Below are 72,089 nucleotides of genomic sequence, written 5' to 3'. Positions count from 1 at the left end.
CTGTGCAAATGGATGATAAGGTTTCCTGTGTGGCTCTCTGAGGAATGCCTGCATTTTGATGACAACACGCCTCCGTCAAAAGAATCACTCTCTAATAGTATAACCCAGGGTATCATAGGCAGGGAAACGAGACCCCCCCCCCCCCCCGACATCCCATCCCTACTAATTTCCTCTTTCACGTCAGTCCATAGCCATCTACTATTTGTAGCGTCCGTTCTATCCATATTAATGACTCTTCCCAAATGGACTGGCCTTACAAACCAATCCCCAAGCAAGTGGTTATGTGAATAGAGAATCAAGGGGTAGGTAGGATGGGGAGGCGGACAGTACTTTTCTTTCTTACTCTGTATTCTCCTTTACTCTTGTTAGCCATTGGTCAGCTTAGGTAAAGCAAAGATAAAAAAAGCAGATCTTAAGTAAGATTAAGTAAGATCTTAAGTTAAGACTCATCAAAATCTTCCTATTTGACTGTTCCACAGTATAGCATCATAAGGGAGACACTAGTTTCTCCATTGGATGCAGAAGGAAACAGCTTCCAGGGTTTAGGAAGTTTGCACACAAAGCCAATGGGAGTAAGTAGGGATATCGGTAAATGGATATCAGATATCTTTGATGCCACAGTTCTTTTGCACCCTCAGGATATCTCTCTTGACTCTGCCATCAAGGCCTGTGGATGTTAACAATAGTAAGTAAGCTCCCTTCCAAATTTGACTGAAAATCTAGTTCTGAGGATTTGATTAATATACCTCTTTACATGATAGATAGTATGAATTGAAGGTGTTTAGGAGGAAAAACAAAAGTGATTAGACAATTCAGAAAGGCAGGCCTTAAAAATCCCACTGTTCTTGGCCACTTTGAAGAAATTTAAAAAGTTCTTTTAGTATAACTAATATTATTGCTTTATATATTCAATCTACTCACCTTACCCATCACCAGAGTGTTAGGATTCCTCTGTCCCTAGGTTCCTAGGTCACTATTTGCTTCCCCTGTTGCCAATCACAGTTCTGCTGACCATATCTCAGGGAGGCTTCCATTGGAGATTGCTTGATTCCTTGCTTTTTTCCCTTCTATCCCATCAATGAGTATTATCATTAGGTTTTTGTCTTTTTCTGTCTGACTCACTTCACTTAACATTACTTTCTCCATTTCCTTTCCAGTTGCAGCAAACTGCAAGATTTCTTTCACCCTTTCTCATAACTGAACACTGTTCCATTGTGTATTTTTACTACAATTTCTTTAGTCATCTGTTGTTGGGTAGTTGGGTTCCCTTCAGACCTTGTCTATTGTAAATAATGCTGTTAAACATTTGTGTGTGTGTGTGTGTTCTTCCAAATCTTTAGGCTCTGTGTATCAGATTCTACCTAGCCCTTGAATGTTCTCTTCCTTTCTCTGAGGCAAATTAGTCATAACTTAATAGTTGGTATTTTAATGCACAGATAAGTATATGCAGGAGGTTTTAATTGAAGGATTAACTGAACAAACAAATCACAGAAATATTTTTTCTCTTTGCAAAACAGGACGGGGGAGGAGAGCTTCTAGATTGAGAAAGAATAAAAGAGAACACAGGGTGGATGGAGAGGCATGGAGAAAGCCAAGGGAAAATAAAAAAACAATGGAGAGGTAGGCAGCTGGGCAGGGTACCAGAGTTAGACTGTTCCTAGGGATGCTGTGGAGATGCTTCTCCCCTTCCTGACACACACAGCCAGAGCAGGCAAAGGTCTGAGAGCTGAAGGAGTCAAGACAAACAAATGGTGCTAAAGGTGAGCTTAGCCCAGATTTTGAGTCTCATTTCCAGCCACTTTAGTTGAGTGGAATTTACTTTTATCATCAGCTCTAGTTTCTTGGACATCCACATGAAGGAACGTCCTACTTTTCACATGAACTGCCCCCCTTAATAGAGAAACTGAGTAAAAGTGAAGATGGAAACATGGGTAGAAAGATGCAAACAGAACTTTTAAACTTTAACCTTCAACCTCTTAACCACAAAGTAGCCTCTCACATTTTCAACCTAATTCCTATAAATTAAAATATTTAAAGGCATTTTTCTTTTCTTTTTTTTTTTTTTGCTTTTTGGGTCACACCCGACTGGGGTTACTCCTGGCTCTGCACTCAGAAATCACCCCTGGCAGTGCTCGGGGGACCATATGGGATGCTGGGAATAGAACCCGGGTCAGCCGCGTGCAAGGCAAACGCCCTACCCGCTGTGCTATCGCTCCAGCCCCTTAAAGGCATTTTTCAGTGAAAAACTTTTTTAAAAGGTTCAGCCAGGATTTTAACCAAGGGCCTGGAGGTTTAAGAATGAATAATTTCAAGACAACTCCAGAGTTTCAATTGCCCGAGAGTACACTGAGACAGCTGGACCCAGGCTTTTAAAAGGGAAACGTGACCAACAGCAAGAGTGGAGAGTGACCCAGACAATTGAGTTCTCCCTGGTTGAGCGTGGTTTGGGGACATCTGATGTTTCAGACCTGGACTGGTTTCTGCAGCATGATGGGAATAAGAATCTGGAATGAGGCAGAGCAGGGAACCCTGTTCACTTAGTCTCTGAAGTTCTATGAAGTCAATGCCTGAGTTTGAGGTAAAAGGAAGATGAATCAGACACAGGCGAACGTCAACCATCAAAATGTTCTGCAAAGACAGAGTAGAGCGCGATCATGTTGGCTGTTACAAGCAGGTAACTTTGAGACAAGCACTAGGATCAAGTCGCTCAATCCTCAAACATCTGTGAAAAGTCAAAAGAAACTTGTGATACTGATAGTAAAGGAAAGACTTAGGATGCCCTATTGGACAATTTTTCTGGAAGCTGATGTTATGTGCTATTTGGTCTATAAATAATCTTAACCGTTCCAAAGTTTATGTTCTATCACTCTTCTCTTTCAAAACATCTACCTTGGTATCTGTTTCCTCTACCTGAAAGAAGTTTGAAGAAGATTTCACTTCTCTGACAAAAGGTAAACATTGAACAAAGCATTTAGCCTGTTTTTACACAGTTGGTCTTTTTTAGAGGTAATGGGACTCTGAGCGACAAGAATGCCCTCAATTTCACCCACGACTCCCAGCCCTTTCCCTGAGAATTATATCATTCCGTTATAGATTTATCATATCACTATGGATTTTACTATATGTTAGTATGATATTAACTGTCTATAGTTTTTGGTATGATTGGATGAGTTATTTTGGGGGTCTCAGATTATTTTTCTTATAAATGAAAGGTAAATATTTATATAGGCTTATAGAAAGTTGCATAGAAACACTTAACTTTCAGACAGCGAGAAAAACTTATGTTGCTAAGAAAGCCAGTTCCAGGATTTTATGTAAATATAAAAGATTATTTCCCAGCCCATCCAAAGCATTCACTTCCAATATCCTATCAACGTACACTTGCAAAATGTTCTAGAACAGTCTTTTTCAGCAACAGCCTCCGCTGAATCTGCATCAGCAGGAGCAGGACGTTCCTCCATGATTCACTGCTCTGGGCACTTGTCAATGTCAGTCACCAAATGCGTTTGCTTCCCAGCCCTGGCCCGCCTCCCTCCTTCTGAGCATCTTTGAAAGATGTTCTGTTGGCCAGGGAGAGGATCTATAGAGCCAGAAGGAAGGCATGCGGAGTCACTGCATCAAACCTCATTTCAGCAGTGAAGAATGGAAGGCCCACGGGCAGAGAGGGAAGCAGCTCTCTCGTCACAATGTCAAGTACAATCTAACTGTTGATCTCTGGACCAGTTCCAGCACCTTCACTTTCCAATGTTGCTAACAGGTGTGAAGGAATTAAAATCCATCAAAACAGAGACACGATCTCAACAGAGGATTGCAAGTACAACCATAATAAAAAAATCTCCAAGAATCATCTCCCCTTTCTTTTTTTCATTAAAAACACTCTCAAGATTAGAAAATTTTAGGAATAGAAGGTTATATCAGTATTTTCCTAAGAAATACTTGAAGACAAGAAAAATTATTTATGTCCAGATATTTTGAAAAGTTTATTTTGAAAATATTAAAAACTATTTCCCGAGATCTCACTAGGTCTCAGGCACTGCTCTGTAAAGTGAGAACAGATTGCTCACAGCCTCGTGGTTCTCACAGATTAGGTCCTTGCATGAAACTTTAAGTAACTATAGTACATCCTTATGTACCGTCCTTGAGGGAGTCTTAGAAACTGCAAATTTAAGCAAAATGCTGCTAAACAAAATAAATCTTATCATAGACTAATTTGTATAAATAAAAATTAAATTTCCATGGCATATTTCTACTAAAAATCACCAACTTTCTTAAAAGGACACATTTTTTCCTTTCATTTTTCAAGTTTAGTTGACGTGACATGGTTAGATAGCCAATGTTTATGCTTTTTTCTTTCTTTTTTTGGGGTCACACTTGGCGGTGCTTGGGGAACCTCTATGGGATGCTGGGAATCGAACCCGAGTAGGCTGTGTGCAAGGCAAACACCCTACCCTGCTGTGCGATCGCTCCAGGCCCTGTTTATGCTTTTAGTGTATAAAGTTACTGCATTTTCAGCACTACCATAGTGCTAGAGACTTTCTTTTTTATTTTTAAATTTTTATTAAAAACACTGATTCACAAAGTTGTTCATCATACAGTCATTTCAAGCATTTAGCGTTCCAACACCAACCTTCCCCCACCAGTGTCCCCATTTTCCCTCCCACCCCCACCCTTCCCCCTTAGAGTGCCAGAGACTTTCACCCCTATGTTTATGGCACCTCAAATCTGTCTTTTCCTTCTCCCTCCTTCCAGCACTTGGTAATCTTAGTTAACAAGTTTTTTTTTTTAATCATCAGATTCTGTCCATTCTCTTGCTTTGTTTCTTGCTATAACACATAGAAAAGAGATTGTTCCGGGGCTGGAGAGATAGCACAGCGGGTAGGGCGTTTGCCTTACACGCGGCCGACCCGGGTTCAAATCCCAGCATCCCATATGGTCCCCTGAGCACGGCCAGGGGTAATTCCTGAGTGCAGAGCCAGGAGTAACCCCTGTGCATCGCCAGGTGTGACCCAAAAAGCAAAAAAAAAAAAAAAAAAAAAAAAAAAAAAAAAAAGAGATTGTTCCAGTATTTTCTTCATATGTGTGTGTGTGTTGGGGAGTGTTGTTTTTTGGACCATATCTGGTGGTGCTCAGGAATCACTTCTGATTCTGTGCTCAGGGACTCTTCCTGGCAGTGTTCAAAGGACCATATATGGAGCCCAGGATGGAATCTGGATTGGCTGCTTGTGAGGCAAGTTCCTTAACCCCCGTGTCTCTCTGGCTCCAATGATTCAGTATTTGCCTCTCCTTCTAACTTATTTTGCCTAACATGACACTCTTTACCTCTATCCACATCATAACAGAAGGCTAGATTTCCTTTTCTTATAGTTGTGTAGTATTCCACTGTGTATATATTACACAACTCCCTTGTCCACTCATCTGTCAGTAGATATTAAACTTATTTACTTATCTTAGTTATTGTATGTAGCACCACAATGAACATAAGCATGAATATATATATTTATTTTTTTATTAGAGAATCACTGCGATGTACCGTTACAAACTTATGAACTTTTGTGTTTGCATTTCACTCATACGCAAACATTTATGTGTTCTTGGGATAGGTGCTAAAAATTCAAATTATGAGGTCATATTAGTAGTTCTATGTATTATTCTTTGAGCACGTCCCATAGTATTCAGAGATTGAACCAGATACATTTTGTCAACAATGAAAGAATGTTCCCTTTTCATCACATTCTGCCAACACCACTTGTTTCTAGTCTTTTTGATAAAGATATTATTGAAATATATCTCATTGTGAGATGATATCTCATTGTGATTTTGATTTACATTTATCTATTATTAAGTGATGAATACCATCGCTTATTGGCCTATTGGCCGTCTGCAGTTTTTCTTTAAAGATGTGTTTATTCATTTCCTTTCCCAAATTTTATGGAGTTGCTGTTCTTGTTTTTGGTTGAGCTTTACAAATTCTTTATAGGCTGAATGTCAGTCCTTTATGTAATAGATGATGTGCTAGTATTTTCTTCCATTCAGTACAGTGTCTTCATTTTAGCCAGAGTTTTTTTTTTTTTTCACCAAGCAAAAACTTCAGTCTGATGTAGTTCCATTTGTTCATTTCTTTTTTTTTCTTTATTAATGGAGTTAAAACATTGAACACTTGTCTGAAGTCCATGTCCCGGGAAGTTTTGCTTCTAAATAATGACAATTTTAATCTTAAACTATCACACCATTCATTCATTTATTTTCGAATCCATTTATTCAAGTGTAGGTCGGTGATCAATATCTTTCAGTAACTTAAAATATGAAGAAGTCACCAAGTCTGAACAGAATGCCTATCCACTGAAGAGTTCACATTTCCGCAACTCACTCATTCAGATTTGGACAACTGACATCTCAGTGAACCACACATGCATGGCTTCATAAGGAGGGAGGAAATCAGAGTACCTGGAGAATTTCCACCAAGGAAGAGGGGAGAACATGAAAACCTCCCACACTAAATGAGAGCCACACTAAACATCCCCTTTTCTTCTTACCAACAAGTAATGCTGAATGAAATAATACTACTCAAAAAGCTGCTCTAATTATCTCTTCAGTCTCATAGGAGGCAGTTATCCAGGGATGGAAGACTTCTGTGTGGAGTTTGGCTCAGTGAAAACTTACAAAAAATTATCTTGTGGGCATATAGATTTTTAGGATTAATTTAAAAGCTGAAGACACAAACAAGGTGTTCAGAGAGGAGAGTCCTTCTTTGTTTTCAAGAGAAACTATAAGTAGCCAGAAAGAGGCATAAGTGAGAGAATCCCACCGACTGTAGTAGTCCATGTATCTCAGAAGTCAACAGAGAGTGCTCCACGGGGCACTAGGAAGACTGATGCAGCCTTGGATAGAGACAGGTGGAGAGAAACATATGGAAGCAGAGGATACAGATGACAAAGGTACTTCTCCAGCCAGAATTCCTGGTGAGAGGAGGATGGAGACAGTGTGTATTCATGTCCTTGATCTAGGTAAAGTTCAGAGTGCAGAGACTGAGATTCCAGCATTAAGGACAGCCAAGTGTTGGAAAGCACTCTCCCTCCCCCCACCACTGGGACCTTACAGAGTAAAGTTAAGACTGCAGAGAGAAGTATCAGTAGTGCCACAAATACGAACTTGCTCCCCCTCCCACAACATCCATAACAGCAGTTAGCCCCCTCTCTTCCCTTCCCCACCCTGAAGATAGCATCTTCCTTTAAATTTCTTTTTTCAATTGAATCACCATAAGATACAGTTACAAAGTTGTATATGGTTGGGTTTTAGTCATACACTGTTCCAACACCTACTCTTCACCAGTGTACATTTACCATCATCAACATCCCCAGTTTCCGTGCCCCCTCCATCTTTCCACCTCCTGCTTGCCTCTATGTCAGGAACTTTTCTTCTTACTCTCTCTCTCTCTCTCTCTGCATTATGCTTTGCAATACAGATACTGAAAGGTCATCATGTATATCCTTTTACCTACTTTCAGCACTCTGTCCAAAGTGATCATTTCCAACTATTATTGTCACAGTGATCCCTCTTCTATCGTCTTTATCTTAACTGCCAAAGATAGCAACTTCTAGTACCAACCCAATTATCAATGGAAGCTGGTAGGAGCCAAAACAGTAAAGCCAAATCAAGTGAAGCCAAAGTGCCACCTGCTGTAAAAATAAAAGATGAGCAGTTCAACTCTCTACATTGCCAATCCAGATTTAAAAAATGAAGAGTCAAAAATAGCAAAAATGAATAGACACAAAAAGTTAACATATGGCAACCTGAGACCTCAAAGGAATAAAACGGCACAAGAAGAGAGAAAACTCTCCAGAACCCAACCTCAAAGACATGGAAGGTTATATTTCCAGACAGAATTTAAAACTTGCTATCAGAAAAAAACTAAAAGAGGTAATAGAAAATTTAAAAACCCATCAATGCGATATAAGAGAATTCAGAATGACTCATCAAAGAAGTAGAACAATATTCAGAGAGACTAATGTGCTCAAAAGCAATTGATGAACTCAGGAGAAAAAATTGAAGTTTTTCAATAAAATGACAGAGACAGGATGTGAATAGTTCAATAAGGGATTAAGAGCATGTTAAAGCTATGGGTGCTCATATGCTGCCCAGCCCGGGTGCTGCTTGCACCCTTGTGGCCAACCACATGTGGTGCCCGAACACATGTTGCCCGAATCTCCCCTCTTGTGATGTGTACTTTCATGCTTCCCTATCTAATGAAGGGATATGTGTAGGGGTTCTGTCCACCCATGGAGAACTCCAAGTTATCTCTTGAGTGCATTACTCTCTCTCTCTTTCTGTCTCTCTGTCTCTTTGTCTCCCCCCCCCCAAAAAGAAAATCCCTCCAAATAAATCTATTTAAATAAAAAAAGAGAAAGTTATGGAAATAAAAGATGTTAAATGGAAAAACAAATCAGTAAACACAAAGATAATCTACAAAAGACTCTGAAGGTAGAAGAGATACATTAGATATGAAAAAATGAAGACATTGCAAAAACTATCTGATTCCATTAGGAAAGGAAACAAGGATAATGAGGATCCCAAAATGCGAAAGGGACAAAAGGGAACACAGAGCATACTCAAATAATAGCAGAACACTTCTGGGACCTGGAGGGGGAATTGTGTATGTACAAGTCAATGAAGCTAACATGGCTATTTAAATGCAAAAAGACATCTAACAAGATATGGAGCAGAAAAACTATGAAGAGTCAAGACAAAGAGAAAATTTGAAGGTGGCTGGTAGGTGAGGTGGGGGAGGGGAGCAGGTAACTGATAAAAACATTTCCACCAGATTTTCAGCATACTTTTCAGCAGAAACTCTACAGACCTGGTGAGAATGGATCGGCATATTTAAAGATAAAAATTGCCAGCCAAGAATACTCTATCCTGCAAGACTCCCTTCATATATGGTGGAGATACATAATCCCTGCCAGAGAGACCAAGCCTAAAGGAATTTGCTACCACGGTAGCTCACGTGAAATGGTGAAAAGGGGTATTTATTTATTTATTTATTTATTTTTGCTTTTTGGGTCACACCTGGCGATGCACAGGGGTTACTCCTGGCTCTGCACTCAGGAATCACTCCTGGCGGTGCTCAGGGGACCATATAGGATGCTGGGAATCAATCGAATCCAGGTTGGTTGCATGCAAGGCAAATGCCCTACCCGCTGTGCTATTGCTCCAGCCTCGAGGTATTTCTTTTTAAACTGAAGAAAGAATGGCTACACAAAGTTGAGTGAAGTAATAGAACCAAAAACCAAAAGGCAAAAATGGCATTATCAAACCCTCACATATCAATAATCACCTAAATGTAAATGAATTGAATGAAAAATCAAACAATGTTTTTAAAAAGAAATGTTCAATTGCTTCCAAGTAACTACTTAGGCTGTAAATGACAAAATAGTATTGCTCATAATGGTCAAGAGCTGCAATAACCTAATAACTTAATATATAAAAAAGATGTGGTAAATATGTATATATGTGTATTATCTGTTCCTACATGTACACAATTGAATACTATTCTAAAAAAGATGAAATAAGCTATATTTTAAACCACTGTGTTAGTTTTGAGTTATGTGCTAAGGGAAAATATATACATATAGGATGGTCAAAATGGAAGATTTTCTTCTAATCTGAGAGTATCTGAAAGAGGTTACCACTGGAAGCAGGAAAGGCATCTCAGAAACACAAGCTCCTTAGCATAGCCAGTGGAAACTGGAAAAATTATGGTGAAAAAGGAGGATTAGCTCAGGAAGCCAGTGCGAAGCTGGTCAGAGACATAAGGCAAAGGAACCTGACTTGAGGAAGAGAAACAGAAAGTGTCAGTATATCTACATTGCTCTAAAATATAGACCATCTCCCCAATCAACAGTTCAAACACAACAGAAAGCTTTTATTTCTCAGGAAAATATTTGTTACTTTTATTAACATTATTAATTATATAATAATTATATAATTATTATTACTAAGTCATTTTTATTACTCCTGGTCTGCACTTAGGGATCACTCCCGGCAGGGTTCAGGAAATCATATATAGTGCTAGGGATTGAACCTGGGGTCTGCTGTGTGCAAAGCAAAATGCCCTCTCCTCCATATTATCTCTCTGGTCCCACTCCCACTATTTTTCTCCCCCAGATACCCAGGCTGGTCATTAACTCGGTTGCCTTTAACATGAGCTTCCAATGTGACATTGATAGCTGCCATTCCAACAGTAGGCAATCAGAGCATGGAGAAACACCTCCTGAATTGTGGTAAGTGTACAGGTGGCAGGTATCTAAGCTATGCACACTTTTGCATATAGTCCCAATGCCAAATACTAGTCCTATGGACATGTATAAGCCTGTCAGATGTAGTTGGGAAGCTGTAAAATCAACTACTAGAGAAGAAGAAAGGAGGAACTAGTGCTGGTGGAGAGCTGGAGCTACTAGTAAGGAAAGATAGACCATAGGAATGAGAGAGCTAGAAGGTATGCATAAGAAGCATCCCCCAGGAGCACAGAGACAGCAGGTGAACACGTGTACCACAATGTCCAAGAGTGATCTAAGGGGAGAGTACGTTAGCACCAACGTGAAAACTCACAATACCATAAACATTCAATCATTTCAAATTTTATAGAGAGCAAATCTGATAGTTACAGAAATATTGTGGTTCAGGCTACCATCTCAAAATAGCATTAAGAAATAGCATTGACTGTGTGTACTTTCTGAATCTGCTCAACATAAGGTGCCTATTAAGTAAAAACATGCATTTTTCCCATTCTCACAGTTGTATCAAGATTTTTTTAAGTGTTTTAGAAACTGCTTAAGATATGTTTTGCTTTGCTGTATTATTACCAAAGAATCACCTTGAGATAGTCAGTCAGACCAACTTTTTATGTCTCTCTTCTCCATCCATATAACAAGGGTCAGGATATCAACCTATCTTGTAATGCACTTTACAAAATCAACATAAAGGTTTATATTAATGTGATTAATCAAATGAGCAATGAAATGGGTAATAAGTAATTAGCCATGGAACAGCAGCTCCGCTATAATTGTCTGCTCAAAGATTTGCTACCGGTCTTGAAGACCTGACCCCTTGAAGGAAATAATTAACACTACTCCTTAAATTTAGTATTATGTATGGCAAATAGGGTTTGAATTTAAAACAATTATTTATGAAAAGTGAATTCCGGGAAGGCTTATAAAAATGTAAACCTCATAACTTAGTGAAAAAATATTTAAGTATGTATTTTAAACTAGGTTTCTGTGGAGCTTAAAAAGGAATTTGGGACCATTGCTGATAGTACCAAATAGCATAAAGGTATAAATGTAATTATAATAAAAATCACAATTTTTATTATGACACAATAATTATATATAATTAGGAAGGCTGTAGAAAAATGCTTATAAGGCTTTAAAGAAAGAGGATCAGAAAAAGTTTCAAGACAGTGTTTAAGTTCTCTTTGAAGGATGGTTAGAAATTCAGTGGATGAGGTAGCGATGATGAATAGGAAATACAAGATTATAGGGTATTTTCTACAATTAGAATCATATAAAGAGGAGAATGAAGCCTTTTATTAGCATTAATCACAGTTGATAGATACAAGAAAACAACCAACTCTTTAGATCAGTTTTCCTAAAGAGTTTGCAGGTCATTTCTTTGTCAGCAAATTAATGTGGTTCTGCTAAAACAAAACAAGACAACACCACAAAGCTCCCATGGTAAAGGTCAAATAAGGTTAAACCCATTTCATTACTGCTTGCTCCTCTGAGCATGGGAAATGCAAATGAGTTCTGTGAATGAGTTCTAAGAGGAAGATATAGAACAAAGGATTTTCTGAACTAAGACATTAAGGCCCAGACTTTCTCAGTGTGCTCATTCACATTATATCTTAGAGACAACTTAAACTTAGGCTGCATTTTGTAATGTTACATGTGTGTGTGTGTGTATGTGTGTGTAGAATATATACACATATATGTCTTTTTTAAAATTTTTGAGGCCACACCTTATTGTATTCAGGGCTTACTCCTGGCTCTGTGCTCAGAAATCACTCCTGGTAGGCTCAGGGGATTGTATGGGGTGTCAGGGATTGAGCCCTGGTTGACAACATTCAAGGCAAACACCCAATCCACTGTACTATAATTCCAGGCCCTATTTAAGCATTTTTTAAAGCCATAATTGTGTGGGATTGAAGAGATAGTACAGTGGGGTAAGGTGCTTTGCCTTGCATGTGGCAGACCCGGGTTGAATTCCTGGCATCCCATATGGACCCCAAGCGCCACCAGAAATAATTCCTGAGTGTAGAGCCAGGAGTAAGCCCTGAGTATAATTGGGTGTGTTCCCCAAACTAAAATAATCAAGAAATAAAACAATAATTGTGACAAATGTCACACCAACACAGTTCGCCCTCACAAGTGCTGGAGGTCATCTCTCAGAGATGCTGGAGGCCATTCAAACCAAGAATAATTGATTTCTCTCTTGATTGCTACACTATTCAAGGCTTAAACTGGAAAGTACCATGATAAAAGCAGTGCAACTCTCCCGAATATCCAGTCTTTATGCTACAAGAGACTATTGATTTAGGAACTAAAACAATATCTGAGCCAATAAGGAAAGAAAAAGAGGCAGGGTCGTTTTGGGATATAAAAATACCAAGTACTATGTCAGGGCTGAGAGTGAGTGAGATTTTAGAAGCAGATCTGGGTGCCAGGAGCTGGGAAGTGGGCCAGGGATGTGGGAAGAGGATTCTCAATGAAGTACAAGGAAATCAACATGAATAAATGAGTATGAAGGGCTGTTTATTAATAGCCTACCTATAAAAGGCATGGTAGGAGGTCTTAGCAAAACCCCTGCTGTTGCCTAAAGAATAAATGCCAAATATAGGAACAATCAGAGCAAAGCTTTGTGTGCTTGAGTTTATTGCAGTTTTGTTTCTTTTTCTGCCATACATGCCAGTTCTCACACTTTAGCCTCCCTCCCCCAAATTTGACAGATTTATCCTTGAGTATAATAGAAATGGTCACAGTAGAATATAAAATCAATCCATATTTATTTAACTCATTACAGAAAAACTGTTATAAAATGTATATGGCCTCTGAACAGACTTGAATGAATAAAAGTAGAATAAATTTTAGGAAAAGACAACATAAGTTTCTGATTTAACTACGTCTGATGGTCATTTTTGTGCTCTTCAAGAATGACACCTGACAAATTCTCTTATTTCTAGAAAAAATATCTCCTTACTCACAGTTGAGATAAATGTGCTTTGAAGAACTTTCTGTGCCAATGAACTATCATGCTTTGGTGTGCAAAAATAGATGTATACTTAAGCCACAAATTAGCTGACATTCATTGAGTATGTATTATGGGCCAGGAACTCCCCTAAGTTCATGATGCATATGGGCATATTTAATCAACATAATATCCTGAAATATTATTATTGTTGTTGTTCCACTTTATATATGAAGAAACTGATTCAGGGATCTTAAGTGACAAGTATAGATGACTGGCTACTGTGATTTGAGCCCCAAACGTCTGCCACTAGTCTCCAAACACTTAAGAAATCAGTGTTAATTCTTCTATGTGTAATAAATATGAATTTTTCAGAAACATTAGATTCTGAGCATGTAGACTCCATCCAGGTGCTTAAAAAAGTTTACTTGAATTTATGAAACTACCCTTTGAGAACAAATACTCACTAGGTCAACCATTTACAATAACATCCTGAAAGACAGAGTAGTATTCTTTTCTGTTGAAAATTATAATAAAAACATAGCCAGTGGCATGAATAGCAACTCAGGGGAGTCAGCTGACCTTCTTTCTCTCTTAGATCTGTCAGCAATAGGTCAGTTTGCAGTGTTGTTTGAGTAGGCAAGTTGCCGGCAATCAAAATGACTTGGATAACTGGCATAATTAGTGAAAAAAATAGAGAGCTTCTGTTTTTCCAGAATTATTGGAGGTAACTATTGCGATTCTTCATTTCTCTTTGGCAGGTGATCTGCTGGCCAAGCACCCATTAGCTTCTTTTCTCATATCTCACCTGCTTCAGTGTCATGGTCCAAGGTGATGCTATTCATCAGGCTGGATGGTTTACTACCACAGCACTGCTCATTACGAATGACCTGTGTGGACACTTTTGCATCTCCAGCAAAATGACAAAAGACAGAATAGCAGTTCTGGATCATTTCCCAGTGAACTCTTGCAAATTCTTGCATGTTTCAAAGGATGCATTGTGACTGATAAACCTTTATCAGCTCAATATCAGGAAAATAAACATAATCACAGTTTCATATGAACGTGTGCATGTGTGTATGTTTTGTGTGTGTGTGTGTTGTGTGTGTGTGTGTGTGTGTATGCCTGTCTCCCTGGTCCTTTAATCCACCCTGTATAGACCTGACAGGTGAGCTACATACTTTCTCTAAACTTGCTCAAGGGCTGTACTAATGGCCCCTTAGTACATCACTTTGCCAACTTAGAATGAATACACATCCTGGAAACTGTATTGGAATTTAGTTTCCGTCAGGAACAAGTTTGTCCTGACAGAGATCAAGTCTAACAGCATTATCAGTGAGATGTGAGTTTACTAATAACACCACGTGCTTCTCTTGTTTCCTCTCTCAAGGCCCCTTCTCTGGCCTGGTTTACAGGAGACTAGCACAACAGATTCTTTTCCAACTCCTAAAAAAATTCTATCCTGATCAACAATTTTCAGATGGAATGTGAACCAGTGAACCAATTGTAACTGAATGTTCTCATACTCCACGTGGGATCTAATCTCTTATATTTAATTGTAGAACACAAGTTCTTTGTCATTATGAATTCATTTCAAACAAATGGAAGAAGGTTTTGAAAGAGGCAATAGTCCCAGGATCCCTGAAATCATTCTACAGACAGGAATCATCACACAAATGCCTGCAAATGCCAATTTGATCATGTAAATGAGTAGAGCTGCCTGGAGTAGGGCAAGAGGGAGTGGTGAGGCCTGAGGCACACCAGGCATTCACATTTCTCTAAAGATATTGTTATAGTTGTCATGCAAAGATATAATTCAAACCTTCACAGATAGTCTATTTTTTTTCCAATGTAGGTTTAAAAGGTAACCGTTTCTATAATTTCTTGCATTTTAAATATTGGCAATAAATTGGAAATATACAAAATGTAACCCTCACAAAAACACAGTGAACTTGAGCTCTCCCAAGGGTATGCGATTAAAACATTTGCCTTGAACAATCCTGTCTTCCTTATAGAGTGCTTAACCAAAGCCTCATAACTTCTGCATATTTAAGTTGCATACATAAAGGCACAAAATTTAATCTTTGCCAAGAACAGGTTGCTAATATCCTTCCGTCCTGAGGAGAATGTTTTACTATTTTCAATACTTTGCTAACACAAATGATCATATTTGCTTTTCACAAGAATCAATCAGCACGCTATCATTACTGACAAAATTTGCTTAAATATATATATGATATGACTAAATATATGATCAAATTATATGAGTATGATACAACATGGGTTGTATGCGTATATACATGTATAAAATATTATTTGTATCTATTGTAAAACAATAATGATGAGAGAAAAACCCTCTGCAATTTTTTAAAGAAAAACCACTTAATTTACATGTAATAACCAAGGCCAGATTATGCAATGTGGAAGCTGGGAAATAAAACACTTCTTGAGCTAGAAGCAAAAAAAAAATCAAAATATTGGAAGAATCTTACAGAGATAATGAGAACTTAGCACACTAAAATTATTATATTTTTGTTTGTTTAGTGGCCACACTCAGCAATACTCAGGGTTCACTAATGGCTCTGTGCTCAGGAATTACTCCTGGAGGTGCTCAGGGGACCAGATGTGGTACCAGGGATCAAATCTGAGTTGATCACATTCAAAGCAAGTGGCTTACCTGAAGTGCTATCTCTCACTCCCTGTAGTAAGATTCTTTTTTGTTCTTTTTAGGTCAACACCTGATGTTGCATAGGGGTTATTCGTGGCTCATGCACTCAGGAATTACTCCTGGTGGTGCCCGGGGGACCATATGGGATGCTGGGAATCGAACCCAGGTTGGCTGCATGCAAGGCAAATGCCCTACATGCTGTGGTATCACTCCAGCCCGAGTAGTAAGATTCTTAATAAAAGTAAAATCATCATGAATTTGGTGAAAATGTTTTTATGCAGAAAAGAATTATAGAATCATCCATCTGCTCTTGTGAGGAGAGGAAATCTTAACAGATGTTAAGATATGTCCTGTCCTAGAGTTAGTAAAATAAATTATTATCAGAAGAATGAGTGCACTGGTTTTCCAGTTGAGAATCTACTCTGGCTAGAATTCCGGTAACCACCTGATAAGCATTGGGTAGTTAAGCTTTTTTCAAGGGAAATGGATGTATAATTGTAATTATGGCAGGAAATGCAGGTCTAGTTTGCTTGCCAGTCACATGTCTTGCTATAAATATGAGTATAAAATTGGAATCCAGGCCTATAAGTCAAAGTACAGAGGATATGCTTGGCATTAACCTCCAAGGAAGGGCTTAGTTACTGGAATGTTTCCAAAATAGACTGGGAGCTTGATTAACCAAGGGCCTAGACATTGTGTGGATACACTAGTCCAAGCCAACTCCTTCTGAAGTATCCTGATAACCACCCAGCTATTTCCCAGACTCTCATCAACCCAATGATCCACAGCTTCTTTGTTATGATAATTCCCATATATTTAAGAGAGAGAGGGGCTTAAGACCTAGGGTAGCAAGGATCAGCTTCTATTCAAGATACATCACCTGGGACCACAGAGGACACATATTAATGCCAAGTTATTGGCATTAATCAAATTGTCCTTCTTCCCCAGTTTTTGCCTAACTCTAAAATAAAACTTGCTTAGCCACGCATGTGAATCTGGAGATACAAAGACTTTTGTAGGCTATTTTATTGAGATATACTTCAGAGACTATAGAAAGCACTCTTATTTTACATACCAGGTACAGTAAATCCTCACTTGCTATTGTTGAGAAATTTCTTGGAAACTAAAGTCTTTGAGGAAAATGCCATAAAATAATATGTTCACATATTAGAGCCATGGGCTGGAGCGATAGCACAGCAGTTGGGCGTTCGCCTTTCACGAGGTTGACCCGAGTTTGATTCCTCCGCCCCTCTCGGAGAGCCCGGCAAGCTACCAAGAGTATCGAGCCCACGCTGCAGAGCCTGGCAAGCTACCTGTGCATATTGGATATGCCAAAAACAGTAACAATAAGTCTCTCAATGAGAGACGTTACTGGTGCCCGCTCGAAATTAGAGCCATATAATATGACCATAGGCAAATTAGTAGAAATACGTGTTAAATTTCCATAGCATATTTCTAGTCACAAAATATTACAAACCTTCTTAACAGCCCCCCGAATCTTCTATGTTAAATAATCCTTTGTATTAATACATTTATTTGTTCATTTTAAAATTCACTTATCACAGTCCTAATGCAAGTAGTGAAATCTCTCTGATGGTACAAGGCAGGCAACAACTTTACCTTCCACCTCTCTCTCTCCTCTTTCTCCTCTCTCTCTCCTCTTTCTCCTCTCTCTCTCTCCCTCCCTCCCGCCCTCCCTCTCTCCCACACTTAGCTAGAAGAACTGAGACACAACAAGTGAACCTAAAACTCCTGTTTTTGGAGTGCAGTAAATAACCAGAGTCCCCAGAGAAAACTCAGTTATATAGGGGCCTAGCCAGAAATTGATTTTTTTCTTTATCAATGTTATAACAAAACTATGTTCCACAAAATATTGGTAGCAGAAATGCTGCACTGTAGTTACTCACTCATCTGCCATAAAATATCATCAAAAATGATAGTCATTTCCCCCTTAGATTTATAGGGTATAATCTAATGTTACTGGGATTTCATTTTAGAACTTATTTTCATCTCAGGAAAAAAAAAAAGACCTGTGCTTATTAGTCTCCATTCTCCTACCACCCAAGTTAGGCATAGACTAACCCACATTTTTGACCCCAGAGAATTGCCTCTTACAGATATTTTATATAAACTGGGTCACCAATATGAGAACTTTTGGAACTAATATCTGGCTGAGAAGTCCAATTTTGAGGTTCTTCTGTGTTATAGTGTGCATTAGTGCTAGTTATAAGAAGATCGAGGAAAATAACTTTGGCTCAAACCCTAGACTGCAAGCACAGCTGGTGATGTATTTTTGGTTTATATCTGTTTCTATTCTTGCAGTAAATTTTTGGAGGAGGGGCCACACCCAGAAATGTTCAGGGCTCGCTCATGGCTCTGTGCTCCTGCATCACTCCTGGCAGTGCTTAGGGGACCTTATGTGATTCCAGGAATGGGACCTGGCTAGATCACGTGTAAAGCAAATGCCTTAATCCCTATACTATCTTTCTAGTCCCTCTTGCAGTGATTACTGCAACTACCAGGTGATCTTTAAGCCAAGAGCTCTTCACTTCTCTAGTGTTCATGTAAAGATGAATGGCTTTTTTTTTTTTTTTTTAGTCACACCCAGTGGTGCACAGGGGTCACTCCTGGCTCTACAATCAGGAATTAACCCCGGCGGTGCTCAGGGGACCATATAGGATGCTGGGAACAGAATCCGGGTCGGCCGCATGCAAGGCAAACGCCCTACCCGCTGTGCTATCACTCCAGCCCCAAAGATGAATGGCTTTTGGATTCAAGAAATAGTATGGGAGGCAAGACACTTGCCTTGCATGCAGCTGATAACCAGTTGAAACCCAGGCACTGCATGTAGTTCCTAGGAGCACCACCAGGGGTCACTCATGAGAAGAGACTCAGAAAAAGCTCATGAGCACTAAAGGGGATGACTCCCCCCCATCCCTCCAAAAAAAAAAAATCCTTTGAAGACAAAAATCTCTCAGTCTTCCCACGATTGGTCCCTTTTCTGCATGTCCCTTTTGCACCCCCAGCTTCCTTCCCCTCCAGGTTAGACCACGGGCTGTCCTGTACGGACTGCTGTCTACCTTGGAACTTCCTGGGTGTGTCCCTGCTCCTCACGGGGGCTATCATATCAGCCCCACTGACATCATCTTCCTGCCAATGGCAGGAACTATGAATTGGTCTCAGTTAGATCCAGTTCCAAGTGTAGCACATTGCAGTTGTTCCTGTCAGGGAAGGTGGGCAAGGGCTACACTTTAGTCCTCGTTACCCCCGCCCCCCCCTCGCCTCCCACAACCCTCACAGCCACACTCTCTGCAGGCAGGAGAAGCAAGGGGCAAAGGCAGAAATGTAATCTATTTGGAAAACTCATAAAGGAAACGGGCAAATAACAAAGTCTCCCCTGAGGCCTCAGGTATCCGCTACCTGGGGAACTCTTTAATCTCCAGAGGTTCTTTAGAACTTGAATGAAACAGTTTAAGCTAAAGATCTGCAAAAGTTCTGTTCCGTTCACATCGCCTCCTGCTGCTCCAAGCAGATCTTCCTGTGGGAAGCCAGCTGCCTCTTTCAGTCGTCTGAACTTCACAGACACTCTGAAGTCAGCATTTCTAGCAGCTTCCCTGGGTTTGGTGTCTCAGCCCACTGGCCCACTTGATGGATACGGGCCTTTTTTTCCTGGAAATTGGATTTTTGAAAGTAGCCGAGGTCAAACCAGCCAGTTTCTGTCTCCTGATCACCTAGCACCTAGCTTGAGGCATCCGGTGTTTTTAAATTCTGATTTGGAAGTGTTTGACAGACTGCAAAACCAAGGTAAGGTTTTGCAGCTTTCCAGCATCCAGATAAGGGCAGGGCTGAGAAGGAGCAGAGGTGTCTCTGCTATCCCACAGTCCCGATCTCCACTGAACTCTGGACTGCCCCCCCCCCCCCCTTGCTCTGAATCCCTCTGCAGTTTTGTCTGCACCTGACTCTGCTCCCATCCTCATTCTTCTATTTCACTCCGGGAGCTGGTATGTGGCTAGACCTGACAAGAATGCATTTACAAGCATGCAAGTTACAGAAAATCGTGAATATATTCCCGTTAAAGATCCATGGGGGCGCAAAGGCATCATTCCATAACTCATTTTTTTGAGCACAGTATAACAAGGGCATTTTCCAGGGGAGAAAATCCTATTTTATTGTGGCACTTGTAATGTTCACAGCTGTTAAAGACGTTGGCACCTCTAATGACAATGCATTAAGGAGAGCATTTCAGCATCTGCAAGGGAAGGCAGAGCCAGGGATGAGGGCTGGCCCCGGCTCTTCCTGTCAGCTTCCCTTTCCTCCAAACTAAATCAACAACAGTGCATCTTGATGCTGGCGTTATGTGACCGCTTTTTAACTTGTTAGCTTCTAACCGCAATTCATTCCCATGGAATAGAAATTTTATGAATTGGGCATAAGAAGAGGAAACTCCAGCCTTGGGCCACTGAGTGAGATTACTAACTTCTGTGTTGAAATGCTAGTGGATCAAACCTGTGGTCCTCATCTAGACAAGGAGACACAGAACTTGGAACCGTAAGACTCAGCTGTGAGTCCCTTCTCTGCCACTTACGGGCCAGGCAGCTTGGAAATGATGAGCTCAATGATGCCGGAGAGTGGACTTCTGAAGATTCTATGTGATCGTGTGCATCTATGTGACTAAGACACACTGTATCACTGTCATCCCGTTGTTCATCAATTTACTCACGTGGGCACCATCAATGTCTCTTCTCCCAGCCCGAAGATTTTAGCAGCCTCTCCTTACTCGTCTTTCCCAACGATTGGAGGCTCTTCCAGGGTCAGGGGAATGAGACCTATCGTTACTGTTTTGGCATGTCAAATATGCCACGGGTAACTTGCCAGGCTCTGCTGTGCAGGCGGGATACTCTCGGTAGCATGCCAAGCTCTCCGAGAGGTATGTGTGAACTCCATCAAATATTATGTGGTAGTTATGGAAAATGGGTAGGAAGTGTCCGGAAATGTGTCTGGAAAGCGTCCTGAAACATGGTAGCGGTTGGGTAGTGGCGGTCAGTTCTCGGCACTAGGTCCCTTGGGGCAGGGAAGGTTCTTACTCGCCCCTCTGGGACACCCCGAGTGAAAACAGCCTGACACACTGCAGATATTGATTTCATGTAAATGTAAAATGATATGCAAAACTTATATATGCTTTGGGGGGTCCTGAGAGATAAGTGGAGTCTGTTTCTGTAATATTAAATTTGGAGTTTCCTAAAAATTTGCATTTGTGGCTCTGGGGATGTGGCTTAGTGACACACTCCCCTGCCTCGTGTGCATGAGGCTGGGAGTTCAATACCTGGCACTGCCCTTTGCCACCGTGGTTGATCTCCAGCAAGGCTGGTGTCACTCTGAGCCAGTAGGACAATCCTCCAACTACCACATCCAGTACAATCCCCGAAAAGCTCAACAGCAGAAACAACCAAAGGAAGGGGGAAACACACACAAATGATCTTTTAAAACAAGATCTCCATTTCAGGAAGCAGAGAACACAGCTTAAAAAAAACATTTCCTTTTTCTAGATCTTTTAGACAGACGTCCTACAACTGGATGAGATTAGTAAAATCAGATCAGTACCAATGGCACATTACGAACCAGGCAGATATTGAAATTGTTGTTCTCAACTTGTCCAAGAAACTTGGTGTTAGAAATGTGATGCTCAAAATTTGTGAAAATAAGGATCACAGAGCAGGCAGTGGTGGTGGGTTAAATAAGTACCACCATATAGCTTTTAAAAATGTTTTCATTTAATTAAAATAATTAATTTATTTATACTTTGGTTCGGGGTCATACCTGGCAGTACTCAAAGGTTCTTTCTTCCTGGCTCTGTGCTCAGGAGTGACGCTGATCATGTTGTACCCAGGATTTGTGGTACTCAGGATTTGAGCCAGGGTTAATACGCCGCCAGACAAGCTCCAAAACCCCTGTCCCACCTCTCTAACCCACACAACCATAAGACTTTTCTAAATGATATATCCGAAGAATCTTACATGACAGGAGAAATTTATGTGCCTTAAGAAAAATGCGAGCTTTAAACAAAACTGTCCGCTTTTTCTAATTGAAATGTGGAGATATAAATTTGAGTCTGGAGATCAAAGTAGAAAGCAGTCATTAGGTGTTTTCCGTCTGTGTTCCTTCCAAGTTCCCACGTGGGAACCCAATCTTGCCCCCTTCCCATTGGCTAGCGTTCCAAGAGGGCCCTTTGGGAACCAATCAGGCTGTGATGCACCGGGTGGTTTGAGAGCAGCGCCCCCTAGTGTAGAATCAGTGTCTTTATGGGAATCACAGCAAGATGCTCGCCTCTATCCTCCATCACGTGAGGATGCAGAGAGAAGCTAGTAGTCTGCTCCCGTAAGGGGAACCTCACCAGAAGCTTTGCACAGTATCACATTGACCCGAAATTTTCAACCTTCCGAATGGGATGCAACAGCATTTTGCCATTTCTAAGTTCACCCAGTCTATGGTACTTGGTATTAGTAGCTCCAAATGATGACATCAAAAGTCTACCCAAATGGTCCCCAGACAAGAACAACAATAGGTATGAATAGCTTAAGAACAGTTTATCTTTTCTTAAAAAAAGTGATAACCATAAATTTAATATGATGAGAAGTTTAACATAGATACTAAATAAAATGAAGGCACTACAATCCGCTGAACAAAAGTATAGAACAGACTCAGTCATGGTATCAACATAGTTTGTGATGCTCCAAACTTATCTGGTTGAAGCTGCCACATCTCTCATTTTACTTGATTTTGTTTTATTTTCAGGCCACGTCTGGTAGTGCTCAGTTAGTACTCCTTGCTCGATGCTCATGGGTCACTTCTGGCCATATGCCAGGGAGTGTTAGAGTGTTAAAGAATCACACCCAGGCCTGCTAACTACAATACCTCAAGCCTGAAGTTACCACACTTTTGAAAGAGAGCCTTCTCTTTTTACCTCCCTCTTCTTACTCCCTCTATCCAGTAAAAATAAACCCGTCTCCTCACCATAGGAAAGTTAATGTCCACAGCTTGAGATCTGAAAGTTGGAAGCTAGACTAGGAGTGAAGAAAGGCTTTTTCTGTGCTGTTTACTACCATTTATTCCCGGCACTTTCTCTAGGACAATGCTAAAAATCACCTCTGTAAAATTGCAACTACCTTTCTCTCAGCTGGGTTTACATATACTCAATCTGCTCCATAGTTGTTGAATTGAAGTGAAAGAATTAAGGAAGGAAGGAAGGGAGGAGGAGGACAAGGGTAAAGCAGGACCATTTCAGAACTAAAGCCATCAACCAATAGGACCCGAGCTCCTCTGTCACTGTCACCCTCAGGCTGAGCCAGACAACACAATCAGACTTATTTCCAGATGCTTGGAGCATCTTGATCACTGGAGAACTCTGTTGTTCTGAGACAGATTTTTGTTCAAACCGGCAGCCCACTGGCATCCTGGATGTGAAAGCTAGGCAACTGGGACATCACAGAAATGTAGTCACTGTCCTTCTTGTCCTAGGCATCTCTAGCTACCAGGTCTAGCAAAGAGAGGACTTTTGTTTTCCTGTTCAACTCTAGATTTTGCTGCTATTTTCATTCTGAAGCTGTCACCCTGGAAAGCTCTGTGTATTTTCAACTGATGAGACTTCATCTTCCTTCTGGGAAGTCAGCTTAAATGAGTTCAGAAATGTGTTTCTCATTTTTAAAGAAAATTGTCTTACATTAGGTTTTATGATGTTACCTGTCTGTTAGAAACGGAAAAAAAATATCAGCTGACAATTTGAAAGGCTCTATTTTCCTTTATCCCCAAATAGAATTGCATTTTTCCCAACCTTAATCTCACCAAACAGTTCCTAATCCACATTCCACAAATGAATAATGACTAATCACAAAATCCTAAAAATTCTATTTCATTATTTTTATCCAGTGGTTCCCTAAAACAAACCACACATGTATCAACCAATTTTAAATATTTCATCTCATCAGTCACGAATCTAAAAATTATATTTTTCTCCTCTTTATTTTTCCACTTTTTTCTTCTCACTTTCATTTGCATGTTCAGATTTCTCCATGTTTTAATTTTGTAATTACACAATACAACTTCCTTAAGAATTCAAACAGTGTGAATGTTACATAGAGCATTAAAATCTCTCATTGACTCCACCATTCCCAGAGATAATCATTGTTGATCACTATATTCATAGTCTTTCAATATTGTATATGCTTTTCTGTCTCTTAAAATGAATATATCTATAACATCTATTCCATTTACAAATATAAATGATTAAGTGCCATTGGCCAAGCAAATAAAAGCGAAGATAGATAAATGAGATTACAACAGATTAAAAAACATGGGAAAAAGGAATCCTCATCCACTGCTGGGAGGGAAAATCAACTGGTAGAATCATTTTGGAGAACAATAGAACATTTTGGAAAACAATATGGGCACTTGTCAAAAGACTAAGAAGTGAGTCTCCATATGACCAAGTCATTCCATTTCTTGGCATCTACTCCTAGACTTCAAAAATACTATTCAGAAAAGATATTTGTGCTTCTAAGTTTACTGTAGCCCTACTCACAATAGCTAAACTCTGGAAACAAGTTGTCTACATGAGTATCTAGATAAATAAATAAATGATTGGATAAATAAACTGGTATATATGCAATACCACATAATATTTATTGATATGTGGTAATAATATGATCCAGCTACAAGAAAAAAATAAAATCATATCCTATAACTGTTTTCACTTTCTCTTTAAAATTAGTCACACGTCAAGTCACATTTGGGGTACCACATCTTTGCTTAATAGTTTTGTAGAGTATGGGCATATCAAGATGCATTGGATCATTCTCAGTGGATGATCATTGAGATGGTTTCTGTTAAAAATATTCAGGAGCCTCTATTTTATTATTTTGGAAGGAACATGCAGCCATGCTTGAGGTGTTCCTTATTTATTTATTTATTTATTTATTTATTTATTTATTTTAATCGAACCACAGTGAGACACATAGTTACAAAGTTGTTCATGATTGGGTTTCAGTCATATAATATTCCAAGACCCCTCCTGTCATCAGTGCACATTTCCCACCACCACACCAATGTTCTCAGTTTCCCTCCTGTCCCCTCCCCCCACTGCCATCTCTATGGCAGGTAGCACCTTTATTCTTCTTCCCCCCTCTCTCTTTTTTATTTCTCCCTTCCTCCCTCCTTTTGGGCATTATCGTTTGCAATACAGATACTTAAAGATTATCATGTATATCCCTTTACCTATTTTCAACACTAAGATCTTGTCAAGAGTGATAATTTCTAAGTACTATTGTCATATTGGTTGCTTCTCTGTCCTAACTACTCTTTGTTGGGGCTTTTCTTATCTATGTGTTCAAGGATCACTTTTGACAATGCTTGGGGGAAAATATGTGGTGTTGGGATTAAACCAAGATTAGCAATGTACAAGACAAATAACATCCCTTATACTATCTCTCTGACCCCATAGTATTTATAATTTTAATAAATCCTTTTCTGAAAGTTTTCTTGAATATATGCAAATAGCTTAAATACAGGACATCTACTGGAACTAGAATTATTGAGCAAGTATATTTAATATTTTAATAAGAAATTGCTTAACTTCTTTCCCAAAAGCTGTCTTAATATATACTACTGTCCATAGCCTCTGAGTCTTTATTTCCACCTATCTGTGACACACTGAACTGTATTGATTTCTCAGATAACTGAAAATTTATACTTTCTTTACATTATCCTGTGGCTATGTTGGCCAAATATAAGTTAATATATGTTTCAGCCACATATATACCTTCTTCCATGAGTTAGAAATTATGATCATTATTATGCCATTCCTTTTTTATAATTTATATTTATTCCAATACAAATATATTTCTTCTACCCTGTAATAAGTATTTTCCCTCAATCTCACAATTAGCTTTATCCTTGCTTATAGATTTTCTTTTTCTTTTTTTGGTTTAGAACACTTTTGGAAAGGTTGGCTGGTCAAGAATGAACACGCTGTGTTTGCCAGGCAGAAGGTCTCTAGACTCCAGGTGGGGAGAGAGGGGACCTAGGTAAAAGCTGGAGCCCCTCATCCTCTATCCCCAAACTGAGGCGAGAGAGACAGGAGTCTGGAGAAGTCAACGTGGCAGAGGAAAAAGAAGCACAGAGAGGGAATTCATGAGGATTTAGTCAAGCACTGGTCAACAGGAGTGTGAGAAAGTAGCCGGAACTGGGAAGAACAGGGCAAGTGCCCCCAAAGTGCCTGGAGTGAGCATGTACCCCCAGAGGACCACTTGAGAGGCAGAAAGGAGCATGTCTATGATGCAAAGCACGCAAAGTCCTTCACAACACAACCCCCCAAACACAGAATGAAGGGGAATCCCATTAAGATAACACATGAGCCCAAGTCAGAAAGGTTTCATTTTCCAGATGAGATAAAAAAAAAATTTGCCTCTGTGATTCCATATAGCAATACTGAATTATAAATTTCAAAGTGGCTAAGCTTTATGATGGGTATTGCCTATTTTGTTTTTGGCATAGGGGGTGCCTTCCTGGCATTGCTCAGGGCTCGCTCACAGATCTCGGTTCTGGGGTCACTCCAGATGGTGTTCAGGGCCCACGCAGTCCTGGGGATCAAACTTGAGCCTCCCACAAGCAAAGCAAGCACCCCAGCCCTTGAATTATCTCTCAGGTCCTTGCATTTTATTATTTTTTCTTTTGACATTTTTTTTTCTTTCAGTGCATCTGATCATGTTTTGTAAGTCTTAAAAATTCTGATTCTTTCTGGCCTCTTTTCTTGTTCACTAGAAGGTTTAGTTCTAACAGGGTTTGTTTTGGTAACTTATGGAATTTGGAGTAGGAGAGGAAACAAGATAGTTTGTTATAATCTCCCTCTCAAAATAGTCTTATTCTATTTGGACATTGCTGGTGGTGCTCAGCGCTTATCTCTAGGTCTGACTCAGAGATCTCTCCTGGCAATGCTCGTGAGACCACATGTGGTGCCAGGGATAAAACTTGGATAGGCTGCATGTAAAGCAAGCACCTCAGACTTAACCTCTGTACAATTTCATAGGACCCCAGGTCTTACTCTATTTTATAACTATGTTTCTAAGGACATAAAGGTTGGGTTACATTTTGAGGATGGCCTTGCAAGTCAGCCATAAAAAATTGAATGTGTATCTGAACTCTCTTCAAACGTATCAGTCTTATTATTGTCTCTGTAGGCTGACTTGGAATCCACTGAGAGACAAATCTAATAGTGGCATGAGCTGAGTACTTTCAGGAAGGGATGTATCAATAATTAGATTTATGGAGTTAATTAGCACAGTACATGATAATGAACATTTTTAAAAGAAAGATTATTCAAGTCTTTCTAAGTTTTAACGATTAGATCCTGACTGAAATCAGGATTAGCGACCCCATTGTCTAAAATAGCAACAGTTCTTACCCATTATTAAATAAAGTGACAGTGAATAAACTTAAGATTTCTTTGCTTTGCCAAGATGACAAGTCCCCAGGGAAGCAAATATTGTGACAGTTAAGTCAGGCAGCCATGTTTAGGGCTTGTCACTCAATTCAATATTTGGCAGATCAGTTTGAATATTACAGAGTTAAACGGAATCAGATCCTTAGCGTTTGTAGAGTGCGCACATGTAATATAATACAACATGGGCCAAAGTGAAGGCCACCTATAGCATAAAAACAAACAAACAAACAACCCCACAGATTTCTTGTTAATCTTATACACTTCCCTTCATTGTTAGAGTGAATGACTTTGTAACAACATTCCACGTTCACAGACAGCAATTACCTTAAGGAATTGGCAATTAGTTTAAAACATTTTCCGGGACTGACAAATACACAGAGAAGTAGCAACAAAGATCCAAAAGCAACTTAACCGAGAAACTGACCAACACTATTGGTGTAGGATGAGAAGGGGCACTGGTTCTTTGGAGAGGCTATACTGGTGATGGAGGTGGTGTTGAAATTGTGTCCATAAGAAACCATTATTAATAGTATTTTAAATCAAAAAGTAAAAATTATTAAATTAAATTTTAAAAAATGAATAAAATTGCTTTTGCTAAGTGACTTTTATTCATCATGGGAAGTGTCATGGTTTCAGGCAAGTAACTGATGCAATGTGGGAATTCAGGACACTGGGTTTTAAGACCTTTCTCTGGACCAGGCTATGACCAGGGTCCTGGGGAATCTGTGCAGCCTACCTCCTTCTGTCACCCCCTCTGCACAACCAGTTAGGAGAAGGTGTCTTGGTGGATAAGAGGAAGCATCTTGCATTTACACCAGTTCCGTTCTCCGTGGGATCACAACAGTTTAGAGGTGGGGCAATCCCTCATGAATGGTGAGTCACCCTGTTATCTTCAGAAAATTTAATCTTGAGCAAATATCCCTCTTTCCCAGAACCTCAATATTCTTTGCCATAAGTCAGATGAAATTCCACCACTTTTTTTCTCAAGATGGTCAAAGGGAAGGCATTAAAAGTAAAACGGTTCAATTGGATTGGACCTCCTGGAGAGGTCTAAAAAAGAGGCCATGGAAATGTTACTAAAATTATTAGAACTTCCTACTTTTTATGTCTTTGAAGTCTTAAGAATAACCTCCCATTCATTGAGGGTATTTCATAATGCAGACTTAATAAGTTACAGCAGCTCTACGATTGAAGAAAGGAAAATATTAACAAACCTTTCCACATTTCAGTGGCCTTTGCTATTATTTCCTTCTTAGGGATAGAGCAATAATATGAAAACATCCAAACCTACCCCTGGCCTTCAATCTAGAAACTGATTAATGTCAAATGGTCACCTTGCTTTGACTGTTAAATAAACGGAGACTAAAGTTGATTGTAACTCCAAAAGATTTTATTAGTACAAATACAAGAAACTGAATTGAGAGCTTCATAATCATGTGAAGTTTCAAGCACTCATTTTTTTCAAAAATCTCTCTAATCTCAGAGATTAAAGAAAAAAGAGAGGAAATTATTTCTAGAACACTAGAAGAATTCATGACACTCTGAAATGCACTGCCGTGAGGAATGGCACTTTGGTATTCTTAGTCAATCATATTTCTGAGCTTCGAATTCATCTGCTAGATTCCCTGGATGAAGTCTATGGAACCAGTATCTTTACAGCCAAATTACATAACTCAGATATGCTCTCATTGACTTTGAGGGACGGCTCTGAAACAAAATCAGAAATGGCACACTAATCCCTAGTTCTTTTATTATAATTTTATTTTATTTTTAAGTAGCACTTACATTATAACAAAATGCCCCTTGTGTCTGCTAGACTCCTATATAAATGAAGTGGAAATTAGATACACAAGCATGCATACCACATTCAATCACGGAAAACCTTCATTCTTGTGTAAATTAAAATGATCCTCTGCACAGATGCAAAAGAACTCATCCAAGTAAAAACATTTACATGTAATTTACAGAATGTTTTCTCCCTTGGAAGCAATTGCTTCCCCCAGAATCATAAAAAACTACATTTTAAATGTTGACTAATGCTCAAAGACAGTGAACCAAGCTAATAAACTGCAGAAATTGAAAGAGATCCAAATGGGAAAACGTAAAATAACCATATATTTTGATCTTCTCAAGAAATGTTTATTTGCCAGTAATTCGAGGTACTGTATTAAACCAATTACTTAAATTATAATGATTTCCCTTCTAAATTTTGATCCTAATGATAGGGCAAACCATCTATACATGGGATCTATATCATTGAACGTGGATGTTTCAGTTGTATTGTGTTATTTTATGTTACATACGTTATAGTTGTTTTATGTTACATATTTTTCTTGGCCTTCACATTGGCAGGATCACAGTAACCAGCTTGACATTAGAAGATCTAATTTGTGGAATAAATGCTGTGTCAACCCAGAAGGTGATTTTGCTGGTGGCCTGCAACAAAAATCACAGGAAGACTTGACCCTGACTTAGCCTGAACCAAGGATAGCATCGCTATTCGTCCATTTCATTGTTGTTGTAACTCCCAAAGTTCCCAGTGGCCCTTGTGGACTAAGGGAAATCACTTTATCTCTCTCTTTATTATTTTCCTGTTCTATACAATCAGGATAATGAATAGATACTCTCAGGCGTGGCTCTGAGAATCACGAGATAACCATAGTGCTTCGTGTTTAGGAAAATGCCGAGTAATGACAGGGGGTAGGACTCGGAATAATTACATCAGCTTAAGTAAAAGAAAGCCACAATTGAGAAGGAAGTTTTGCCTCAGGGTTGTTGGCATCCCAGGCCAGAGAGGAAAAATATGATGAGTTAAAGAGTTCTCATTATCTTCTACACTGAAGCACAACCTTTCATCAGAAGAAATACTCTTCAACTGCACTCCTATAAGAAGGCTTTCTCACTGGGTATTTCAGTGGGACTCAGGCTAAAATAACAAAAGGGACGTTCTTTTCTTCTTCTACCCTATGCAATTCAGCATGATCTATATGAGCTATTAATGAAAGAGGAAGCCTCAGTTTCCCCTTGCCAACAAGATGGGAGCCCACAGTTTCCCCTCACCAGCAGCTCCATTTCTCCCCATCAACCAACCACACCTCATCCCAAAGACTCTCTCTTTAACATTCCTGGAGTTCCCTAGGACCATACTCTTCTGTCCTGGAACTAGGAGCCACAAGACTAAGATAATTAATAGTACCTGAGGCAGGTGACCAGAAAGTCAAACCAGCCGGACCACCATGCTGTACGAACCCTGCATTCTCTGTTACACAAAGATCCGTTTTTTCTATAAAAAATTCACAAAAATAGCTGTAGTTAACCTAGTCTTTTACAAAGTTCCTCCCCACTTGGGAGTTCCTTTTCTTTTCTCTTCTGCTTTCCAATAAACTTTTCTACTTTCCAACTATGAGTCTGAGCATCTTTATTATTCAATATTTTTTTTGGCGGGAGGTTAGACCTGGGGTTAACCTCCAGCTCAGGGGTTACTCCTGGCTCTGCACTCAGGAATTACTCCTGGCAATGCTTAGGGGGGTCACATGGGATTCTGGGAATCGAACCTGGGTTGACCACGTACAAGGCAAATGCCCTACCCCCTGTATTATCGCTCCAGCCCCTTAGTCAATATTTTCATATCTGAAAATGTTGAAGAATCTGGGAATCATGAATGAACACAGAGACCCAATGCCGTTGCTTCTGCCTATGGATCTCAGACCTGAAGCTGAGAGCAAATTCTTATAATCATTGCTCTGGAAAGCCATCAGGGGGAGGGGGAGGGGTGGAAAACTGAACACCCTTCAACCATGTCTGTCACCTTCCAGTGGTTGGAGGGGAGGAAATACGGCACAGAAATTCCCAGGAAGCCCATATTGTGGCAGGTCCCCAGAGCTCTAGCTCTCAGATTTGACAGCCAAGACCTCTGGGAATTGAGATGCAGAGCACCACCAGTGGCAACTGTGCACATTTTTTTTTGGTAGGAAAAACATTCAGGAAAACAAGCAAGATTCAAGGCTGACCTTCGGCTCAGAAAATCAAATGCAGAGTGGGGGAGTCCTTCAGCGTGGAGGGTTCCCTACAAAATGAAGCAGCTTCAAACTTCTGAGGCTGGGAGTTGGGGGCTGTCTGTCATGTTTCCAGGAAGATGTGACAAGCCAGTTAAATAAGAGGCACTGGTGAGCCACTCACCTCCCTCTGCCACTGCAAACTGTGAGGTGGAGGTGAGGGTTCATTTCCAGTAGGAGGGGTATGGAGAGGAACCTATTGGAGTGAGTTAGATGCCAACATTACCTTTCAATAATGCAATGCCTCCTTTCAATAATGGGATGCACTTGTTACTTTCTCTGCCTTTTAAGATCCAGTGGAAAACAAAATCTTGGGTTGCTCCTAATTGTTACTCAGCTGTCATTTTGTAAATCTCTATGCAAGGGGTTCTACAGCGTGTGAGGGTTACTTCCAGTTGTGATGGTAGACGACGGGGAGGGAGCACAGTGTGTCTAAAGCCAACTGGATTGGCCCCTTTCACCTCCCTCTAAGCAGATACTCAGGAAGACAAATAAACACAAGGGTTGCTGAGCTCTAGAATCGCCTGGGGAAGCCATCTGTGAGCTCACAGCCTGGTTATTTATTCCACACAATAACCTCCCCCCGCCCTCGACTCTGGCTCCTAACTCTGGATCCTGGTTTTGGTTGACAAAGACTTTAAGGACGTTTAGTAAGCACATCAGATTCAATAAGTGCATATAGAACAGAGGCCGAGGATTTCACAGAGTCAATCAGAAGCTACACTTAAAGTAGAAAGTCATGAAAACTTCCACTTCTGTTTTCACTCTGTTGCCCTCTACGTCTAAAGACCCTAAACTGCTTTAGTTTATTCTTTTCTGGGCACATCTTTGCTGCCCATATATATTCTAAAACCTAAACTCTTTTACTGAGGATCTATTCTGACTTCAGGGCTTTTTTGTTGGGTGTTTGGGGGGAGGATGTCCTCAACATTCTATTTGCTACAGAAGCTCTGCCATGGTTTATAGGAAGCCCCTGTTGTAAGACTCCAGTAAAATAGAGAGCAGAAATGTTTGCAGAGACGTTTCAGGCTTGAATACCTTAGCTGAAGGACAGAGGAGTTTTATGAGAACGAGACGAGTGTGAAGTTAAAGGGTTACTTCAACATCAGACATGCTTCTGCAGAACCAGTACAGCCACCCAAAGGATCTGAGCAACATCTAGATGCCTTACAGAAAAACACCTGTTGCCAGGTGACATACATGGTCAAAAGTAAATGACATGAGAGGACGAGCAACAAGTCAGAGAACCCCGGAGGTCAAACCACACGCAAGCTCCACCTGAGGCAGTGGGTTTCCTAAGTGGGATTATCCCTGCTTTGGGAATAATAACAACCCAGCCCCCAACCACATTTGCTCTGGATTTAAAAATCCATTTACAAAGCAATTCTTTCTGCTAAGCTTCATCCTCTTTCTGACCTTTACTATGAATATATTCAGGCAAGGCACTGTATATAAAGTCCCCAAGCCAATCCAATTGAGTGTGAAGGGGTTATTTGTCAGATGTTTACCCCCAGCAGGATAGAAATCTGGAGAGAGGGGGTATCCCGTGAATACACGGGCACGTGTGGAGGAAGGAGGCTGAGCTGCAGGGAAGACACAGAAACACACAGGTACAAATTTATACTTACCGAGGAAGAAAATACACATGTGAATAAAAGGAAAGAGACAGGCAGAGACATTTTCCAATCTTGTTTGAGTTACCTGATAACTCAGAATCTTAGTTCCTTACAGGCAAGATTGAAATAAAAAGTCCTCTTCAATTCACCTGTCACAAGGTTTTCTATGAGGACTAAATGGGCACGCGAAGCACAAACACATGTCCATTAACCGACATCCTCTAGTCATTCATTTTCATTCCCTATGCTGGTTTCCTGCCTCGTTTGCCTAAAAGAGGAAACAGGGGGGTGATGAGAAGAGGCTGCTAACTGACCCTGAGAGGTGGCAAGCTCCGTTTCCTTTCTCTCCTGTTCTGATGTTGTGTGAAACGAAACAAACCAACATTAAGTATCTAATGTCATAGGTTTGAACAAGCTCATGTAATTTCTATTTACATACAGTGTTTCATTGGGGAGTCAAAAATCCAGTGGGTTTCTAGGAGAAAAGACTCATTTGCACGCCATTATTCTCTCCACATTAGCTGAGAGCTAGCTGGTAAATGGTCCTATAGGAGAGGCTTTAAAAAATAATCCCCTATTGCTTTTCCTTGCTGTTTTCTAAAGCCTCTGTTAATAACTGTATTTTGATCAGATCTCTTAGTACAAATGAACCTCCCATCAAAACTCTAAGGGCAGCCCAAGATATTATCTTTGCCGATTGAAATTCTCAAGGTGAAATACATATGGGCTATAATTGGCACCTCTGAAACATCATTTTCCCATGGAAAGCTTTCAGAGTTGTTGCCAGCAAATGCAGCCTGGCAGGTCCCAAAAGGTGAGGTGTGAGTCTGAATGCTTCATTACTAGGAAGGTTTTACCTAGGTGACAGAGGGTTAGCTCTCTGTCAATCAAGTCCCTCCCGGCTCTTGCAGGAATCCAGAGGCACAAAGCTAGGGGCCTCAACTTATACAGATAATTACCCCAGCGGAGCTATTTCATGAAAAGGCAAAATTCTGTACCCAAGATTGCTTGTCCACTAGCAGTTGTGAAATCTCCAGCCCCTTTGGCACAAAGAGAACAAACAGAGTTTTGCACAGTGGGTGGGTTCTGACTGGTGGGGGTGGAGTTTGGGTTTTAGACCAAGGCAAGGACTGTACACATTTTTCTCTGGATCTGCCACCAACTTCATTTCCATGATGGGAAACATTACTTCATGTGACATCACCAAAGATTCAAGACCCAAGCCCTTCCTGAAAGAATCCTATTTCCAAATATTTATTTTGGGGGGAGCCAAATGTTCAATTGGATTTTTGTTTCTTTTCTTTTTTTTTGTTTTTGGGTCACACCTGGCGATGCTCAGGGGTTACTCCTGGCTCTGCACTCAGGAATCACTCCTGGCAGTGCTCAGGAGACCATATGGGATGCTGGGAATCAAACCCGGGTCGGCCGCGTGCAAGGCAAACGCCCTACCCGCTGTGCTATCGCTCCAGCCCCGGGTTTTTGTTTCTTGACAACTCTGTGATCAATGGGCCAGAGTGATCATAGACCAGGCTGGGTGCTAGCTTTGCACACAGTCAATTCAAGCTGGATTCCAGCACCTCAGATGGTAAGCTGGTTTCCTTAGTCCTGCTACCTGAGCACAGAGCCAAGAGCAAATCCTGGATACAGGTTGGTGTGACCCAATTCCTCCCCCACCAAAAGAATTCTGTGATCGTGAAAAAGTAAAATTTAAACTCAATCACGTTTTTGATATTGCAGCTCTTTGGGAGACTGTTATATGCCACATATATACATAAGACATAGACATAGAGAGAGATTGATTTTGATCTTGAGATTGATATTAAAAAATTGGCTCATGTATTATAGGGGCTGGATGGTCTGAAATTGGTAGGTCTATAGAACTACTGGCAGGCAGGAGATCACTGGGGAGTTGACTTTGCAATCTTGAGTCCAAAGGCAGTCAGAAATCACATTTCCTTCCTTCTCAGGGGATTGCAGCCTTTTAAGTCCTTCAACTGATCTGATGAGGCTCACCCACATTTTGAAGACTAATCTGCTTTACTCAAAATCCACTGACTTAAATGTCAATTACATCTAAAAATATCATCACAGTAACATCTAGACGGGTTTTTAACCCAAGGACTGAGCACCACAGCTTAGCCAAGTTTTCACACAATGTTAATCATCACAGTTTTAAAACAAATATGCCAAATCTATTTTGACTTTCTATTTCTAGCTTTCCTATACCCAACTCTCTGCTCTGACATGCTTGTTTCCCTCTCTGCTTGCTGGAAGTTGTCTCTTTTCTAATGTCACTTTGGATTACTAAGTTTATTACTGCTAGAACTAAGGTAAAGTATCTATAGATTGTGTATTACAACACCATTTTTTTTGTTACTGGATTTGAGTTTGACCTCAATTCTCAAATTTTCAGTTCAAGTTTTCTTGATGGTTAAAAGGTAATATTATTTAGCATATACCCGTGGCATATTTGATATGCCAAAAACAGTAACAACAAGTCTCACAATGGAGATGTTACTGGTGCCCACTGGAGCAATTCGATGAGCAACGGGATGACAGTGCTATATACCAGATGTCATATATTATGGACTAGGTTTTTACTTGAATCATCATAACAACACTATAAGAGATGGTTTGGAGTTCATATAGACTATTAATACATTTTTAAAGATATTTTAAAAATTATTAAGACTGGAGGTAGGCAGGAAGACAACACAAGTGTTAGAAGCATGTGCTTTGCATATCCCCGCCCTCCTCAACCCTATTTGATTTCCTGGCACTGTAATCCCCAAGCACCATATGGTGTAGTCCTGGCTACCCCTAAGCACTGTTGGGGTGGCTTTGGTGATCCCCTACAATGCATGGCATGAGTAGGACTGAGTCCTGGGGGTGAGTATGGCCTGGAGTGACCCTAGCCTCCTGAATACTGCTTGGGAGGCCAAAACAAAAACAAAAATATTTAGAATTTGGAAAAATAAGAGAATCGCCCAAGCTCCAAATATTTAACTAATGGCTCTAGATTTAGCAGGAGCCAGTCTGTCTCTAAAAGGCAGACTCTTGATCATTAAATTCCAGTGTCTGCTAAGCTTTATTCCAAACAATGATTGATATCCAGGTCAGTTGACTTTAATATGATGATCCTTATCACTGTCATTGATCTTTGCAGAATCACCAGCAGGGGCAAAGTTTGGTTGAAATAGCTGCTTGGTCATTCATAATGGCTTGCTCCAAAGATTTTATTTTCTAACATTGATAGAGCAGAAATAAATGCAAATGAAACTTCCCCCAAAGGGATTGAAAGTTGCCATCTTCAAATGTAGACATCTCCATCACCCACCAAATCAGGGCAAACTCAAGTACAACTTATACTGTGATACTCTGAAATGTGTGCCATAAAGTAAAGGAAGATAATCAAATTTTTTTGTTGTTCTTTAGTCTCAGCCTATGAAACTGGAGGAACAGAAAAATGTGTGTCCAATCAGAGGTGCTAGGCTTCAGTGAACTGAGGATCACAGATGTCTAGAAAAATGCAGATCCTTGGGCTCATCTCTGGAGATTCTGATCATTTGTTCAGGTTGAGGAGGCTGCAAATATTAGTCAATGCATCTAACATAAATATTCATGATGTAGTTAGGGAACCATGCATGAGAGGAGTAACTGCTCCATGAGGTAAGACAGAGACTCAATGGGACTTGGGACATACTGAAGGCCTCAGTTTTGGTTCTTATCTTGTTTTGTTTTGTTTGTTTGTTTGTTTTTGGTCCAGGGTCCATGTCTGGCTGCACTCAAGGGTTACTCCTGGCTCTGTACGAAGGAATTACTTCTGACAGCACTTGTGGAACAATAGGGATACCTAGGCTCTGACCCCAGTTGACTGCATGCAAGGTAAGTGCCCTACCTGTTTTACAGTTTTCCCCCTTTCCTTCCCATTCAATATGGTGGGTTCAGTGCAATCTAAATGCAGAATCCCTTGTTCAAAATTTGCAAAGATTTTCAAGATGGTGACTCGGGGCCGCATTCCATCCCACAGGGTCTTCTGTTTGTAGGACATTGTGTGTCTGTAGCAAAGTGATCCTTATACTCGTCTTCAGACATTAGAAGCCATTCAGGGCTCTGGAGGGGGTGTGGGGGAGATAAGACATTCAGCTGAGAGAATGGCAGAGGAGAAGCAGAAAAGGGCAGAAAGGGAAAACTTGATACTTGGAGAGATACTTGGATAGAGTGGTTTACCTCTTCTTGGGAGACCATATTTCATGCACATGACAGATATTTGCGGCTGCATGAAATTTGACTCAATAGAAGTTAAGTGGGACCACTACCTGGCTTCTGATGAGTACGAATTTGTGGTGTTATTCTCAGTAATTAGAATTCTGCTAGACTTCATGAAGCCTCAAAGAAGTCACAATTCTTAAATATTTGATCTTGGGGGGGTGGGGGGAACTGCAAAAACCTAAACAGTAATATACCTGATTAGCTTGAAATCAGTAGTAAAATTTGAGAAATCAATTTTATACTTCAAAAATGATTGATTTATTTAAATTTATTATGCACTTTTTCACTATTATTTTAAATAAAGATGTAAACCTCAACTTCTAAATGCTAATGTGAAAAAGTAAGCGATTGCATGCTATGTGGCTAAAAAGCTTTTGGAGGTCAGAACACACACAATGCAGAGTTAATCTCTTGCCCTCTGCATTTTCTCCAAGGAAAGTGCTTTGGGTCTCCCAGAAAACTCTCAACACTGCTTAACATAATAATCAGCCCTTCTACAAAGTCCTCCCCCGGCATCTATTATTACAAATATACAAAATCATAAGGGATCCCTGAAATGAAAGTAAAAGCAAATACTGGATATTAGCAGATTTACTTTGGAAAAAGGTCTCAATACTTACACACCCCCATCCCACCCTGAAAAACTCTTGTTTAAGTTTTCAAAGCATGAATACTGTGAGCGATTATGAACGCATGGAAACTTTCTCTACAAGTGAACTTTTTATAAAAAGCATAATCACTTGTCTATCTCCCTTTGTGGCTCAGATGAAGGCTTGATATCTTTCATTTGCTGCCGACTTAATAGACAAGCAACAATAACAGTACAGCCAAGAGCCCGGGACCGTGCTGCCGGCTGTGTAGGCAGTGGGCTGTTCTGAGTGAACACACTGAGAACACCATTCCCCACACAACAACATGCTTTTCAGTCCTGCACAAAAGCTTCGATTTAATGTGAGCCGCAAAGCTAGCCTGACAATAACTAAAAGAAAAGGTCATTTTAGATTGAACACAGCTTTTCAATAATAGGAATTATCTGATGCAACACATGGGCATGTTCTTCCTTTCCCACTGAGAGCTAGAAACACTTTATTTAGATCAATAGTGGGATGAAGAAATCTAAGATCCAACAGGAAATGGGTTTAAGACCTAAAGATTCATCTACGTAATACTTAGATAGTAACTAACCTATGAAACTACCATTAGAGTAAATAAAACAAATCAGGAGGTCATTTGTCTTTCCCGCTTAGGGAGGAAGGTTTAGCACTGTCCAAAGTTCTTTGAGGCACAGGCATTAGTGTCAGGGTCACTACTAGCTGGCAGGAGCTAAGCTTTCACTATATACAGGGAACATTCTTTTTAAGTGTAGTAACTTTGATGACCTATTCTCAAGAGACAAGCATTATCAAACAATTGACTGACTAGATTTCACCATTCCTTTATTTAAGCCTACCAACAATTTAGGGACTTTGAAATAACACAGGTAAGGCATCATAAAATACTTTCTGGTTTTCCAGAAACTACATAGCACATTAAAAGAATGTGTGCATGGAAGCTATAGCAACTAGCTAATTAGTGAAGAAGTAAAGATAAATTTAATAAAAGAAGGCACTGCCTTTGTAATTACAAGAGAAAAAAGCCCAAACCAGGAGCTGCCATTATTTTAATTCATGAACTTATAAAATTTCTTTGGTGTTAAAGTTAGAACTATTTAATAGAATATTTATACTTTTAATGAAATAATCTGTGATAAGAAGTGCCATCAGTATTAGTATAATATCTACACAGAAAATCTTCCTACATCATAGTACTACATTTGAAGAATTTTATTTGTATTTCTTGGATTATTCTTTATCCTCCTTTAGGAATCTCATGTCACAATTAATAGCAACATTATACATACATATATATATATATGACATTACAAACTAGCAAAAAAGTCAATCAATAATATAAGTGAAAAATATGACTTAAGTGCTCATTCATGAGTATTTATATGCTTTGCTTATTTATTTATTTCCTTATTTATTTATTTATTTATTTTTTATTGAATCACCATGTGGAAAGTTACAAAGTTCTCAGGCTTATGTCTTGGTCATACAATGCTCAAACACCCATCCCTTCACCAGTGACCATATTCCACCACCAAAATAAGATAAAACAAAACAAAACAAAACCAGTATACCTCCCACCCCCCAGTCCCAACCTCCCCCCCCGACGATAGACTGACAAATTTCACTTCCTTTTCTCTTTACCTTGATTACATTCCTTATTTCAACACAAAACTCACTATTGTTGTTGGAGTTTCAACACAGAACTCACTATTCTTGTTGGAATTTATCCCCCAAGAATACAGCCCTATTGACAAGGAAACATTTGATAATTATTTTTCCACTGATGAGAATGAAGAGATATAAAGTCGCATGGCCGCTACCGAGTTTAGGATTTCTGTATTTTAGTAATTAAGTCCAGGGAGATTTAAGTTGGAAATTGCATCATTTCCCTTCCTGGAGCAGCATGGGGCAAAAGCTTAGTTCACAGTCTGGACACATGGCTGCAAGCACTCGCTGGGACCCCAAGTCGTATAGCTGGCTCTGGATCCTGGTCGTTTAGCAGCCAAGCGGCTGTGCAAAAGCATGGCCACCTGGGTCGAGTCTCGGCGGAGTTTGAGCCGGCTCCGGGCTCGGCCCGAGACTGCCCGAGCGTCCCGCTGTTTCAAGTTCAAAACACATTTTTTTTTCCACGCCACCAAGTTCATACCTCTTTAAAAGTTCCATAATATGGCGGACACCACACCGATTCCTTATTTACTTATTTATTTATTTATTTTGCTTTTTTGGGTCACACCCGGCAATGCACAGGGGTTACTTCTGGCTCTGCACTCAGGAATCACCCTTGATGGTGCTCAGGGGATCATATGGGATGCTGGGAATCGAACCTAGGTCAGCCGCATGCAATGGAAACGCCCTACCCGCTTTGTTATTGCTCCAGCCCTACTTTGCTTATTTAAATAATATTTAGGGTACAATTATTAATGACAGTGTTACTAAGCTGTGGAAGTTAAAAACTTGATTACTTGCCTCTGCAAGGCAGTAGACCCAATCTTTAGTTTGATTCATGAAAAACACAAAGGCAAATGAAATACTGGACATAACTCCTGTCTTCAAGGAGTTGTTCAGGGGAACAGACATTCCTTTGTGAGTTAGTTTAAGGATTTATTGTTTCAGTAAGATTGTCAGGTTTGCAGACTCATCCAGGTGAAGTTTATGCCCCAGAGGAGACAGTGGAGGGGGTAATTCCCAGTCCAAATTGTGATGCAGCTAGATGCAATCAGATGAAAGAATAGGCAAGGGCTGAAGCACCAAAATGGTTCCCATGAATTTTCATTCCATGCTGGAACAATAGCACAGCAGGTAGGGCATTTGCCTTGCACACGGCCGACCTGGGTTCAACTCTTCTGTCCCTCTCAGAGAGCCTGGCAAACTACCGAGAGTATCCTGCCTGCATGGCAGAGTCTGACAAGCTACCCATGGGGTATTCAATATGCCAAAAACAGTAACAACAACTTTCACAATGGGGACGTTACTGGTGCCCACTCGAGCAAATCAATGAACAACGGGAGGATAGTGCTACATAGGATATTTATTCCCAGTAAGCATTAGTTACTACTATCTACCAGAAATCAAATTTGTATGTACTGCAAACCAGTTCATAATTCTTCTCATTAGGTAGAGCTTTTTTATCCCTTTTATAATTAGCTATTTTATTTCTATTAGCATTAAATAACTACTTATCTGTGTTTGTTTACTTTTATGAGTGCTGAGTTTCTCCTCAATTACTATAGGAATAATGGTCACAGATTTAATTCCCTGTATTAGGAGCAACTGGTTGGCACCATGATAATGAGATTTGAAGCTTCCGAGGGAATTGTAGTGGGAGAAGAAAGTCTAAGAGGAACAGGCAGAATTTTGAATACTAGGATCAAGTATGCTTTTCTTAATCCTCCTGTTTCTCTGGATCACTTTAATAGGACGAAGAGGGGATACTAGTTAGAAAATACCATCCTTATAAAAATGTCCAGATGTTGGAAGGATTAGAAAAGTGGTCTCACAGTGTTCAGGCAAGGGGGCCGATGGAATGAATGTTATAGGTTTCTACTGTTGCACTCTTAAATGGAAACGTATTCTACTTGACAGGCTAATACTAAAAATTGCTACTTTAAAAGTCATATGTAACTATAACACTACTTTTGGACACTTTAGGTGAAACAAAAATCTTGATTCCATCAGTAAATGGGATTCTAACAAAATTATCTCACTCGAACTGCCCAAAAGGTCGACGCTAGACTTGTAGGAATGGTAACTTGGTCTAGTAAAGACAAGTCAGATAAACAAGTGTCTCAGTATTTTGTTTTCTAGGAAAGCAGGGAAACATACTACAACGGGATGAAATATTCCATTTATAGAATTCACTATGACTGGAAACAACCCTAGACATATTTCCATTGCCATCCCCACTCCCAAATCATATAGCCCCTGCTCATAAAGGGACATCTTTCAGCAGCAGAATGAACCAGCAGGGAAACAGACTGGCAAATGGTTTAAGTCTCATAGAGCACTTTCCTTTGGCGTTGCCTTTAAGTCTCTACTTCCCTCCAGCTCTATGGCACCAGAGGGTCTCGTCAAACTCCCATTCCTCCATTTCCTTCAAGTTTCCATACCTAGTCCAGCATTTTTCTGCATCTAATTGCAAACTGCATCCTTTCTTTCAAGTTGACAGTTATTTCTCCAATGTGTTGGGACGTAGAGGAATCGACGTGAATAAGATACACCCACTTTCTCCTCGCCAGCCTCAGGGTTGGCTCTAAGGAGCACTGAAGAAATTAATTATGACACCCCATTAACAGAAAAAAATAGATGCGCCAAAGAGAAGACAGGGAAGATAAAGTGTTCCTACAGGATATAGAAAAACATAAATTTATGTCTTAGAGGCAAGGGGAGGGTGTATAAAAATAAGGAGAGTTCCCCGTCCCCCACCAGGACACCAAGCTGCTGAGAGATGATGTAAATCTTCTGTCATTTACAATGAGCACATGCGTTGTTCTCTTTTACACTTTCATTCTCTCTCTCTCTCTCTCTCTCTCTCTCACACACACACACACACACACACCAGTTTCTTTTCTGGAGTCTTGTATGTGTGACCTAGACACCCCCTTCATGACCGGGAGTGCTATTTGCTCTCATTGATCATGATGCATCCGCTCTGCCCATCACGGAAGATACCAGCTGCAGTGAGCCATTGAGCATGGGCTTTGGGTTGTGATGTGTTCTAAGTAGAAAACAAACATTGTATTTTGAATGCTACTATTTTCATAAAAATAGTGATACCAAAAATAGTTTTCCTACAGATCATAAGTAGCAATAGTCATTTAAATATAAATTATTGTATGCCTCTTTTGGCTTTTTAAGATGTAGTTCTTAGAAAATGTAAAAGGAATGCTATGTCTTGCATTGTATTTTTGCAGGTGAGTGCTCATCTGGACTCTCTCTGGTGATGTGTGTCCACAATGGGATCACGGAGACCGGTCCTCCCAAAGGGTCAACCAGGCTGTACTCAGTATACGCAGAGATAAGTGCCTCATTGGTCTGGGGCAGGTTAATGGCCATCCCAGGAGCCCGGTGAATATGTGTGAGTGAGGGAGATTGATTGTTATTTCTCAAAGAATGCAGGTATTTTAACTTTAGACCAGGTAAGGTCCTAGAGGCTGAGAAGCTCTTTGACTCAGTGTCTTGATTTTTCTTTGTTCCCTTTGTTGTGCCCTAGAAGAATGTAATTTGGGATACACTGTAAAAGTATAAGTTGATTTGTTTTTGTTTGGGGATCATACCTGGCTGTGCCCAGGCCCTATTTCTGATGGTGCTCAGGGAACTATATGAAATGTTAAGGATGAAACCAAATATGCAGCTCGCAAGGTAAGCTCTTAACCCCTATCCTATCTCTCTGGCCACTACCTTCGTTGTTTTAGTCTCAGAGTGTTGACGAGGACACCTTACTTGTCATATGAAGGCACTTTTCTCTCTCAATGCAGGAGAAATTCCAAGTCCACCTCATTTTTCTTGAGAACTTACAACCTTGTCCGATTCTCCAGAAGAAGATATTAAATCGATTTTCCCTCAGCTAACCTCTCTAATGCATTTCTAATTACTCATCCGGTCCAAGAAGGACCCAGACAGGAGGGAAATTTTCCCCTGTGCCCTGACACTGCCCGCTGAGCTTGTGGAGATGCAACGTTACTCTGCACATCTTGATATTCAGGAGTTTCTCTAGTGCCTACCCAGTATAACTACTGTTTGGGGTAGGACTGGAGTCCCATAAACAAAGCACCCAACATTTCTGGAGAAACTACATAGACTGGAGAACTATCCTTCTGGGAAGCTGCAGGAATGAAGCTCTAAGACTAAGAGCCTAAATTGGGAAAAGTCTACCAGTATAAGAGGGAACTGACTCACTTATCAGAAAATCCCCCCTCACTTAGAACTTTAAAAAAATTGCTTATTTCCTCTGCAATCAACTCGACATGTTTTTTAAAATGTTTAAATCAAATCACTATGAGATATGTGGATATATAGTCACAAACTTGTTATTGATTGGGTTTCAGTCATACAATGTTCCAACGTCCCTTCACCAGTGTACATTTCCTACCACCAATGTCCCCAGTTTCCCTCCTTCATCCCCACCCCACTTCAGCCTGTTTCTATGACAGGCACTTTTCTTCTCTCTCTTTCTCTCTCTCTTTTCTCTCTTTATCCTCTCTCTCTCTCTTCTTTTAGCATTAAGTGCTCACCAATTATTCTTAAGCAGGGGATACATCTAGAATCCCCCCACTCAGATATTTCTTGGATAAAAATGAAGTGAACATTCCTTTTTTCCTTTGTTTACTAAAATGGTCATATCCTCTTAGCCAGTGCAAAGCCATTGCCATCTGTTTTTAGTGACTTAATTACAAATGAAATAAACTCTTAATTCCCCTTTCCATCATTCAAGATCTCTGGCATGGAAATGCCTGTGCAAATACTTTCAGAGTACTTATTTATTATCATGTCTTTGATACAACTTTGAGGGGCAAAGTTATCTGTGTGGAAATAAATTTTGCTCAGAGGTGTTCACATGACAGAGATGGATACATGGTTTCTGTCCATGCACTGCCTGCCTGATTTTACAGATTGTTATCCACAACCCATCTTCAGAAACCAGGAAGATGTGTATGATTAGTCACTGTCACTGTTATCCCGTTGCTCAACGATTTGCTCGATCGGGTACCAGTAACGTCTCCATTGTGATTAGTAGCAAGTTAAATACTTTTAATAATCCTATCAATGGTCTGGAGTGATAGAACACTGGGTAGGGCATTTACATTGCACGTAGCCAACCTGGGTTTGATTCCCAGCATCCTATATGGTCGCCTGAGGACCGCCAGGGGTAATTCCTGAGTGCAGAGCCAGGAGTGACCCCTGTGCATCGCTGGATGTGTCCCAAAAAAGCAAAAATAAAAATCCTATCAGTTTGTTATTGTTTTAAAAATAACTGTCAGACACTGGAGAGTCTTGTAAATCAGATGTTGCTGGATATGTAATTTGGGCTCCTATTTCCAATATACCAGAGTGACCTTTTTTTTTTTCATTATAGTTGATCTTCATCCTTTACCATCTGGGAATTTAACTCTATTTTTAGCCAGTTCATAAGATGCCAATTTAATGCATTTAAAGAGTGCAGAGCAGATGTCTAAAACATTGAAGGTAATTAATTAAGTCCCACGATTTCCAGACTACACAAAAACAATTTGCCATTGCCTGTAAAATGGTATAATTGAGTATTATAAATGTTTCCAGGCCAAGTCTTGCTATGAATTATTTAGTGCATCTGTCCTAATTAAAGACCTATTGGAAGATTAATGTCTCGTAACCTGACAAACTACTTTACTTAGTAACAAATTATCCATATAATGACCTCAAACTAAATTTATATAACCCAAGAAGCCATCTGAAAGAACTCACCAGCACGCTTGGGTAAAAGGAATTTTCTCTGCATACTTGCACTCATCTGCCTGATATTCTTCCAGCTTTGAAGAGTTGTGAGTGAAAATCAATTTGTTCCAAAATAAGTTTTCTAATGGAATTTCTAGTTTTACTCAACATCTTACAAAAAATACGTAGTTTTCATTTCTTTCAGCCCCTTTGCTACAAGTGACATAAATTAAGTATTAAAGAGAGAGAAATTTATAATATCAAGGGCCTTGGCATGAATGGAGAATCTTTTATTTCTTTTCCTTCTTTCTTTTTCTAAACTTGTGTTTTGAAGAAACCAAAAAACCAAAATTCTTTCTTTTTTTTTGCTTTTTTTTTTTTTTTGGGTCACACCTGGCAATGTACAGGGGTTACTCCTGGCTCTGCACTCAGGAATTATTCCTGGCGGTGCTCAGGGGACCATATGGGATGCTGGGAATCGAACCTGGGTCGGCCGCGTGCAAGGCAAACGCCCTACCTGCTGTGCTATCACTCCAGCCCTCAAAATTATTTCTTAGAAATATATGAGAGACACCAAATATTCAGTTAATAATATCCCAAGCTGAATGTTGGCACGTTACCATACAGGTTCAGGTCTTAGGGGGCCAAATGAAAGTACACTTCTGAGATTATTTAAGCCTAAATTTAAACAAAGTAGAAGGATGATCCTGGTCGGGAATTTTGGGGACTCAGCATGCTGCCTATGACTGTATCTCCATGACACTGTGCTTAAAAAAAAAATCAATGACTGGTAGTATCTGAAGGGCAGTGGAAAGGGTTCCCCAGGCCCTTGCATCTTGTCCTTGGAAGAAGAGGAAGCTTAATCTTTTCCTCCCATCACAAATGCACTGTCCTTATCCCAAATTCTTTAAAATCACTTGTATCACTTGTCACTTGTCATCTGGTTAATCTTTGATTTGCTCAAGTAGGCACCAGTAATGTCTCCGTTGGTCCCTGTCGCGTGCCAGTGTAGCCCAGTGGTATCTGCTCGCTCCAGGAACACAAAGAGCCTCAAACCACTCGTTCAGGGTTTTGACGAAGAAGTCTGACCATCACATAGGTTGGTGGCCACTCGGCCTTTTAACATCCCTTGGAATCCAGTCGGTAACAGCTCTAGTCCAACGTAAATCGCATTATGTGTCCGGCCCATCTGATTTCCGACGCCTTGGCAAATGAGACAGTGTCCCTGATTCTTGATCGTCAATGGAGGTCAGAACTCCATTCCCTTGTCTCACTCGAGTGAAATGTGATATTACAAGCTAGCTCTTTTGATTCCTCTTGGGGATACCTGAATGGCATTCTCATCCTGTTTTCATAGGGCCCAGGTCTCTGAGGCGTTTGTTAGTGCAGGAAGAATGGTGGAGTCAAAAAGATGTGCCTGGAGCTGGAGGTTCTTCGTCCTCTTAACAACTTCATCAATGCTCAACAGTAACAACAATGGCCCTTATTCATTCTTTAAAATATATTTTACATATTCATTGCAAAGCTTAAAAAGAAAATCACTTCTAGACTTCACTGAGGATTTTTGAATAAATCTGAAAAATCTCTCTCTCTCTTTACATGTATATATCTCCTTTACGTATTGAAAGAATTATATCTACATATATATCTATTTCTCCATTTCTTTCTCTCTGTAAAACACATCATACATTTACTTAAATGTGCTATTTTCAAACACAAAATAGAAAAAGGTTATCAGGGGACCAAGGGATACTACAGAGGGCGTTATGCTTACCTTGCTTGCAGCCAGCCTGGCTTAGACCCTTGGCACTGCAGGTAACTCCAAACCCTACCAGCAGCGATCCCTGATCACTGGGTATGTGACCGCAAATAAGTTTTTAAAATATATCAGAGTTAAGTTAGATGATTTTTTAAAGCTCAATATTTAAGAGTATGGCTAATGGACCACATATGAGAAAATAAAGATCTATGTATATATGATATACATACATATTTAAAGATATATACTTTCAAATATTTTAGTACATACAAACATATATTATGCATAGGAAATAAATATTTAGCAAGCTGCTTTGCCTGGACAAAGATCACTTTCAGAAATTTTTCTTCTCCTTGAACTGGATCTTAGTATTCATAAAAAATCATTTTAATTTAGGGGTGAAAGCAATAATATAGTGGGTCGCCAACCCAGAGGTATGGATTTTTTTGGGGGGGTGTTGGACCACTTCTTTTATTTTTTTATTTTTTAAAATTTTTTAATTAATCACCGTGTGGAAAGTTACAAAGCTTTCAGGCTTAAGTCTCAGTTACACAATGCTCAAACACTCATCCCTTCACCAGTGCACATATTCCACCACCAAGAACCACAGTAACCCCCCCCCCCACTCCTCCACCCCCCCCAGCTCTGCCTGTGTAGACAGAAGTATGAATTTTGCAGTGATGTGGTTCATAGGCAATCATGGGAAAGGGGTGTTACCGGCACAGCCTCGGCCCAGATAAGATCCGGAGCTGCTGCACGCAAAATGGACCCTCTGCTCCTAAAGACTATGATCCGAGAGGTCTTCTAACCCATTTTGGCACCCAGAGTGGCTTCTTACAGAAATACATCTAGACTGTGAACTGAGTTAAAATATCAGAAATCCAAAACTGCGTGGCCGCTGTCGCAGCCTCACAAGCTCATAGAGTCTTCATTCTCAGCAATGAAAAAAATTATTCAATGATGCCTTTTCGGCAGGCCTGATTGTTGGGGGAAAATTCCAAACAATAATAGTGAGTTCTCTATTGATTGAATTTATTCAAAGTCTAGAGAGAATAAAGTGAAGATCATTAGCTACTTAGGTGGGGGCTGGGTGGGAGGCGGGTATTTTGGGGTTCTTGGTGGTGGAACATGTGCACTGGTGAAGGGATGGGGATTCAATCATTATATGACTGAGACTTAAGCCTGAAAGCTTTGTATTTTTTTCACGGTGATTCAATGAAATAAAAACTTAAAAAAATAATATAGTGGGTTGCATACTTGTTTTGCATGCAGTCAACTTGGGTCCAAAACCCAACCAGAAGTAAGTCCTAAGCACCAGCAGGTGTGGCCCAAAACCAAAAAATATGTATCTTTTCATTTCGTGTTATGTTTGTATAATTTTATTTTCCATGTAGACTTTCTCACACTGGAAAAAATTTCATATCTTCTTTTCAGGGTGGGGTGTTGGGCCACACTGGGCCGTGCTTTGGGCTTACCCTTGGCTCTGTGCTCCAGGATCACTTCTGGCTGAACATACGTGGTGTCAGGGATCAAACTGGGTTGATCACATGCAAGGCAAGTGCCCTGCCTGCTGTACTACTGCTCTGGCCCCATTAATTCCACCTCGTTCTCCTCTTGCTCCTCCTCTCTCTTCTCCAGTTTTTGTTTTTGGGTCACACCTGGGGATGCTGAGGGGTTACTCCTGGCTCTGCACTCAGAAATTACTCCTGGAGGTGCTTGGGAGAGCATAGGAATACCAGGGATCGAACCCAGGTCAGCTATATGCAATGCAAGTGCCCTACCTGCTGAACTGTTGCTCTGGCTCTGACCCATTAAATTCTTCTTTACAGTACCAATTAAACTATTTTTAAAAATCAAGTCATATGTTTTTACAGAAAATAAGCCCATTAGCATCAAACCATTAGAATGTTAATTGACATCCCATTTTATTCTACATATATTGAAGGCATGGCATTCTTTTAGAATGAGTCCAATCAGAATCTTCCTGCAGCATCCAAATATACCTTTAGTTACTAGTTTGGACCCCTCCCCCCTTTTTTTTTTGGCCAGGCACAGTAAATGTGATTAGGGAAAAGAGGGAGTTGAATATTGTTCATGAAATTTGTTTTCTTAGCGATAATAGTCCATTGTAAAAACATGGATTATAAGGGAAAGTACAGAGAAAAGTTATCAGGGGATAGAGGAGACAGAGAGATACTATAAGACACTTTAAGGCACTTGCTTTGCTCTTGGCCGACCCTGTTTGATCTCTGGCACTGCAGATGGTCCCCTGAGGACCACCAGGTGTCACTACTGAGCATAGAATCAGGAGTAGACCCTAAACCCTGCTGGGTGTAGCCTCCCTCCCACCCCCCCCCCCCCCATAATAAAGAAAAAAAGTCAAAAAGATGTATTTTACAAATTAAAGAAAATTACTCACACATTCCCCAACCAATGATAACATTCTCAGTATTTTGGATATATAGCTGGCCTTCTAATATGTGTCCATTGCATGCTAGAATATGTTCTGCAGTTGTGCATTTGCTGTTCGACTCTTCATTACCTTGAGAGCATATTTCGCAGACCTTCGCTTCTTACCCGTCTAAAGAATGATTGTTTCTTATCATAACTAAGCATGTGGTTTGTGTAAAGTGTGAGGGAATGCATCTTTCCTATGCAATTAAGTTTTATACTCCTCAGAGATAGCAATTCAAGAAACGAACTCATCTACTATCTGAGATTTCTAACGAGCAGCCGACAAGTTGCAAATTGATTAACACAAGACTAATGTGCCCATGGTCATGTCTAGTTGCAAGTGTATGTACACTTATATTTATGAATTCCTGGAGGAAGTTTATTAGAAAAACTATCCCAGACCCCTAAGATAACAACCATGGTTAAAATACTATAATGGTATAGATAAAAAACCTTTGATATTTGCTAAAGGCATAAAATTTTTATAAATATCTCAATGAAAATCAGAAATAGAAACCAGTTTTTAAAAAGTCTTGAAATGAATTACTATGTTATACTTTCAATTCAAATAGATTTGGAAATTTCTTTTTATTACACTAGTAAATTTTGAATGGGCATGAATGTAGTTAGTGCTTGTGAAGAATAATTATATGCTTACGGTTTAAAATTGGTTTCTTATAAAAACTTAGCAAGTTTTGGCAAACATATAAGAGTTTAGTTTAATCTTTTTAAATTATTTTCTTTTTTTGGCTTGAGGAAGACACTGAAGACACAACTTGCAAAGATTTGAAATACTTCCTCTAAGTATGTCAAATTTAAACAGCCACTGGCCCTCAAGAACCTATCAGAAATAAAAATATACATACAAAAAATTTCTCTGAGGCATTAATTTATGCATTTATGAATTCACCCTATAATTATTAGGTGTCAGGCCCTAGAATGATAAAGAAACAAAACTGTTGTAATAAGGAGGGAAAACACACAAAGTTATTATATCCATATAGCAAAAATAAGATCTCAGGTGCAAATAATCACATGATCTGATTCTGGGACAACGCCTCTTTCACTTTTCTCCTTTGTCTCTTTTTCTTTTTCTCTCACACACTTCTATATACATATACATGCACAAGTCATATACCGGACAGGGTCTGAATTTATAATGCCCAGTGATACTCAACACCTTCTGTGTATAAGACAATAGAACAATAAGTTCTATCCTTGGCTTGTTCTAAAGAAAAAAGTATGGGGATAATGAATAGAACACTGATCTCCGAAGATACCCAGCAGAAATGGTCCCTTGGCAAAATGAGTTTGGAAGGCAAAATATTTTACTTTCCATAGTGGAAAGTTATAATACACATTAGCATATATTAACTCTCTGAAAGAATACATATTCTTTATTTGAATCCAATAGAGAAACTCAGTTTACTTTTGACAGTTTAATGTTAAAATGGTTTTTGGCTAATGAAAATATATAGTAAATAACATATACATGTATATATAAATATATATTTGTATATGGATACATAGATATGAAATAGGCAATGATATTGGGCATTCAGCACCCTATGATGGAGTTTTTTTTTTTTTTTTGCTCTCATTTATACCTCAACCTCATGTAGATATATGCTTACATATCCTGGTTTTTATTTTCCGCTTTTTTTTGGTCCACCTGGCGATGCTCAGGGGTTACTCCTGGCTCTGCACTCAGGAATTACTCCTGATGGTGCTCGGGGACCATACGGGATGCTCGGGATCAAATCTAGGTTGGCCACTTGCAAGGCAAATGCCCTACCTGCTGTACTATCACTCCAGCCCCATTTACTGTTTCTTTTTCTTTTCTTTTCTTTTTCTTTTTTTGGGTCACACCTGGCGATGCACAGGGGCCACTCCTGGCTCTGCACTCAGGAATTACCCCCAGCGGTGCTCAGGGGACCATATGGGATTCTGGGAATCGAACCCGGGTTGACCGAGTGCAAGGCAAACGCCCTACCTGCTGTGCTATTGCTCCAGCCCCTCTACTCTGTTTCTTGATCCTGCTCTTCACCTATGAAGTATGCTCCTAGTTTTTTTTTTTTCTTTTTGGGTCACACCCGGCGATGCACAGGGATGATTCCTGGCTCATGCACTCAGGAATTACTCCTGGTGGTGCTCAGGAAACCATATGGGATACTGAGAATCGAACCCAGGTCGGCTGCATGCAAGGAAAACACCCTACTTGCTGTGCTATCACTCCAGCCCCCTATGATAAAATCATTTAAAACATGAATAAACATACAGGGGCATACTAAGACTCACGAGATACCAGTTCTCTCCAGTATCTTTTAATCTTATTTTGTAAAAAATCATAGGAAGAGCTAGAGAGATAATATAGGAGGGGAGGCTTATGGTCACAACTGAGCCCGTTTCTATCGTAGGTATCTCCTACTATCTCTCAACTTCAGGGGACACTCCAAAACCAGGATAGCCTCTGAGCACTACTGAGTGTGGCCCAAACCCAAACCAAAAAGCAAATGCAAACAATATGACTTTAAAAGCCCTGAGTTCATTCATCAGGATAAACTAAAGGACTCAATACAAGTCAACGTAACTGAAGGTTCACCCAAGATTCCCGTGCAGATTCTCTAATTTAGCAAGCAGTTCTCAGAAAAGATCTGACACTGCTCCTTTCATTCCTGAGGTCTCTGAATGTGGCGGGTCTATTCTGTGGCATTCCAAGATTATTGCATTAAAAAGAACATCACATTCCTAACACCTTTCTGAGATTTTCTGTGTGGGGCACCCTTTGGAGACAGCAAATTCACCCACTGCATTTATTTACTCACCAAGTCCTTTTTCTTTATTTTTCAGAAGCCTCTTAAAGAGAAACATGAAAGGTTGTTAAAACTAATTACATCTATGTCAAGTCCTCTTAAGCACCAATGCTTTCTGTTAAGAATTCTCAGAGAAATCGACGTTTTTAACTAAGTCCCTCTGCAAGAAAGACACGCTGGATATTCCCCAGGGCAGGGGAAATCTAGTGACTCGAGACACCCAGGGCAAGATAATGGTCATGCTCTGGGGTGACAGAGCTCTGTAATAGGCTTTAGGAGAGGAAGGAAATCAAAGAACCCTGGAAAGAAATAAGACGGCAGCTCCTTCTCCACCTTGCAAACACAAACACTTCAGTGACAGACAATTAGCGGGTGTGTGGTGGGCAGCTGAGACTGTACAACGTGACATGTTAGACCTTGGATTATGGGTGGAAGTGTGACATCTATATTCCTTACAAACATTGCATTTATAAAATGCCATAAAAGGGAAACAAAGAAGAAAAAAGGAGGGGAGATGTCACCCAACTCAATTCTAAACTGTTTTATGGTGGCCTGATAAACAACCTTCTGCACTTAAGTTTTTGCTTCGGTGGTTTTTACAGCAGGTAACAAAATCTTTTAGCTTAACATCGTAACCCACCAGCTAGCACATTGCACTTTTCAAATGGATGCTCAGGTGTTTTGCATTTTCTGCTAGGGGTTTTCCTTGGTGAAGTTTTATCATTCAGATCCATGAAAACACAATTATGATATACCCAAAAGAGGGTTTTTCGTGTGGAATAGCCCTCCTTCCCCCACCTCCAGTCCATTTCACCGATAAGAACTCATTCTAAAACAATTATCTGAGGATCTAACGAAACGTAGGTCATTAAACCTCCAATGGGAGAGCGGAGAATATAATAAATGTTGAAAGTGCTCAGCCTCGGAATATACAGCCTAATATTTTAAGAAATATTTCTCTGAAATTATGGCCCTTTACCTGTGACTGATCCTTCCTCCCGATCCTTGTAAATTAGGTCACTTTGTAAAAAGAAATCATTTAAAAATATGTCGACGCCTGCAGTCACATCTCATTCTCTTTGTAACCCTAGCTGTGATCTATAAATCTTCATTTATTGCACTTTCAAATATACTTTTCCAAACTAAGACTAACAATCAAAACACAACAAGATAATTTTTATGTTGGCAGTTTCCACTTTAAATCAGACTAAAAGCTGACCCCCTAAAAGCTTCTTCCTACAGAGATTTTAATATACCCCCTTATGTTAAGAAAATGCAAAATTCAGACAAGTTCTCCATATCAATTTCGCATTTAGGACTTCAAAGAGGCTATTTCTATATTTCCAAAGTTTTGTGGTGATAAAAATTCACAGCTACCAATAGAACTGTGAAGTTTGGATACCATAGAATTTTGCTTAATATCAACCTACCTTTCCATGTGAGATTCCATGTGGGATCTATCTGAGAGCATACACATAATGCTTTTTAGGCTTATTTTATTTTTATCTTAATTTACTTTAATATATATTTTATTTTCATAAAAGTAGATCACAACAGTTCATTTTATTGATGAATATTAATAAAAAGAACTGCTTTAAATATTTAAACATCAATCCCACCACCGAGCATCTTCTCACCACAATAAGAGGGAAGAGTGTGAAGGTTGTTGTATTTTATTCTTTAGGTTCATTTTACATATTGAAAAGAAGTTCTGAAAATAAGTTCATGGGTCTAAGTTCTGAATAATGAGCAACTGCTCTTCTCTCAACCCTAGCGTTTCAAAATCCATCTCAGTCCCCAGAGGCGAGAGAAACTGGGAGAAGATTCAAGGGTCCGTTCTAGTAGTCAGAGAAGTGTGGCCGCTGCTCCTATTGTCCATGGTCCTTCCCTTCCTCTTGGCAGAAAGCATACATTCCTGGAAGCTGGAAGGAACAAAACCTAAGAGAATCCACCTCAATTGAGATCAGTTGAAGAAGAGTGAAAAGTTGTATTCAAGAGCATGAGAAGAGAATAGCTATCCAGGCTATAATGAAGCTTAAAGATAGAGGGGCTCGGGGTGTGGACAGTGAGGTACATAAGGGCCGGGTAATGAGGGCAGGACCTTGAGACACTGATGGAGGGAAACAGGCACTATAGTGGTGGGATGGGGTTGTAATGTTGTGTGCGTGAAGCCTTACCATTGACAGTTTTGGAAAATGGTACATCATGCTGGCTAAAATAATATCTATATATCTATATTTACATCTCTCGCTCTAAAATAAAGATAGATGTACAAGAATAGGATTGCCAAGCAATCATGAACTTTAAAGTGACGCGGTTCACTGAGTCAGACTCTCCTCCACATATTAGACAGGTCTGAGAAATATATTTTCAAGCAAGTGAGGGAAACAGAGAAACCTATTTCAAAGATAATAACTTTTCCTTGGGGAAAAAACACATATGTTCCAGCAGGTGAGGGAAACAGAAGCCTGTTTAAAGATAATATCTTTTAAAAAATAAAAAATAATAAACAGAAAACAAGAACTTTCACCCCTTATCTGGTTTGTCAGTTATGCTTGGTGGCTTCGAGTAGACAGGTTTTGTACAAAGGAAGGTAAGAACTCGGCGGGTGGGGACAGGAGGGGGGGTAATAAACGCCCTCAGAGATTTCTTGGTGAGGATGCTTGCTGGCCTGGAATGGAACCTCTTCCTCTGTAAGCTGTCATCTCCATCACCAAGCACAGAAACATATCTATTTGTGTGCGAGGCTATATGCTCAAGGGGGCTGCCCCCAACTCGGTGCCATTGAATAGCAGCTGTTATCACAGAGCCATGGAGGAATATGCCCCCAGTTCATGCGAGGGATATCCCTTTAGAGATTACAAGTCAGAGAATTTATTTTGGCATATTTTCCCCAGAGCTTCAACGGGTGACTCCTGGAAAGAACAGACCAGTGCAGATGGTGGTGGGGAGAAGTGAGGGGGGGGGGAGGTTGCAGAAGGGAGAACATGCTGGTGATTTAGTAAAACCCCCAAGCCTGCTGAAGTTCTCCATCCTGTAAAATTAACATTTCAGATTGAGGGTGTCCAGGTAGTTGGGTGAGGTTCTGAGTAGCCTTGCAATTTATGTATATTGTCAATTATCTACCAGGGGAACTAAAATGACAGGAAAACCAGGGAGAAGATGAGTCCTGTCAGTTGAAAAGACCAGTGACCCAATTTTGGTTGCATCTTAATTTTTCTTAGCTATTAATAAGGAAACTATGAATCAGTGGATTCAAGTAACTCACTTCCTACTTTGAAATTACATATTTGTATGGAAGCTATTTATATAAAATTTATGTTTAGACAAAACAAGATAATAAATGATAAAATATTCTCTTTCATTGAAGAAATATTGTATTCTATTAAAAGCTGACACTGGTCCAAATTTCTTTCCTTAGACATCTGACCCCTTTTCTTGTTGGTCTCAAAGTGTGCATGAGGTTATGACTAATCTGAGGAATTATGGGCCCTATAGCTACTGCTGGCAATTAGTGAAATCCTTACTATTCAAAGACTTGTGGATTTTGCTCAAATTGCAACATTTTTGAGCAAAGAATCATCTTTATGAACATTTGTGAGTGAGGTCTTAAATATTTGATTTAAAATGTCTGCAATATTGGGGCTGGAGCTATAGCACAGCGGGTAGGGTGTTTGCCTTGCACGTGACCAACCCGGGTTCGATTCCCAGCATCCCATATGGTCCCCTGAGCACTGCCAGGAGTAATTCCTGAGTGCAGAGCCAGGAGTAACCCCTGTGCATCGCCAGGTGTGACCCAAAAAGAAAAAAATATCTGCAATATTCTTGGGTAGGGTCTGTGTTACTCAGACGTAGGTCTTAACCCCCACATTTCTACGTGAACTATGGATACAGGGTCTCTGCAGATGTGTCCCATTAGGATGAGTTCCTGCTATGAGGGCAGTCCTCATGTAATATCATGGGTGTCCTTGGAAAAAGAGAAGGTAGATAGGACACAGCAGAAGAAGGGAATGTGACAGAAGAGACATGTTATAGTGATATATCCATTAGCCAAAAAATGTTTCACTACGATCAGAAATCTAGAGTCAAGGATTGATTCTTCCAGAGAGCCTTCAGGAAGAGCAGCTCTGCAGATACTTTCATTTCAAATGTCCATTCTTCAGAACTCTGAGATGATACATTTCTCTAGTTGTAAGCCACCCGGTTAATGGTACTTGTTACCCAGTTAATGGTACTTGTTAGCCTCAGGAGACTAATATGCAAGTTTAAATAGTTTAAAATATCTAACAGCTAATCAACATGATAGGAAACTCACTTTTTTAATTTAGTAATGGATATAATAATCACTTTCTTTATGTATATGTATTTAAATATAAACAGATAAATCATTTTTATTTTAACAGGTATTTCTTATTTTTTTCCAAAAGGGATGAACCAGTCGGCATTCCACCAGCAGTGAAGGAGAGTTCCTTTCTCCCCACATCCGTGCCAACACCAGTTGTTTTAATTCTTTTGGTTGTGGGCTGTCTCTGTGGTGTGAAATGATATCTCATTGTTGTTTTAATCTGCATCTCCCTGATGATTAGTTGTATAGAGCATTTTCTCATCTGTCTTTTAGTCATTTGGATTTCTTCTTTGAGAAAATTTCTGTTCATTTCCACTTCCCCATTTTCTGATGAGGTTGGATGTTTTCTTCTTGTAGAGTTCAACCAGTGCCTTGTATATCCTTGATATCGACCTTTTATCAGATGGGTATTGGATGAATATCCTTTTCCATTCTGTAGGCTGTCTTTGTATTCTGGCCACTGTTTCTTTTGAGGTGCAGAAGCTTCTTAGTTTAAGATAGTCTCTCAAAAAATTAGAAATTGAGCTCCCACTTGACCCAGCAATACCACTCCTGGGAATATATCCCAGAGAGGCAAAAAAGTATAGTAGAAATGACATCTGCATTTATATGTTCATTGCAGCACTGTTTACAATAGCCAAAATCTGGAAAAAACTGGAATGCCCAAAAACAGATGACTGGTTAAAGAAACTTTGGTACCTCGAGACCATCTAACTACTCCCGGCACCAGCAGTTTCTTGCAGAAATGCCTCCAGACTGTGAACTAAGCCATGGCCCCATGCCGCCCCAAGAGGGGAAAGGTTTTACTCTCTCGGCTTTTCCTTTCCGGCGGGGTGGCGTGGCAACTGCCATCTTATAAGGCCCACTAAATAGAGGTACACGCTTGCAATGATGCAATTTTTGAAATTTCCCTGGACTTAGCTACTAAAATGCAGAAATCCAAAACCTCATATCTCTTCATTCCCAGCAAGGAAAAACAAATTATCAAATGCTGCCTTTTCAGCAGGTTCAATTTTGGGGGGGAAATTCCAAATAATAATAGTGAGTTTTATGTTGAAATATTGAATGTAATCAAAGTAAAGAGAAAGTAAAGTGAACATTATCAGCTACACAGGTGAGGGTTGGGGAGGGTGGGGGGTGTACTAGGGTTCTTGGTGGTGGAACATGGGCACTGGTGAAGGGATGGGTGTTTGAGCATTGTATCACTGAGACTTAAGCCTGAAATTTTTGTAACTTTTCACATGGCGATTCAATAAATTTTTTTTTAAAGGAAACTTTGGTACATCTACACAATGGAATACTATGCAGCTGTTAGAGAAGATGAAGTTATGAAATTTTCATATAAGTGGATCAACATGGAAAGTATCATATTAATGAAATGAGTCAGAAAGAGACAGACATAGAAAGATTGCACTCATCTGTGGAATATAAACAGAATGGGAGACTAACACCCAAGACTAGTAGAGATAAGGTCCAGGAGGTCTGCCCCACAGCTTAGAACTGGCCTCACATGCTGGGGGAAAAGGCAGCTGAGATAGAGAAGGGAATCACCAAGTAGAGGATGTTGGGAGGACCCATTCAGGTTGAAATATGCGTGCCAAAAGTAGATGGCCACTCAATACCTCCACTGCAAACTACAATGCCCAAAAGGAGAGACATAAAAAGGGAATACCCTGCCACAGAGGCAGGGTGAGTAATGTAGTGGTTGGGGATGTGGTGGGGTTGGTGGGAGGGATACTGGGAACATTGTTGGAGGAGAATGGGAACTGGTGGACGGATGGGTAAATGATCACTGTATGACTGAAATGCAAACACAAAAGTTCGTAAGTTTGTAACTGTACCTCACGGTGATTCTAATAAAAAATATTTTACTAATAAAAGAAATTTTAAATAAATAAATAAATAAAAATACCACGCAAAAAAAAAAAACCCACAGGTGTTTCTTTATTGCAGTGACCTGGGTTCACAAGACTGTGTGTTTTAATCGCTCTTGAAATGTATAACCCATAATTCAATTACTAAAATTTTAATAAGCAAATTCTAGAAGCATATTTGTAGGATTTTTATGAGAGGACTAAAACCAAACCAAAAATGAACAAAGTAAACATGAAAATAGAATTAGCATTAATGGGTCATGAGCTTATGCACAATTTAGTCTAACAAAATGTTTTCAACTGTGTTGTATTATTGATTAATTACCAGCATTGCTTTCCTCATTGACTACCCATTAGTGATAAACAGGAGTAGATGAATATTTGTAAAGCTTATCATGAAATTGAATAACTATTTTTATCATTTAGCCATAAATGTACCGCTGATTCACGAGTCAATAAAGGAAAGCCAATGAGATTTCACCGTCTCGTCATCATCTTTCTTTATAAGCAGTCTTACAGAAATCCATGGGTGTTAATATCCAGCAGAGTTTTGTAAGCTGTGGTTCCATCTAGCATCTCTCTATCAGGAGGTTGGACTTCATTGAAAACGTTTACATTGCCTCTCTTTTTTCAGGCTGTTTCCTCCTTGTGGGTACAGCCACAGGCTTCAACTTCAGAGTAAAGACAAAGCAGATCAGAAAAATCTAACTTTGCCATGACAAAAGTGTCCCAAAGACACACATCGTGTCATAAAAAATGATAAGCACGGAATCATGTTCCATGTAGGAACTGATTATGATTTTCGGAGCTTAGGGAAATCTGTTCCTCTGGAGGAACAGTAAATGGTAGCTGGGTATCTACTTCTAGAAAGACATTATTTTGTTTAGGAACCATTATGTGTGATGGAACCTTTTTCAAACAGCAGGTCAGCACATAGCATTCCATATTGGAACTCAGAAGTGTTACTGTGGGAATTCCCGTCTCCAGAACCATGAGCATTGTCTTACTATGACATTCCAATAAACATGCAAAAGTGTTCACTCACAAGTCACTTGATAGAGAGCACCTCCCTAACTCCCAGCAGAAAATATAAAATGTCCTGCTCAAGGTCTCAATCCCTTTTGCCTGCCTTTTCCTTCTTATTTACAATACATCCATATTCTAAGTATCAGTGTATGTTTTTCATCTTTCCCTTATTCTCGTGTAAATTTCAAGAGGGTCTTCTACTCCATGGATCATATATATATACATATATATATATAATCCTCCTTATATATATATATATGATCCTCCCTATATATATCCAATATATATATTGGGTCACACCTGGTGAGGCACAGGGATCACTCCTAGCTCTGCACTCAGGAATTACCCCTGGCGGTGCTCAGGGGACCATATGGTAATCTGGGAATCGAACCCGGGTTGGCCGCGTGCAAGGCAAACGCCCCACCCGCTGTGCTATCGCTCCAGCCCCAGATATCCTTAAAAATAGTACCTTGAAGTTGGCATTGAATAAATGAATCAGGAAAGAAAAGGCCTGTGCTTACTTGCATTGTCATTAAGTGCAAGGTTTTAATAGATTAAAGTAAGCACAGGATCTGGCTAATTTGCCAAACTAAAGGAGAAGAGTTCTCGCTATGTTTGTTTTCCAGACCTGGTGTAGTTTAGTGAGCAGGGAGTAATGAGCTGATGTTTGCTCATGGATGATTGCTTCTATAGGCCACCCAATCCAGCATCTATCACTAACTGTACACTCAAAGCATTTTGTCATTTTTGAGAATTGATTATCTTTGACTGCCAAAGCCAGTTTGCTTAATTACTTGTGAAACATTTGCCAGTATACAATACATAAGGGCTTCATAAATCATCCAGAAGATGATTAGGTGCTTCAAACACCCCCAAACCACAAAATAAATTACTCAGAGGACAGACTAAAACTCCAATTAAATAATTCTTACAAAAACTTCAAACACAGCAACCAAAGAAGATACACAGAAATAGAAATAAATGAGGAAGTTCAAGAGACTTATTATACAGAAAAGGATTGAATTTTAATCTCCAATATGAGTTTAACACTGCTTTGTTAACTATCAATGGCAATTTGGTCAGGCAGCATTATTTAGGTTTAATCATAAATTATCATTACGCTCAACTACCATGGTCAGAAGCATAAGGAAATTACCAAGATTTTATTCTATGATTTGATTATCACAGTTAGCATTATTAGACCCTGGAGTCAATCCTCAGCACTGCCCATGATATAAAATTCTGGAATATTATTTAAAGTATATAACTTGGTAGCTGGAGAAAGAGTACATGGTGCTTCCTTGCATGCCAACAGTTCCAGTTTGATCTCTTATACCACATATGGTCTCCCGAGATCTGCTAGGAGGCATCCTTGAGAATCGAGGCAGGGGAAAAGCCTGAGCATTGCTGGGTGTAACCACAAAGCCCTATATAAATATAACATTATAAATATATATAATATACATGTATCTCATGTTATATGAAATATACAAAACATTTATATAATGTATATCTGTTAATAATAATTTTCTAGGATGAGGCTAAAAGCCTTTTTACATGAACACATGTGATAAAATCCCATATATAAGCACAGAACTGGGGTTTAAGAAGTTTAATGTATAAAAGGCACACTTAGATTATGAGGGAAGCAAAGTGACTGGATGTCTAGTGGTTTGCAATTCTGGAATCTACTTGTTTGTCCAACTGCATCTCATTCTCCGTCCAAATGTACCTCATTTTCTATCATTCCCATAATTCTATAGTGGTTAGTATTATCTGATCATAGCCTTATTCTACCATAAAATGTGATGGATAAATCAAAGACAAATGAACTCTCCCTTATATAAAATTTAAGAGCAGGACTGACTGGAAATAATTCACATTATTATAGGTTGAATTCTTGGTAGTTTTTGTTTCCATGGTACAAAATTCTATCTTTATAGAATTTCAGAAAGTTTAATGCTAGCAAGCTAAAGATTCCATCACTTTTCATTTAATGGGCCAGTATGAGGATAAATATTTAAATATCAAAGAAAAAAGTACCATGTTCAGATTCTTGATCTGGTGGTTAAAAAATAATGTATGAGGTAGAATTAACTTACTGATATTTTTAAGTCTGAGTAAATAATAGAAAATATATTTTTACTTTTGGTTAAAATAATCGTGTTTTGTAATAGAACTCGATGAACATACACATAATTTCTTGGAGTACTCTTAATAGCCTAATCCAAGAAACTTTGGGGGGAGTTTATTACCAAGTTGAAAGTTACTCTTCTACATTTCTTGTATGTATATATGTTCCACCTCATAAAAGAAAACATTACATTTAAATTCTGAAATTGAAGAAAGTTCTGAAACTGTATGTTAGTCTACTTAACCGGTTGCTTTGTAACTTTTTATTTCTCCCCTCCTTCCTTGTAAGGGCTACTCTCAATTGCATATTTTAATGTATAAAATTTCAATTTTAGTCACTGCTAGGTTATAGATAGATACAGATATATGATATCTTGATCCTGAAACATTGCTAACATTATTTAATAGTCCCAGAATCCTTTTGTATATTGCATCAGTTTATTAATAATAGGTAATTGTGTTATATATAAAGACAGTTTTACTTTCTAATCTCAATGTTATCTGGTATCATTGCACTTACTAGAACTTTCATTAAAATTTAAACAGAAGTCAAAAGTTATAAATTTAGCTTATATTTTTACCATAGGAATTTTGAGGATTATCCTTTGTCTAGGGGTGGAGCGATAGCACAGTGGGTAGGGAGTTTGCCTTGCACATGGACAATCTGTGTTCGTTTCCTCTGTCCCTCTCAGAGGGCCCAGTAAGCTACCAAGAGTATCCCGTCTGCACAGCAGAGCCTGGCAAGCTACCCATGGTGTATTTAATATGCCAAAGACAGTAGCAAGTCTCACAATGGAGACGTTACTGGTGCCCACTTGAGCAAATAAATGAACAACAGGACAACAGTGCAGTGCTACCCTTTATCAATTTGAGGATGGTGTAATCAACTTATAGTTTGTCTTTGCAGAGTTTTAAATATCAAGAATTTCTGTTGTGTGTTTTCAAATTCTTATTTTTTCCTGCATCTAGTGAGATGATCATATGAATCTGGGTTCATTTGTTAATATCGTAAATTGCATTGCTTGATTGTTGATTATTAACTCAACTCCTGCTGCAGAGATAAACATTATTCCCATTTACTAAGACATTTATCATTTCACAATTTTATTGGTATCTATTTGTTAAATAGATTTATTGTAATTTTTCAATTGAAAAGTGAGGAATATCAGTCGAAAGCGATGATTTTAAAGCTTTTTGCATCTGTGGACTGCTCCATGCTCTGCGTCAGAGTGCTGCAGTTCATAACCAGAGTGCTGGAGGTTTTCAACCTTTTCAAGTCAGGACCAGCATCGGTCTGTGGAGCAGAAGTGGAACATCACTGATGGATATAGCCACTGCATTTGGTGGTGATGTGGGGAGCTGAGGGGTGGGGTGGTGGGGGTTGGTGGTGGGGGTTGGACCTCCAGAAAATTTCTGTGCCTGGGTCATAGGTTGAAGAAGAGAGGCCTAAAGTATTCTTGTATATTCTTTGGTTTCGGAAACAGGGACATTCTGACCTAATGGAATGGTTGGGAAATAATATTCAGCTATCACTTTTTTATTTTTGAAGAATTGATGTAGAATCAACATTGAATCTTCCCTAGATGCCTGGTAGAATTGACCACAGAAGCCAACATGGACTGTTTTCTTTGTGGGAATGTGTTAAATCATAAATTCAGTTCCCTTAGGAGATAAAGGGTTATTCAAGTCATTTTTGGGTGGGTGAGCCTTAGTAGTTCATGTTTTTAAAGAAATTTGCTTACTTTTCCTGAGACAGTGCTTCTCAGCAGGTTGCATTGTTATCCTTTTTCTATTTTGGAGACATTTGACAATGTCTAGAGATCTTTTTTTGGTTGGTTTGACTAAGAGAGGGATAGGGCACTGACATCTAGTGGGTAGAAACCAGGGATGTTCTAAATAGACCGAACAGTCCTCAGAATAATTTAGATGCCATGACAATTGAGGCTTGTTTATTTTGATCTATGTTATTGAATTTATTGACACAAAGTTGTTGATACTTTTTATTCATTAACTTAAAATTATTTCTAGGATTTGAAGGGATGACATGTTCTCATTCCTGATTTTGAAGATTTGTGACCTTTTTTTTTCATGTTCCTCTCCCATCTTTTCTCTCCCATTTATCTGGTTAGAAGCTTGTCTATTGTATTGATCTTTTCAAAGAAACAGCTTTTGCCCTCACTGATTTTCTCTTTGTTTTATGCTTTTAATATTATTGATTTTTGCACTGATTTATTTCTTATTTTCTACTTATGTTTGTTTTGTTTCCCTTACTTTCTATTGTCTTAAGGCACAAGCTAAGGCAACTGAATTGAGATCTTTTCTGACTTTGAATATAAACAAAATATAACAAAACTCCTTATATACTATTATAATAGCAGTTGCCGCATTTTGATATATTGTGCTTCATGCTTCATTTTCATTCATTTCAAACTTCCCTTTTGATAAATTCTTTGATTACATCATTTATTTAGTAGTATAATATTTCAATTTCAAATACTGGGAGGTATCCAAAGAAGTTTTTGTTATGGATTTCTTGCTTATTGACTTCTTGTTTAATTCCTTTGTTATCAGAGAACATACTTGGTTTAATTTGAACAATTTTACATTCATGGAGATTTTCTTTATGACCAATATTATTGTACGCCTTACAGGATGTTCTGTGTGCACGTAAAAGAATGTGTATTTTGTTTTTGTAGAATTCCAAATATAATATCCAATATAATATCATCCAAATATCCAATATAATATTAATTATATTATCTTTGGTATGTCAACTTACATTATGAACTGCGGTGAGAAAGTTATTGTGACTATTGTGAACTGTTGTGAGAAAAGCTATAATTATGAATTAATCAATCAGTCTTGGCCTCACATATTTTGAAATTTTGTTTCTCGTATATAAATATATAAAAAATCTACATTCCCTTGATGAATTTACCACTTTGTCTTGAACACTCTCAATTTCTGATATTATTCCTTACCTGAAAGCTACATAGCCTGATACCAATGTAGCTGTATCTCACCATTTACTAATTATGTTGGCGTTAAATGTCCTTTCCTCTTTTTTTTTTAATCTATTTGTGTTTGTTTCAAATATTTCTTTTTAGGGAGTATTTGGGTTTTGCTACTTTTCATCCAATCTGGAGTACTCTTTTAACTGGATCTCTAAGATTCTTTTCACTCCATGTAATTATTGACACGAACCCAAATATAATATTTGATAATAAGATGAGTTAGAACTAATTCTGAAGCTTCTCTAGTCCAATGACTTGACACTTAAAATCCAAATATTTTATTCTCATCAAGGTGGTCCTCTGAATAAAACCCAAAAGTTATTAAAAATAGCTGTTAAAGAATGGCATCAATTTATACTGAAGTTTGTTTGGGTGCCAGAGAGATAGCACAGTGGGTAGTACACTTGCTTTGCTCGAGGCTGACCTAGATTTGATCTGCAACACCACACATGGTCCCCTGGGTCCTGCCAAGGGAGATCCCTAAGCACAGAGCCAGGAATAAGCCTTGAGCACTGCTAGGTGTGACATAGAAGCCAAAATAAATAATGTTTATTTAATATTTACATAGGCTCCTTAAACATAAATGTCTTCTGGGAAGTTGTAGAATTTTCTAGTAAATCTCCTTTCAGGTATTTGAAGATAGCTTGTTGGCTTAAATTTTATCTCCTCCTAGTCAAATATTTCTTAAAGCTATCGAATAGCAGTTCTCTGACTGATGGACTCAAAGATATTGTGTAAGCAACAGATTTTAAAAGGGGTATGTTGCATGACATAGGTCCTTTTTGTGATTTGCTTTTCTTTGCTTCTTTAGTACCACAAGATTGGCTGTTATAATTGTTGAGAGTGAAAGGTACTATTTTTAAAAAAGAAAGAAAGAAAGAAAGAAAGAAAGAAAGATACTATTTTCAGAGATAAATTAACAGAGTAGAGCACACATATATATTTTTTAATTTTAATTTTTTTATTAATGAATCACCGTGGGGGTACATATATATTTTGCAGACAGGAAACCAATCTTGTGGTACTTTCTTACAAAAAATTCTGAATGAGATCTTTGAAGAAATATGCTACTTATTATGTTAAAAACAGTTTCTCATCTTTTCAATGGGTAATTTACCAAACAGGAGAAAAATATTACTTGATAAAAGTAAAACGTTGTAGGTCTTTACCATTTGTAACATTCTAAACATTCTTTGAAAATGTATTAGTCACTCTGTAGTGCATAAGCAGATATAAATAAACAGGTGTATTTATATATGGATGGTACAGGAGTATTATCCCAAAGTTTCCCTAAGATTGATATTTATAACTTTGATGGGGTTCCCATGTTCATATTCTGGAATTTTGCTTTCAAAGGAGTTTAAGGTGGTTGACACAGGGTAGTTATCATCTTTTTTTACTTTTCTTCCATGAGAAGTTTTATCTTTACCGTTTTTGTGACAGAGTCACACATGTCAGCACTTTTACCAAGATTTAGGGGATAGAGGCTCTGAGAGAGATTTGCTGCATGTGGACATTGGTATATATATATATATATATATATATATATATATATACATAATGATTGGCTTGGACAGATTGGAGCAGTTAGAGGCCTCTGTTTCAAATGTGCCCATTCTTTAAAAGAAAACTTAAAGATACATCAGAAATGGCATGATCTTATAATATGAATTAAATTTTAGGAGAAAGGTCTTGTTTTCTTTACTATTTCTATACCAATGGAACCAGAAGATAATTCCTCTTTTAATCTAGAAAGTAAAAGATGGGGAGATGTCTTGGGGTCTATGAGAAATATACATGAATGTAGTATACTTCTTGGACTTCCATGATATATTTCTTAGACTTCAATATTTCCTACAAATTGCTTCAAATGTTTGCCTATAATTTAATACAAATGAGCTTGTGACCAGGTTTGGAGGAAGGGCAGTGGAAGAGTTAACATAGACAAGCAAAGTGCTGGTAAAAAAGAGGAAGGATAGTTCCTGCTCTCCTGATCAGCATTTTTTATTAAGAATCTGGTCATATTCATTGCTCATGCTGAGTAATGTTCTTATGTATCCTACTGATGAAATCAGTGGGAAAAATTAATATAGAGTATGAAGCACTTCTTCATGGGTATTTTTTCAATTAAAATTCAGGCCCAAACTCTTATTTCAAAAACTACTATCAGCATTATGCATCAATTTGCATATAACCAATTTACTTCTAATGGCAACACTTCCAGTTTTAATCACTTTCTCTTTAGATAATCATATTGTTGGAAATATGGGTATTAAAAATTTATTGAAGAACTTAAGCATACATAGTTATTTATATGTGTACATACACAAAATGTAACATGTAACTATTTTCTGTTCTTCCAGCCATTTAAAAACATATTTAAAGAAAAATATAATATTAATTGATCACAATTTTAATTGATTTTACTGACACTATTATTTATTGTGAAAGTGTTTATTTAATTGACACTATAATTTAATGTAACTATTTTATTATTTATTGTGACCTCTAATCTATAGCTTCATATACAACATATGTTACCTCAAGGGAAACATATGGCGTCAATGAATATGATGTATTTATCATTTATATATGGTATACAAGTAAGTATAGCAAAAGATCATATCGAAAAGAACATTCTCCATAGCAGATAAATATTTGCCAATAAAGCAACATCAACAGTGTATATATAAACTGTAAAACCTATATTAAAGTTTTCTGTGAACTGTAGGTACTGGCAAGATAAATGCTAGTTTGTAATTATAAAATTAACCTGGTTCTGTAATTGAAAGTATGACTCACTCACATGTAGGGACTCTGGGTTCCATCCCGAGAATTACAAAAAACTAGTAATTGGACATCTATTTAAGGATATTTATGACATTCAGCAAATATAACTTGATTAGCAGTTGAATTTTGAACTATAGACAATTGTAAATTGATGTGCTGAAAAAGTAAAACATACCTGAATAAACCCACTGTTTAGGGGAAAGATAAAATATTGGCATGTTGCAATTTATTTCCTAATATAATTTATATGGAATTTTTGTGATATAAAACATAGATTTCATTTTTTATTAACATTTTACTGGTATATCCAATAAAGCTCAGCCTCTTGATTGGCCATCTGCTCCCAGATTTGGGGTAGGCCAGAGGAAAGAAATATGTTTATTTGATGACTCATTATTTCACTTATGTTTACTTCCTAGATAGTAAATATACCCTCAAGAATTGTTTTAGTGTACTATTGCCACATAAGGCAATACCAATAGTTCTAAAATGTAGCCTTCAGAATTTCTTCAAGGGAAGTTCAAGGATATTAGCCATCTTTAGGAGGAAAAGTTACACATTTTTTTACAAACAGAAGGAAAAACTTATAGTACAGGCATCAAGAAAATGAGACTCCTTAATCAATTTGGAATAATTACTAATATTCTGAAATATTCAGACGAAAGAAAATGAATAATTTATGAAACAATGCCATCAAATTTAGATAGTACTTCGTGTCTTCCTATTTATATATGACACATAGACTGCACCTGTGAATTTTTTTCCTCAAAATTTTAGAAGTTACCTTTTGATGTCAAGTCTTTGATCTTAATTAGAAATATTTGAAACAACACCCAGGAGTGTTTAACCAGGAGCAGATGGTAAATAATTACTTGAAACTTAGAAGCAAATTAAAGGAGCAATATAGTACAGTAAGTAAGATGCTTGGCTTACATGCAGCTGACCTGGGTTCGATCCTTGGCACTACATATGATCCCCCAAGCACTACCAGGAATGATACAGGAATAAGGCCTGAGCACTACTGGTGTGGCCCAATACCACCCCAACCACCCAAAAAAAAGAAGCAAAATTAAAAGATGGTAAGAGTTGAGCTAGTGATGTAGAACATTATTACCTCCAAATCCCTTAAGATTTACTATATAAAAATATTAACCATGCTTCAACTTAAAGCTTCACATTCTAAATAAGACTTATTTTTAGAAGTGATTCTGTGAAACAGTTTAATGCTCAGTATATAACACAGCCTTGCAATACAACACACATTGGAGAATTGGATAAATAACATGTTATTTTTGTTTCTAACATGAATGTGCTTACTTGTTGAAAATTTATCACAGCAGTATTTTGGAAGCCATTATTAAAATATGAATCTACTATAATTAAAGGAGTTCTTATATAAAAAAAGCTCTCACATTGATTTTTATTTCCCCTAGTAAAAATAATAGAAATTTAATTTTAGATATATGCCTCTCCTGGTTAATTTCAAAAACAGTTAATTTTCATCTCTAGTGAGTCCTAGATTTTCTAAATTTATCACAGTATTTTTAAACTAGGCTTTATTTGGTGTTTATAATAAATTGTTTTGGTGTGTTATCATTTAATTAACTCCTAATAAGCACACTCTATATCCCCTTGCCCATTCAAACCCAGGCCATAAAGCTTGCTGGGTTTGTACACATCTGTTTTCTCAAGATTCCAGAATCATTGGAATTGTATTCATGACACTGTTAGTTATTTTGAGCTTTTGTATTAAAGAAAGAAATATAAAACAAAGTTCAACAAATACATTAAAGCATACACAGTGAAGCTCAGAAGATCAGACTCACAGATCAGATTGTTCTTAAGTCATACTACTTAATTTCTATCACAACACATCTTAGTTTACCAAATATATGTCATGATTATCTTCAAACAAATGCCTTTCCCACCACATTCCAGAACCCACCCAAGGAAAATTGAATACAGCTGCATGAAGACATTGTGTTGAGTGCTATAGCGCATTCCAAATATTTAATTCTTTGATTATCTTGACACCCTATCCCCAGATAGAGTCATGTGCTAGCCTGAAAAAAAGATCTTTGGTGACAGTGTCCTTGTATGGAATCCTACAAGATGGTGACTGGCATATGGGCTTTCACCATGGTGGTGACGTAAAGAGTTTCCAAGTTTCAAACACCAAACTTGCTTTGAAATCATTTGGACTAAGCTGAAGAAATCTACTGTAATTCAACATTAGTGCTAAATCAGGACACAGAAAAATAACACAGACTTTCTTCAAAGCTCTTTTAAAGCAAGGCAATGTGGACTTTAAAACTACAATCTGGCCCTACAACCCTCATATACTGTTGGTAGAAATGTAAATTGGTGTAGTCATAATGGAAGTTAGTACTGAGATTTCTCAAAAATTTAAGAGTACAAATATCTTATGATCCAGTCATTTCTTTTTTTTTTTCTTTGCTCTTTGGGTCACACCCAGGGTTACTCCTGGCTTGCACAAGGGTTTCTCCTGGGTCTGAACTCAGAAATTACTCCTGGTGGAGCTCAGGGGACCATATGGGATGCTGGAAATCAAACCCCGGTCAGCCACGTGCAGGGCAAACGCCCTACCCGCTTTGCTATCACTCCAGCCCAGATTCAGTTATTTCAATGTCGTCATATCTATCCAAAGTATATGGAAACACTAAGCCAAAGAGGTATGTGTACCACATTTTCATCACTATTATTTACATTCACTCTTGATGTTATTGAAATACTATGGATGTATCAATACCAATCAGCTATGAAAAACACAATATCTTGCCATTTGCAATCACAAAGATTTAACTAGAGGCTAATGGACCTTAATGAAGTCAGACAAAGCAATTACTATATTACGTCATTCACATGTGGTACTCAAAAAAAGTTAGTAAAAGAGAAACAAACTTTTAAGAGTGTAAGAACAAAATAGTAGTTATCAAGGGGGAAAGAGGAGTAGGCAAATCAGGTAAAAGGCATTAACTGCATGGTAAAAGATGAAATCACTTCTGGGGCCAACATAAGGTAGAATATATAGAGATTTATCTTTAATTTAATATATCTGGTAACCTACATAATACTATAAGCTTTGAGCATTTCTTCAAAGTTAATCAAAACCCTTGCAGATGAGCCAAACTTAGGAGAAAAGAATAGAGCTTTGACAAAACCAAGCAATTCCACTTCTCAGCATCTACCCCAAGGGCCTCAAGACTTTATTTCACAAAGGACATTTGTGCTTCCACTGTTCACAATAGCCAATATCTGGAAACAAGTCAAGTGCTCAAGAGCAGATGAATGGATAAGAAAACTGTGGTATATATACATAATGGAATATTATTGGGCTATAAGAAAAGATGAAGTCATGCAAATTTCCACCTCTAGGGGATGGAACTAGGAGGTATTATGCAGAGTGGAGTCAGAAAGAGGAAGAGACAGATACAGAATGGTCTCTCCTACATGAGATATAAAGAAATATAGTGAAGGAGCAATGAATGGTGAAAGGCAACAGAATTGCTACTATACATTTTTGCCTCTCCGGGATATATTCCCAGGAGTGGTGTTGCATTTCTATGTTTGTTGCAGCACTTGTTACACTTGTTACAATAGCCACAATCTGGAAAAAACCAAAGTGCCCAAAACAGATGATTGGTTAAAGAAACTTTGGTATATCTACACAATGGAATACTATGCAGCAGTTAGAAAGCATGAAGTCATGAAATTTGCATATAAGTGGATCAACATGGAAAGTATCATGTTAAGTGAAATGAGTCAGAAAGAAAGAGACAGACATAGAAAGATTGCACTCATATGTGAAATATAATGTAGCAGAGCCGTACGAGCTAGCAATGATGCAACTTCCGGCAGAAATTTCTCTGGACTTAGTTACTAAAATACTTACATACAGAAATCCATAACCTTGTGGCTGCTATTGTGGCCACACGACCTCATATCTCTTTATTCTCAGTAATGGAAAACAAATTATCAAATGCTTCCTTTCCAGCAGGTTTGACTTTGTGGGCGGGAACTCCAAACAATAATAGTGAGTTTTTTGTTGAAATATTGAATGTAATCAAAGTAAAGAGAAAGTAAAGTGAAATTTATCAGCTACACAGGCGGGGTGGGGGTCTGGGGGGTGGGGGTGGGGGGAGGTTTACTGTAGTTCTTGGTGGTGGAATATGTGCACTGGTGAAGGCATGGGTGTTCAAGAATTGTGTAACTGAGACTTTAGACTGAAATCTTTGTAACTTTCCACATGGTGATTCAATAAAAATAAATAAATTTTTAAAAAAGGCAACAGAATTAGAACGTTAGCTTACAGAACTAAGCTAACCTGAGAGATGGAGATTGGATGAAAGGGGTGTTGGGGACATAATGAAGGGAAGAGGATGGTGGTGGATGTGCTGATGGAACTATTATTAACAGTATTGTAAAGCACAGTAGCTCAATAAAGACACATAAAATTAAAAAGTTAAGAAAAAAGTTCAATATTTATTTAGGTAGCAAA

Source organism: Sorex araneus, chromosome 4 (assembly GCF_027595985.1).
Source record: "Sorex araneus isolate mSorAra2 chromosome 4, mSorAra2.pri, whole genome shotgun sequence".
Taxonomy (NCBI): domain Eukaryota; kingdom Metazoa; phylum Chordata; class Mammalia; order Eulipotyphla; family Soricidae; genus Sorex; species Sorex araneus.
Note: the sequence above shows the minus strand (reverse complement) of the source record.